Here is a 70,383-nt window from a genome sequence, read left to right as displayed (position 1 = left end):
GCCAGAGTTCATGGCAGGGGCAGCATTGTAGAATTCATTTAAATCCCAGTCACTCCTCACAAGTGTACAGGGGGCAGAGGGTAATCCAGAAATCAATCTGCAATGCTGTTTTAGGTTTAGGTGCCAACATGGTATGGGGAACATAGGAAATCATAAGGCTCCAACACAAGATGCCTCTTGCACTCCAGACCTCCTCAGCCCTGGCCCCTCCCGTCTGTGGCTGGCTCCACAATGTATTTTGCAAGGCCTCTGTGAGCTCGCCCCAGCCTAGGATCTAAACCCACCTCTTCCATTTCTCCCACACCCTTCCCTATGCACCAAACTCTCATACCCAACCCATCCCCCTTTAACACACAAATGCTGCTTCTTGGCTAATTCCCACTTAGCCTTCAAGCTTCTGCCCTGGTGTTGCCCAGCAGAGAAAGTCACTCCCATCACTCCCACTGCTCCATAACTAACCTCTGAGTTCCAGAAGCACCCAGAGCATATTGCTATCTTAATATTGTTTTGGAATCATCTCTTTTTCTTTTTCATTAGAAACTGAACTCCTTGAAGGAATGACTACTGCTCTGATACCTACTACGAAGCCTTGTTTTACTACAGTAGTTAATGAATGTCTGTTGAGCAAATAACTGGATAGATGAGGGCAATGAAAGGAGGAAGGGAGGGAAAGGAAGAAAGGAAAGAAGGAACAGGGGAAGGGACAGGAAGACAGTTAACATTTACGGTGTGCCTACCACATGCCAAGCACACACTGGAACTTTATATTATCATAGAACTGTTAATAATGCTACCCTTGCTCAAGTACTTACTTGACTACAGTGTCTACCAAGTTATGATTAGGCATTAGGATATTTTGAGTCTTGGAGGCAAGGTATACTAGGAATTAACAAGTGACTCTCCTAGGAGAAAAAAACATCCAAGAAATTTCTCCTGAAGGTCCTGAGCACAGTACACTAGAAAACCTCCAAACGGGAAGAAACCTCAGAGGTCCAACTTCACACTTGATACAGGAAGCCCTTCTACAGCATACCAAATAAACAGCCATTCATCTGATGCCTGACACTTCTCATGGCAGGAACTACCATCTCATGAAGCAGCCCTTCCAGCTGTGAAACAGCTCTGACAGAAAACTGCTTCTCTGGAGCGGAATCTCGGTGTCTGTGGCTTCTGCCCCCTGGTCCCTGGCAGACAAGGCTGGATCCAAGGACACCCTCCTGCTTCTCCCCTACTCACACCCATTTACTAGGGTTAAACAGAGACCATGGCCTGTGGGTCCATCCCGGCTCGGCTGGATCAGCCTGCCTTTCTCCTTCTTCCCAAACAGGCGGCCGATGGATGATTTGATGCCCTTGCGCTTGGCACCCTTGTGCAAGGAGTCCTGGCTGCTGTTGCTGCTGCTGGGGTTGCTGCCTGGATCCTCCAAAGCACTACAGGATGACAGCCAGGACGGGGTGGGATGAAAAGAAATATACTTAAATTACAGCATGAGAGATGGGAGCTAGACTTCAGGAAGAACTTACAGTAAGTGTCAGGATTGAAAGGGTAAAGGGGTATGATCAGAGCACGGGACCAAAAGAGACATGGAAATGTCCTTCTCTCATGGTGTTTCAAAGAGAAGTGAGATGTTCAGACACCTGGGACAGGTAAGATTCAGCCTGTTCAGAGGCAGAGAGAGGGACGAGGTAAACTTGGGGATGGAGAGGCTTGAGATGGGGTCTGCTCCATTTACCTCTTGCCTTCTTCCTGGCTCAGGGCAGGGAGGCCAAGCTTCTCTAGCTGCAGTGTCCTGGGTGAGGAAGGAGGGGAAGTCTCACATTTTATGGTGGCTTTATCCTCTCGGTTCTCTTCCCAAGACACTGGTGACTGAACAGACAGTGGAGCCGTCAGGGGTAGAGGGAGAGAGCGGGGGCTTGCTGACCCAGCCCAGATAGGCGGAGGGGCGTAGACAGCGGCAGAGCAGAGGCCCTGCCGGGGCCTCTCAGAGTTCAGACTCAGACTCAAGGGCCCACGGGGGAGAAGTTGAAAGGGAAAGGCGGGCGAAAATTAACCTGTTAGTACCTGGGTCATCAGGCAGCACTCACCAGCAGCTTCCTCCTATGCTTTCTTAAGTCACTGGGCTGGAAGAGAGAGTGACGGGTGAGCTTGGACTCACCTTTGGGATGCTTAAACGTCTACCCTAAGGGGAACCCAGTGGTCTTAGGATGAGAACATGGGACTCAGCACCTTATACAGGCCTGAAGAGACTATCACAGCAAAACAAACCAACAAAAAACTGGCTTGAAAAAAAATAAATCAGGGCTTTCTCTGAAAGAGAGAAAGACGTGTGGGGGCTGGGTGAGTTTCTTAAGCATTATCCAAGGGGAGAGGGCAAGAAAGTAACCATGTAGCTCTTTCCAAACCCAGAATGATGTGCTGGTAACCTGGCATGCCAAGGTCTATACACATCATAAGAAGAAAATGCTGTGACCCAACTGAGAGTGAGCCCTGCAGTCAACTCCCCTCGGTCAACCCTGAAGCAGAGCCTAGTGATGACAAGGTTGTTCATCAACTGCCCCAAGTCTCTCACCAAGGTCATGACCCCCATCCGATCCAGGTCCTGGGCAGCACTGCGGGAGGTGAGCTTAGGTGTGGCACGGCCGCTAAGTGGAGGGGACGCGCTGGCCAGGGACAGGGCGGTCAGAGAGGTGGGGATGGAACCGCGTTTGTGCAGCTGGGTCAGGTCTAGGGCCTCCATGCTGCCACTAGTCACTCGAGTTTCCAGCTCCTCAGCACGGAGCTCTGTGGACTCCTTCTCTTCCTGGATCATCCTGGGAGGTAGGCAAAATCGGGCTTCACTGTTAGCCCAGAGAGGACTAGCAGGAGGCACGTGTGCACACTGTCTGAGTCACCACCCAGTGACCCGGGGTGCAAGGCGATGCTCAGGTGTATCCAGTGTTCGGGGGCATTGCAGGGACATACAAGGCCTTATGGGCATAGCTGGTTCTATCCCACTACAGCTTAGCAATTTTCTGTCTGGTTAACTGGCCTAATGTAACAAAACTCCCTAGTTTAACAAAAGCAGTTACTAGGAAAGGAGGCAAGTCAGTCAGTGGAATATAAACCTTCCCAGAAGTTAGAATGCTTGACCTACCACTATCTATAGGGCCTCAGTTTCCAATATACCCAATGTCAGGAATGGTCTAAGTTAGTAGTTCTCAAACACAGAACCTTTAATTGATGCTGATCCCTGATGGAATGTTCCCTGTTCCACAGAAAAATTAGAATAATAGTGATAATGTTATGTGTATGGGGGAGGTACTCAGAGAGAAATGTGTGTACGCACACTCATACACACACACACACAAATATAACGATGTCAACTATCCTTTAGAAGCAGGACCTATCTTTATTCTCAGAGCATATCTTTCCAACTTTAGGGATATTAAAATATCCTTTCTTTGATAGAATGGTAATTATGTTTACTGTTTCATTTTGCAGAATGAAAGTTGGCAGTACTATGTTAATACCCTTCTGTGTGTGTGTGTGTGTGTGTGTAGTATTTTCTTTTTAGCTTGTCTGTGAAATCCAAAAGTATTGGAACCACTGAACCAGATGACCCCTACAGCCCTGTAAAGCACTGATGTTCTCTGCTTTGGACTTTCCTTTGCCATTTGTCACAAACATTAATAAACTCTCTATAAAAATGGAGTAAAGTGCAGATCTTGATAACATTCCCTGCCAGTGGTTTCTGTCTGACGCTTCATTAGGGATGGAAGGCATGACACAGTGCACGGAGTTTAGAAAATTTTGAATCCTGGCTCTGCCACTTCCTGCACTGCTTTGGGCAAATCATTTAATCTACCTGATTTGTTTCCTTGTCTGTAAAATGGAAATAATGCTGTCTCCTCTAGTGACTGTGATAAGACTGACAAAAGCTCTCACCCTGAGTTGGCCTCAGTATGTGGGAACTACACAAAAGTGATTGTGTTTAGCTGTAGGAGGTCAGGAACACAGCCTCCGAAGACCTGGGAGGAAAAATGAAGCCTGAGAAGTCAATCTGAGGTCCTGCCCCTCTCCATCAGCGTTGTGCCAGAACCTTGCCTGATCCCCACACAGGGTCCCTAGATGATGGCACTCAAGGTGCAGCTGTAAGAGACAAGCAAACACATACAGAATCTCTCCTGCAGTGCTCAAACACAAAGAGCCTCTGTCCTTCAAGGAACCTCCCAGGCCCTCCACCCCTGCCCTAACCTGATCTCCTCGTTGATAGCATCCAGCTGCTCCTGCAGCATCATGGCCAGGGTCTGGGCGTCTGAGTGGCTGCTGGGGGAGACAACGTCCATGGAGCCCACCAGACCCCCTGGTTCATCCTCATCCACATCAGAGATCTCATGGTCACTGTCAAAGGCAGGGGTGGTTGTCGGGACCAGCACCGCAGGCCGTGGAGATGGCTCCCAGTCCTTAGCAGAGAAGGATAGAGAGGTGGGTAAGACTCACGCGATGGCTGAGGAGCAGGACCCTCCCCACCTACAGCAGCAGCACTGACATTTCCCGGGAGGCTGTTAGAAATGCTAAATCTCAGGTACCATCCCAGACCTACTAATTCAGAATCTGCCTTTTAACAAAATTCCTGGATAACTTACTTGTATGTTAAAGTCTAAGAAACAATACCCAAACTCAAGGAGGCAGACAGCAGAATAGTTAGGAACAGATTCCAGAAACTGCCTTGCTTTGAATGCTGGCTCCACCAAGTCCCAGCTATGAAAGAGCTGTTTAACCTCTCTGTGCCTCAGTTTCTTCATCTGTAAAGTGGGAACAGTAACAGTATCTACTTCATAGTTAGCTCTGAGGATTAAATTAGGAAATGCATATAAGGCACTTAGCACAGTGTCTGGCACCAAGTAAGTATTATGTAAAGTCTATCCATTTCTGTGCACACAAAAGATAAAGGGAACAAGACAAAACCAAGCAGGCCTAACTGTCTTGTGTCTCACAGACTTTCAGCACATTACAGAACCCTCTGGTCAACCCTCAGAGGAGGCAGCTTCTCAGAAATCGTCCTACAAACCTCTTTGGTAGACAAAGGCCTAGAAGTGCAAAGAGCACAGAACTGGGCTGGGAGAGTGAGATCAGGGGAAGAAAAGGGAAGAGCCCATCTCTAACCCTATCTTCTGTGTCCCAAACCCCCCAGGGCTGTTTTCTCACTCCTGCAGCCTTTAGACTGAGCTCCTGGGCAGCTGCTGAGTTGTTATAAACAGAAGGAGGACAAGGAGAGAGGGGAGAGAGAGAAAGAGATGATTTTAGATGTCAACTCCCCGCCTTAGGGGTTCCCCTAAGGGGGGAGATGAATTCTTCCCCATCAGATAGGAGTTCCCTCCTTCTCTACCTCTATCTTCTAGTGCCCTAGAGCATGTAGGGAACCTGCATTCAAGACAGAGCATGGTTAACAATTATGAGGCTAGGAAGGAATCAGACTTCCCCAAAAGACTGAAGTCAGTCCTTTTCTGCCCCTAATCTTTCCTGTTTCCTCTCAGCTTCCTAGGCAGACCCCACAGAAACTACAGGCTTCTCAGGAAACTGCAGGAGCCATCCCAAGGGTCAGTTAACCTGTTATTCCGCCCTCACCTCCCCCATAAACCACAGCTTTTGTTTCAGAGAGCTTGCCAATTTCATCTTGGCCCTACTTCCCCCACCCCCACCACTAAAACACCCAGGCACACGTGCACAGGCTTCAGCGGGGCCTCGGGGACTGGCTGGCCACCCACCAGCCCCTACCTCTCGCCCATCAGGAGGTCAAGGCGAAACACAGCTGTTGTAGCTGATGACGGCCTTAACCCCGAGGCTGCAGCTGTCACTGACATGGGGGAGGGTGGGGGAGGATGTGCCCTGCACACCAGCTGTCTGTGAAACCAGAGCCAGACACGTGGCTGAACTGACCCCAAATTCCCCTGGGGAGACCCATCCACACTCACCCCTCCACCCCCTTACCTTGGCAGGCGGTTCCCGCCGTGCTGAGTAACAACGACGCAGACCTTGAGATGTGTGGGCAGTTGTGCTCAGGGAGAACCGCACATCCGTTGCACTGCCCGTGTACGCCCTGGAGTGGTGGATGGAGGAGAAAAGGTGAGCCCTGAGGCCTGACAGCCCCAGCTCACACCCACTGGCCCCAAAGAGTTAAGGGCTCTTCAGCTTGGAGAAGAGAAGGACATGACTTTTGTAAATGATTTAAAGGTTTCCATGTAAGCAAGAGATTAGGTTTATTCTCTGGTGCTTCAGGAATGAGAATGATCCAGGTGAGTAAGTTCTAGGCAGGTAGCTTTTCATTTAATACAAGAAGAACCTTCAAACAGTACACAAGGTATCTGGAGGGAGAGGGGAGTCCTGCTTATCCCCACTGCCACTTTTCTCTGCAGCTCAGTTCCAGCTCTATGATGGGGTCAGTACTTCTATAGTCAAAGCCAAGAATCCTCCGTCACTAAGGAAAGCAATGCCACACAGCTTGGTGTGCTCCGGGCTATGTCTTTTTGATTGGAGTAGGGGGTTGGTCTCTTCTTAGCATCCTACAGGAACGGAGGAGTAGGAGGAATTCCAACTACAATTTCCTGTCTCTATTCTCTGCTTCTCTCCATATGTGCTCTGTAGCTCAGTTGTGTCCAACTCTTTGTGACTTCATGGACTGTAGCCTACCAGGCTCCACTGTCCAGAGAATTTTCCAGGCAAGAACACTGGATTGGGTTGCCATTTCTTTCTCCAGGGGATCTTCTAGACCCAGGAATTGAACTTGCATCTCCTACATTGGCAGGCTGATTCTTTACCCACTGTGCCACCTGGGAAGATGCTTCCCTCCATACTCCTATACAATAATTCCTAATAAACTTGAAATTGATACCCAAGTGTCTACCACCCTAGAAACCTATAGACTTCTCTTCAACATCTCTTTTCCTAATTTATGTCCTATGCTACCTCTCTGCACATATACATACACACATTTACTTTTACCTCTCTTCAAAAAAAATGATCCCTATTTCCCTGATACAACAAGAGCATGACCATAGGGAACCTATTGAGTTCTGATCTAAGACATTTTGGTTTGTACAGAATATATCCAGAAGCCATGAACCTTGAGTAGCATCATCCGCTTTAGTCTTCTCAATCATCACCCTGCCTCTCTGGGCAGAGAATTGAGTGCAGGCTTGATGTCTGAGTTTAATACCAAATGCTTCAGAAAATATGAAGAAAACTCCAGAAGTTCCCTAAAACATGGGCCTAATTCCAGCATTATGTTCAGAGCCCTAAGTAAGTTATCTCAAAAGAACTAGAGTGAACCAGATACTCCCCATGAGCAGGCCCTGTGGGACATAGGTGGGCATGTAATTCAGTAGACCCCTCTCAACAGCATGCCCTCTGTCAAGGAAGCAGGAATCATGCCCTGTATTCCACGACAGTGGGGAAGGATCATGCTGTGGTTTATTGGCTCTCAGCATCCCTCAGAGGACAGGTGCTCCCTTTTAAACTGCACGAGTAAGCTGGATGACTTTACCAAGTTTTCTAAACCTCAGTGTTCCACCCTGAATAGGAGGAGGACCCTGAGGTCCTGAGCAGTCTTTTGTTTGGATGAAGTCTCTTCCCCCAGGGTCTATCCAGGGCCATCCAGGACCCTGTCCCAGCGTGCCTGGCCTCCTGAGCATACCTGGAGTGGATGCCATCCACAAATGGTCCTCCTCGACCCTTCAGTTGGTCCACCTCTTGGCGCAGTTTCTCAATCTCTTCAGACAGGCGGCCCTGTGCCAGGCAGACACACAGTAGGGATAGGGGCAAGGGAAGGAAAGAAAGGGGATAAAAGGACACAGAGAACAGCAGAGTTGGGGAGAAGCAGAAGAATGCACCGCAAAGTCCAAACCCAGGGGCTCAAAGCCAAGACCACAGATGACACCAGAAGAGAAGAGGTCCAGCTGGAAAGTGAGTAGAAGGGTTGGCAGGGCAGGGCCAGAAGAGGACTCTGTCTGGAAGGACTCAAGCAGAACAGGTCTGCTGAGCCCTCCCTGCTGACAAAGACATGGCACATAAGGCCAGGTAACAGAGGGCCCCACAGTGAACTCCCAGGCCTCACAGACATTGCTGGGGCACACACAGTGGCAATCCTCCCCAGATTGCCAGAAAGCAAGAGCTTCACCAGGTTTGTGTGCTCGCATGCCCAGTTGCTTCAGTCATGTCCAACTCTTTGCAACCATATGGACTGTAGCCTAGCAGGCTCCTCTGTCCATAGGGTTCTCCAGATAAGAATCCTGGAGTGGGATGCCCTCCTCCAGGGGATCTTCACCCAGTGACTGAACCCGTCTCTTATGTCCCCTGCATTGGCAGGTGGGTTCTTTACCACTAGCGCCACCTGGGAAGCCCCACCAAGTCATTTTGTCAAGTCCTTCACTGGGCCCTGTCTCTCTGCTACCCACTCTCTGCCCTAAGCTTATGGTTCAGTTTCTTCTTTACAGGTGGGTGGTGATACATCCACTGTGACAGGCTTTAGTGACGATTAGTGGGCTAACATGTGAACATGGACTAATGAACTGGCTAGCACAGTGCTGGGTTTGAGAGCAGTTACATGAAACACAGGTATGTTCTTTCCACACAGCAAGATCAGCCCTCCCAGGCTGGCAGGGCTGGCCAGCAACCGGGTACCTTGTGATGGTGCTGCTCTTCAATCTGCCGCTGGGAGGTCTCCAGCTCTTGGATCAACGTGTTCTGGGGGAGATCAGCTGTGAGCCAAGAAGCCTGCCTCTCTCTGCCCTGACTCCAACTCCAGCTCTGGCCATGCCGTCCCCTCCCAGGACCATCTGCGCTCGGCCTGCTCTCCAGTTCAGCCGCTCCTTGCCCACCTGACCCCCAAACCACCACCCCCCATCCCCTAGCTGCTCTTTCCCTTCTCTCTGGTCCACAGCCCACTGCTGCAGCCCCATCCCACCTGCTCGCGGGGCTCCTCCCACGCCTTTGCCCCCCTACCCATTTCCACCAGCTCTGTTCCTCCCAGTAACCTGACCACCAACAGCCATCTGCAGCACCTTCTCCTCCAGGGCCACCATGCGCTCCCTGAGGTGGAGCTGCAGGCGCTCCTTCGCCTCGATAAGCAGCCGGTCCACAGTGTCTGACAGGCGCTTGTTGTGGGCTTCATTCATCCTCTCCCGCTGGCGCACCTGCAAATGCAGCCTGCCTCACAGGAGCCCCCCACGGCCCTTCCTCCACAACCCCAGTCTCACAGGCCCCCACGGCCCTCCCTCCACAGCCCCAGCCTCACAGGACCCCGCAGCCCTCCCTCCACAGCCCCAGCCTCACAGGACCCGGCGGCTCTCCCTCCACAACCCCAGCCTCACAGAAGGCCCCCACGGCCCTTCCTCCACAACCTCAACCTCACAGGCCCTCGCGGCCCTCCCTCCACAGCCCCGGCCTCACAGGAGGCCCCCGCGGCCCTCCCACCACAGCCCCGGCCTCACAGGAGGCCCCCGCGGCCCTCCCGCCACAGCCCCGGCCTCACAGGAGGCCCCCGCGGCCCTCCCTCCACAACCTCAACCTCACAGGCCCCCGCGGCCCTCCCTCCACAGCTCCAGCCTCACAGGCCCCCGCGGCCCTTCCTCCACAGCCCCAGCCTCAGAGGAGGCCCCGCAGCCCTCCTGCCACAACCCCAACCTCACAGGCCCCCGCGGCCCTCCTTCCACAGCCCCAGCCTCACAGGAGGCCCCCACGGGCCTCCCTCCACAACCTCAACCTCACAGGCCCCCACGGCCCTCCTTCCACAGCCCCGGCCTCACAGGAGGCCCCCGCGGCCCTCCCGCCACAGCCCCGGCCTCACAGGAGGCCCCCGCGGCCCTCCCTCCACAGTCCCACGGCCCTCCCTTCACAACCCCAGACTCACTGGTCTCCTGGGCCCTCCCTCCACAACCGCAGGGAAGCACCTGTTCCTACTGTGGTTCTGTGCCCACCTGGCCACTTCCATCCTCTGGGGCCCCTCTCTCCAGTGCTCCTGCCCATGCCCCCAGCTTCTTCATGTGTCTGTCTCTGTCCTAGTTAGGTCCTTGTCCAGCTCCTAGTCTCCTCCTTTCCCTGTTCACAGACCATCCTGTGGTACCACCCTGGGGCAGACAGGGGCACCAAAGAGTCCTGTCTGGTGTTCTCACCCGCGCCAGCTCTTGGTTCTTCTCCTCCAGCTGTCCCTCCAGCTGTCGGAGGTGCTCCTCAGTGTTGCCATGTCGCTCTTCAGCCTGGAGGTAGGAATGGGTTGGTGTAGCTTGTAGATCATCCTTCCTCCTGCTCAGACCTTGCATCCCATGCTCCCAGGTGCCACAGGAGTCTTTGGGAATTAGGGCCTCAGGGAAAAATGAAGCCAAGCTCTCCACTTACCATAGCGGAGCACTTTGTCCCCACCACTGCCATTCTTCCCATGTACCCCAACCCCTGCCAGATTCCCCCACCCACACCTCCTCCTTCCTGCTCAGGGCTAACCTTACACTATCTCAGAGCTGGCAGCTCAAGAGACTGTAAATTCTCATGCTTCCAGAAAGAATGCCACTTGAAAGTATGAGCTACCATAAATCTCTGTGCCTCTAGATAGGAGCACAGACTCCAGCCAGAGTTCAAATCCTGGCTCCCTCCCATCCCAGCTGTGTGACGTTGGGCAAGCTACTGAGCCTCTATGAGCTTTTGTCTCCTCCACTGTGATAATAGTATCTATGCCTTTTGCAAGGACCAAAGGTCATAATCCATGGTAAACACTTAGGACTCAATGAGCACTCAACAAAAGCTAGCCACGGTGATTACTTTTGCTGTTAAACCAGCCCTTGTAGAGTGGTCTCCCCTTCTGTTCATGCATTGTCAAAGATGGGGACCTCACTGTCTCTTTTGACAAGGTATTCAATATTATTACACATCTTATAGTCAGGAAATCCCTTCTAAAAGTCTTTCTACAATGACTTCCCGAACACATTAATCACTTCAGTCCAGCCCTTCTGGTCAGTTTTGGGAGTGATGAAACCTGACTGCTCAGCATCGCACACACAGTATCTTCTGCTGGACTTTAAACTCTGTTCTTCATTCCTAGGGGATATTTCCTGAAAGGCTTAGAGATCACCAAGTTCAACCCCATCATTATAGAGATGATGACTTCATCACAGAGATAATGACAGAGACACCCAATTATGGAGGGAGTGACTTTTCCCAGGTCACAGAGCCAGTCAGTGGCAGAAGTAAATCTGGTCCTGCATGTACGAGGCACAGCCAGGCTGGAGGCTCCATCTGCAGAGCTCCCAAGCTGCCACACTGGCACAATGGCCAGCCTCTCACCTCCAGAGGTCTAGGGTCTGATGCTTACTAAATATTAGTTTCCTTCTCTTCACTGCTTGAGGGGGTAGCTATGGTGATCCCACATGGGGCACCCCTGAAAAGTCTTTCCCACTGTAAACACTCCTAAATTCTCCTGATTAAGCCACCACATGTCCATGCATTTACACAGCTCTTCCAGACCTAGGATGTTTTTAGCCATACACCTCCATAAAGTTAACTATCCTTTGGGTAAAATTATATTCCCTTTCATTTGTCCAAAAGTTGCAGCCTTCAAACAGCCAGAGGTGGTCCCAAGATCTAGAATGCTTCAATCTGACAAAAAATGAAATGCTTAGCCTAAACTCCCAGCCCCTTCAGAGATGTATAAACTCTGATTATATCTCCTCTCAAATTTCACTTTTTCAGAAATCAAAGTCCTATTTTTTTCCACTTCAGATTACCCCAAAAGGAAGTATTACTATTAATCACAATGGTATAAATAATAATAAAAATACTTTGCACTGACACAGTTTCTTCTACTTCTTAAAGTACTCTTACATTCACCCTCATGGGGCTCACATCCCTGTGGAGTGATAAGGGCAGGGGTTACTCTCCCATCTGACAGAGACAAGAAAGTGTGCTTCCTGGAGCCATGCAATGAGCAGCAGCTTCCTGGCCCCAGCCCATCACACGTCCCACTCTCTCCACCCACTTCCTGGCTCCAGGAGAGCTCAAGCAGAAGCGGTCAGAGGCAGATTCCCAGGCCCGCGGTCCACTTGCCTTGGTGAGGGCCGCAACTCTTTGGGCCAGCTCAGCCTCCACCTCTGGCAGCGTCTCGGCCTTGCGCATTGTCTGCTGAAGTTTCTGCTCGGCTACCTCCAGTAGCTCCTGCAGATATCGGGCTTTCTCCTCACACTAGCAGAGTGAGGGGTGGGAAGGAGAGTCAAGAAGGAGCACTGAAGCATCCCCTACCCCTAGCTTCAGGAGAGAGCAGGTGACAGGCCAGGGATCATCTTCATTCCAGGATACCCAAAGACACCTGACTTCCCTCTCCCAAGGTGGCCTGCTGTACTTCAGAGGCTCTTGGGCCACCAAGGGGAGGGTCAAGCATGATCATCAGGACCTCCAGGGTCGAGTACAATGCCCCCAAACCCCAAATGCAGGAGTTACCTGGCGATGCAAGGATTCCCTATTGGCTAGCTCGTTCTCCAGTTTGTCATTGAGGTCATGTATTGATGTAGCCTCACGCTGAGCAGCCAGGTAGCGCTTCTCCAGGGTGGTGATCCGCTCCTCCATGTCCTCTTTCTGGGCTAGAGCCTGAGCAGGAGAGGAGAGGGTGCCGGAGAAGGGCATCAGCTTCTTCCCGCCCCGACTCTGTCTGTGCCTCCACACCAGAATGGCTGTGTCTCCTCCAGACTCCCCTACCAGTTTCTGACCCTGACCCATCCCTCCCACCACTCCTCCCCACACTGGACCCCCTGAGCGTTCAGTCTCACACTCCTCAGCCCTTGCTTGGCCCTCCCTCAATACCCACAACATCCAACAGCTGCCTTCCTAAGTGCCAAAGGCCTGCACCCAGAAAGACAGCGTCAGGCCCAGGCCCCTGCTCACTTCCCGGAGGTCCCGCTGGTGTTTGCTGCTCAGTTCCTCCGACTTGATGAGGTCCCGGCGGGCTGTGCCCAGGTCCTCCTCTAGTTCAGCCACAGTTGCTGTCAGGGTGACCAGTCGCTCCCGGGCCTGGCTCAACTCAAAGTTCTGCTTCTCCAGAAGCTCCTGCAGCTCCTCAACCTGGCCTGTGTCCTCCTCCAGAGACAGGGAGCTCTCAGTCAGTCATCAGGCACCCCCTCCCTGCCCTGCCCTGGGGAGGGGGGCAGAAGGACAGCACATCCAAAGCAGGCCACAGCTCTGCCCCAGCTCCAGAGCACATGTCCCAGGAACACCCTTCGTCCTCTGAGCTCCAGGACCTCACGCCAAACAACAATCAAACACCCTCACTCTCCTGTGTCTCTCTTGAAAAGCAATCATTTCTAGTTTTACCTGCTATTTCAGTCTCTTGTAACCTAGAGAGGGCCATGACTAGGGGAACAGAGGCTCAGAAAGAGAAGCGATCTCTTAGATAGATGGCTCCTAACAATTCAGTTACATGCTTACCAGCATACATACTGGGCACTAAAAGAAAAACCTGCAGATTTCTTTGCAGATGGGGTAAGGGCAAGAAGGAAAGAGAGATGATAACCTTGGAGAAAACTCCAAATTTAATTCAAGCAGTCACTTTACTGCACAAAAGCCGGGCTGGGCCCACACCCCGTCTGGGGTAAGACGTGCCCCCTCTGTGCAGCTCCCCATGACCCACCTTCCACAGGCCTTTTGATCCCAGCTCCACAGTCCCCTCCTCTTCGGCCACTCCATCCCGAACCCCTGACCCCTGCTGTAGGGAAGACACCTGCGGGGAGTCAAAGAGAAGAGAACCTTCTAGACCTTCCAAATCCCCCACCTCCCAGAGACAGATGCCTCATGTTAGCTAACAATCTCCAGCTAAGACAGGAGGGAAAAGTCTGATGAGGACCGGAGTTGGGAACAGGTGTAACCCAGCCATGGCTTCCAGATGAAAAGAGGGAAAGTAGCTTACCTGCTGGTGGGCACACGCCAGCTGTTCCTCCAAAGTGGTCACTCTCTCGAGGGCCACCCGGAGCCGCTCTCGCACCTGCCCAAGGAAAGGGGAGATGGAGAAAGAAACAGGGACCCTCTGGACTTGAGCTGGAGAAGCCTGGGCTTGGTCTACCATCACTGAGCGTGAGGCAAAGAGAAAGACCTACCAAAAGGCAAATTTCTGAGAGGGCACCTAATGGAAGGACCTGGAAATTGGACTAACGGTAGGAGTAAGCCAGTTAGGAAGCTAGAAGGCAGTTTTCCCTAAACAGAGGATACACAAATCTCAGAGAAGGGATGCATGGAGGCTCCAGGGAAGAGACTGGGGGTGGACTGGACTGTATTGTATTGTACCCATGGTTGCATCGGGGGTGGATGCAGGCTGTCGGCTAGCCTAGGTACCTTCTCATCCAGGGCCTTGTGGTGCTCAAACAGTGACTTGAGAGCCTTCAGCACCTCCACCTCACTGGAGACCCCTGAGGGTGACTGGGCCTGACGCTTCACCACAGTCATCCTCAGTGACCGCTCATGGCGGGACACCAGGCACTCCAGATGTTCCAGAAGCAACTGGCAGAGACAAGGCGAGGGTGCAAGGAAGGACTGTGAGCCTACGCCCAGGGGCTATAAGCATGGCCCACACAAACACCCAGCAAACCCAAGCCCTGCCGTGTGTACCACTGTTGGAATGCTGAAATACTCCCAAGTGGGTAAATGGGCACTGCCCCAACTTCAGACCTGCCCGAGCCTCTCTCTCAAGATCCTGACTTTCCCACGATCCCCCAACTAGAGGTGAAAAGCCTAGGACTGATGGTTGAACACACTGACTATCATCCCAGAAGACAAGGCAAGAGGAGGTGAGGATGGGGCTGGATGTGCTGGCCATGCCTGCTCCCTCGGTCATACACCCCGACCCCCCAAAGCACAAACACACACCAGGTCACCCCACTTACCCTCGTGTTATTCCGCTCTGCTTTGAGCTCTGATATCTCTTCCTCCCTCTCTAGAAGCTGCTCCCGACACATACTCAGCTCCCGGGTTAAGGTGGTAAACTCCTGTAAATCCCCAAGGCCCCTCAGTGCTTGAGGATCCACCACTTACACAGTATCCTGCACACCCAAGTCAGTGAGTGGTGGGATCCTGTCACTTGTCCCTTTCTTCCACCAACTGTCCCCAGAAAAATCCCTACCCATACACATGTGCTTAGTCACTCAGTTGTGTTTGATTCTTTGCAACCCCATGGACTGTAGCCCGCCAGGCTCCTCTGTCCATGGGGATTCTCCAGGCAAGAAAACTGGAGAGGGTTGCCATGCCTTCCTCCAGGGGGTCTTCCCAACCCAGGGATCAAAATCAGGTCTCCCACATTGCAGGTGGATTCTTTCCTGCCTGAGCCACCAGGGAAGCCCAAGAATACTAGAGTGGGTAGCCTATCCCTTCTCCAGGGGATCTTCCTGACCCAGGAATCGAACTGGGGTCTCCTGCACTGCCGGTGAATTCTTCACCAGCTGAGCCACAGGGAAGCCCTATCCATCCATACTATTAGCATATGTTTCTCCAGAGGGGAGAAGCATTCCAAGTACATGCAAGGGAATACAGTTGGATATGACAGTGAGAAAGTCACCAAGTGTGCTCTGTGATTCTTTCCTCCTCCAGCCACCAGTATAACCTGATTATGCCCCCCTCCCATTTTGCATTTCTGTTTCTCCAACAATCCAGTCACATTTCCCTGTAGAAGCGGGTGGAGGGGAGTTTCACTTCTGGTTTGCTGTTAGTAAGGTCCAAGCAGAGATCGATGGATATTAAAGAAGGAAGAGAAGGGGGCTTTGAAGTGAGTGTTCTGGAGAGCTCTTTTCTACTCCCTTCCCAGAGTTTTGCAAGTTTCAGGTAGCGAAAGAAATGAGATGACTGAAGGGCCCACCCTACCTAGAAACAAGAGTGTACAGATCTGCTGAATCAGCCATGTGGCTTCAGCTCTGGCTTCTAGGATCCCAGCTCGCTCCATCCTGGGGCCTGATGCCAGGGCATTGGTCCTGGATTTGCCAAATGCCCATGTATAAAGTATCCCTTTGAGGGGTCTTTTCCCACAATGATAGGCCCAGACACTCTGAAAGACATTTCCATCCCACTCTCCTCCAGGAGGTCAAGAACAGAGGGTGAGAGGCTGGCCCCACAGACCCAGGCCTATCATATCTATTTATAATTAGACATCAACTAATTCCAGAAAGGTGTTTAGTTAAGGAGTCCAAACTCTGTGGATGCTCAGGGTCTGGGAGTGACTGAACAGTGGCTACAGTCCCATCCCAACCTGCAGTCTCTCTCACACAGCACAGAATCACTACTGAAGGAAGAATTTCAAAGCAATCACCTTTCATCATTCCATATCAGGCCAAGGGGACAAGAGACACAGGGAAGAGACAAGGGACACAGAGAGATGCCAGAGCCTAAGAAGCCTCGGACGCGGACCCTGCTCATGATTCCTGCCTTTCTCTCAAAGTCACGGGCAACAGCAGTCAAGCAGCTCCCATCCCGGAGGCCAGGCCTGGCCTCATGCGGCTTCACTATCCAGCTCACACACGTGGGCATGCAGACATTCTCCCACACACACACCTGACCACTTGACGGCATGCTCCGAGCTCCTAACTTGGCACTACCAGCTCTCCCACCCTGTCCGGGCTCAGTCACTGCCTAGTCTTCCCACCGCAGTGTGCCTCCTACTTCCCTCCCCAGCTCTTACCATCTGACACACTGTTGCCAGGGTAATCTCCCAAAGCAATGTTGTCTTCACCATTAAATACAAACTTCTTATCCTGGTTCCAGCTTCTCTTTCACAGTTCCTTTCCAAACACCCTAAGACCTAGTTAACCTGAGTAACCTGCTGTTCTCAATCACTAGTAAAGTCCACACCTTTGCTCAGTGGGCTCCCTCTCCCTCCCTCCCAATCCTCTGTTAACACCTGGTTTTTCAAAGTCCATTGCAAAGGACACACTTCCTTGGGGTCTTCCTAGTGGAAGGCTTTTTCCTTCCACTGAAAATTGGAACAAAATTCTGGGAGTGCTGACCATGTACCAGCTCCTGTGTTGGTCACTGGAGACACAGTAACAAGAAAGACATAATCCCTGCCTTTGTGAAGCTCCCAGAGCAGAATTAAGATCAATTCTCAGCTCTGCCCATTTGTGATCTTGGGCAAAATGCCAAACCCCTTTGAATGTCTAATCCAAAAGATACAGTCGTCCCTCAAGGGCTGCCATGAGGATCAATGATCTGGCCCCTATTTTAATCATTGATATGATTTTAACAGTCCTCTGGAGCCCCTCTTCTGTTCCTCCACACTCTTCCTGTCGTTTGGGTTCTTGTCTATTTCCTTTTTAGTGTATGAGCTCCCTAGAGGCAGGTGGTTCCTTCATCCCAGGGCTTGCTCAGGGCTCCAAACACAGTGGGCATAGGATGGGCCCATCTCTCACCCCAGTTCCTCACCAGGGCTCCATATTCTCATCTAGAAAGCATCATAATACTCTGCCCTGCAGACACTTCTGAAGCCTGGGCAGGAACCTTGCCCGCTCTGGCCCTTCTCCCCACGTGCAAGGGGCAGAGGAGCACTCCAGCTCCTCAGGGCTGCCTCCTCCACCCTGGCAGCTCCCCTACTGGCAGGGCTTTCAGAAGCAATTCACCAATCTCCTCAAGGTTGAGTTTCATCCTTTGTATAATAGAGGTGATGGTGATAATAGCACCAAATTCACAGCTGTGAGAATTCTGTGAGGGAAACCCCACGCAAAGTGCTCAGCATACAGAAGATGCCATAAAGGGTGACTATAATCGCTGCTAGTTCTGTTGACGGAGGAGAATAAGAGAGGTGTCACAATTCTGTCTATAATTGTCCACGGGATGCCTCCTGTTTCTCTCATCCATGCAATGAGAGGTGAACTAGATTGTCTCTAAAGCTTCTCCCATCTTCGCTGTCTGTGGTTCCCACCCACCACTTCCAAGAACAGACCCTGGTGAAGAGCAGCCAAGGGGAAGCGTCCTGCCCAGTACCGGCTGCCACCTGCTGGCTGCCTGGGCTCACTGCAGCTGGCCACTAAGGCGGGGCTTTCCTGCATCAAAGGCCATCCTTTTCTCCAGGTGAAGCCAGTTTCAGCCTGAGGCGCTTGGGAGAAACAGGGAAAGGTTTTATGAAACAAGGTGAAGGAGAGGAAATGCTCTGTGAGTTCCATCTGTTGAGATGCTCACAGATGCAGAGCTGAGGGCTCAGAAGGTGTGGCTCTGCTGGGCTGGGTGAGGGGAAGGGGAGGAGAGAGATGCTGACCGGCAGGCCTTACCTGGGGGAGGGCAGAGTTAAGGTGGCGCTGGAGCTGGTCTCGCTCATGCAGGGCATCCTGGAGCCGGCTCTGTGTCGCCAGCAAAGTCTCCTGACTCTCCCGAAGGGACTCTAGCAACTTCTCCCGCTCATCCAGCATGTTCACCATCAGCTGCTCAAAGTTGGCGTCAGCATCGGCTCCATGGGGAGGCCCCAGGGGGTCTCCCTCGTTGATTGTGGGCATCACTTCACACATGGTGGGGTTGGGCAGGGGACAGGGGAGTGGCTCACAGGGTTGGCACCTCCGGGGGTCTCAGTGAAAAGGTCTCACAGTGGGCAGTACCAAGTGAGTGAAGAGGTGGGCAGGGGCTTCTCCATGGCATCAGTTGGTCTCAGTCTGAAAGGGGCCTGGTGCCCAGAGTGCCCCTGTGAAACGGAGTGAGAGGGTCTGGTTTAAGCTTCTCTGGGCTGGGGCTGGGTACCCTGTGTCCCCAGACAAGGAGGAAGCAGCCGAGTGTGGCCATGACAGGTGGAGCAAGTAGGGCTCAGAGAGGACCCTTCTCTTAGACTGAGCACTGCAGCCTGGCAGAGTCCCAGCTGGGTCCACTGACAACCATCGTTTCTGGAGGGCCGTGGTCTGTTGGAGAAGAGACTACTGTGAGAAGCAGCTGAGCAGAGAAGGGCAGAGGAGGAGGCATGGGTGAGGGCAGAGAACACAGGAACCTGGAGCAGAATGTGGGAGCGTGGGGGAGGAGCTGGGCAGGCCCCTCCTCCGGGTTTTCTCACTCAGATGGTGCCTTCCTTAGTTCTCCCTAGAAATGCACATGCCCGATGCTGCAGCTTCTGCTGCCAGCTTTCTCCACCCCCAGCTGTCAGAAGGGCAGCCGCAGTGGAGTGGCTCCCCCACCCACATGGCTTGCTGGCCAAATATAGAAATGATTCAGTAAGTGGAAAGGGAGCAGCCAGAAAGCGGCCAGAGTCCTCCCAAGTGGGGCTGTGCAAGTGGGAGGAGGAGAAACAGGGTCCCTACCCCACCATAGGTTTCTCCTCCACATTCAGGCCAGGGTGAGTACAGAAGGGGTTAAAGAGTTCTTAGTGGATATGAGTCCCATATAGAATAGACTTCTGGGGTCACAGGAAACAGGGACAGAGTAGCTCTTACCCTGACCCCTGGTACAACATGGCTACCTGGCAAGGCCCAGGCTGGACACTGGGGCAGGCAGAGAACCCTGATCTGCTCCATGCCCGTCATTCAGGGAAGTCTCTGGATCAAGTCATCCCCTACTCCTGAACCCTGGCAGACAGCAGGCTTCCACTCTGAACTCATGAACTGCCTCCTATGGGCTGGAGCAGGGACTGAATGAAGTGAAGGATCGGTGACGGGGAGTGGGGAGGGTTACCCTCCTAGGGCAGGGCTTCCAAGGGGGGCCTCTGCTCATGTCTGGGAATCTTCTCCCTCCAAGTCGTTGCCTAATGCTAGCACTGTCAGAAGCCACCGGCTAGGGTGGTTAACACGTGCACGGCCTGGCAGTAACACCTTGAGTTTGGCACAGGGATGCCCAGCGGTCAGAGCAAAGGAAAGGGAACTGAGGAAGGCAGCCAACAGCTAGGGATTTCTGCCTGCCATCAGCTTCTGGTCTCCCTGCTCACTGCTGGAAGGCTACCACCTAATCAGTTTTCAGAGGAAGCTGTCTTCAAAGCTCCTGTTCTAGGAGAGATGGGATGTGAGACAGCCAGCGTGGTGATAAGGACTCAGAGAAACCTCATAAATGGTGCTTTCCTTCCTTCCTTACCCCTTCTACATCTGGGAAACTCAGAGACAGCTTCTTGTCTACCCTTCTGCTGGCAGACTGGGAGAGTCAGGGAGAGGACAGACAGCATCTGGACCCAGTGTGAAGTGAAAAGTCAAACACAGGAAGTCAGATACCCTGTGGCAGGGCTGAACCTAGCAGGAGAACCAAAAAAGGGCCAAGCCTCTACCCGAATTCACCCTTACCCTCCCCAGCCCCCAGGAATGGGGGACAGAAAAAGTGATGCAGGGGAGAAACATGGGCCCAGATGAGATAAAAGTCAGAGCACTAACTGGAGAACTCCCAAGTCCACAGCCACGGCCATTCCCAGAGGACCCAATAGTTCAGGCAGCATGTGGGTGTGCCCGTATATGCACACACATGCCCACATATGTATGTACACTGGCAGACACAGGATTTGGAGCCTTAGGACATACACATGTTCCCAGACACAGAAAATGGATACAAAATCTGACCCAGAGAGCCCTTCTCCAAACTGGATAGCCACTGTAAAAGGTGGGATCCCACGAGGTGAAAAGTAGCACCCTGGTCTGCACCCTACGTCACCCCAATATCCCTGCTCCACAGAGTAGCTGGGAGCAGACAGGAGGAGCTACTGCCCCAGTCCTGCCAGAGCAGTGGTCTCACTAATGCTAATGACAGCAATTGCTCGGACTCGCTCACCCTCCTCACCTGAAACACTCCACTCTGTGATTTAAAGGCCACTGGCTTCCCTGGTGGCTCAGAGGGTAAAGCGTCTGCGTATAACGCGGGAGACCTGGGTTCGATCCCTGGGTTGGGAAGATCCCCTGGAGAAGGAAATGGCAACGCACTCCAGTACTCTTGCCTGGAAAATCCCATGGACTGAGAAGCCTGGTAGGCTATAGTCCATGGGGTCACAAAGAGTCAGACATGGCTGAGCATCTAGTGGTTAGTGGCCCCACCATACCTCTCTAAGTTCATCAACAGCCAAGCCCAATCCCTTCCCACTCTCCTGCCCCCACCCGAAGAAGAAGTGTGAAGCCAAAGAGAAGGTCAGTCTGGGGAAGGGGCCCCTGTGGCAAAGGCTGTGCTTTGGAAAAGAGCACTGTGCTCAGGAGCACAGGGACTGAGTCCGGCAGAGCTCAGGCAGCCCGCAGCATAACGCACAGGAAGGAGCCGAGAGCTAGGACTCTGGAGCCCTGAGCTGCAGTTCTGCCACAGACTAGCTGGGTGATCCTGGGCTTGTCTTGACTTACTGAGACCTCTGCTGTAAGACAGAACCCACGACCCTTATTCAGCCCACCTCAGGGGGATGACACCATAGATAAAGAGCCTGGGAAAGCAGAAAGCATACCATGATTGTAGGGGAATTTGAATTATGTTAGTAGTGGGCAAAGGTGGGCCTGTGGCTGGAGTTTTTAATGGTTCCTTCTAGGAAAGGGGTTGAGAAGTTCTCAGGAAGGGAACATAGGATCTCAGGCTGCCCACAGTGACGTGCTGGACATTTGGTCTGATTTGGCCTACCGAAATCCTCCCAGTCATCCTGGCAATGGAGAAGCTGACTTTGGTACCATCATCGCTTCCCCAGGCTCCTTCCAATCCAAGAGCCAGGTAGCCACTCCACTCCCCCTAGTGAAATGGCATCCCACAGAGCAGGCTGAAGATGCGCCCAGAGGTGCATGGCAGGCGGATGCCTCTGAGATGACTGTCCAGGACTTCCTACAGCTGCCCCCACAAACTTCACTAGTGTGGTGAGCAGACGGGGGCTCAAGAACAGCCCTATCAGGACACCTGGCTCTTTCTGGTTCCATGGCCATCTTTAAATAGTGCAGTTATCATCTCAACCTAGCAGAAGCCTCAACTCCTGCACAATTTCTAAGTAACACTCACAGGTCAAAAGCCACCAGCCCCTAAAGCAGACATATATGAGGAGCTGTGGCGGTGAGGAGTGTGGGCAGGCTGTGACACAAGAGAGGAGTGTCCCCAGCTGAGCTGATGTGTGTGTGTGAACACGGAGGGTCAGATGAAAAGCAGGCCTCTGCACTTATGAATACAGGAGAGGCAGATTCTGAAACCTCTTTGGCTCCCTAAAAATCACCCCCATCTTTTCCTAACAAACAGGAGGGATGGGTGCTTGGATGTGATGCTCTGGTTGACCACACACACATACACAGACTGGCTTCCCACCGCCCTACCAGATGGCAGGCCCCACCATGGTAAGACAGCTCAGCAAGGACAAAGCTATTGGCTTCCATAGAGGCCCAAGGGCCAGGGCAAAGCTTCCAGGAGCTGTGCCCAAGTGTAAGTGGGCCAAGAGCCAGGCAAAGGGGGAGCTTCAAGGTGAGAGCCCCTTTACCTCAGAGTAAAGAGGTAATAAAGGAAGGTCAGATACCACCCAATTGGAGGAAGAGTGAAGACCTGAGGAAATGGGGGAGAGTCATCTAGGAAAACAGTAACAATTATGAAAGCAGCTATAATTTATTCAGAATTTACCATGTGCCAGACATTGTGGTGTCAGTTGACACATGGTAACTTTAATTCTCCAGTTCCTTGCAAAGAAGACACAATTCTTCTCATTTCACAGATTTGAGAATTGAGACAAGTCATGCAATCAAGTCTATGTGGCTAGTAATAAAAAGAGCTAGGATTCAATTCCAGTCTGTCTGACTCCAAAGAGTAGAGGATGGAGGAGAGGGGAGTGGACACGACTCCTTCAGGCATCCTGTTTCTTCCAAGAAGCCAAGGCACTTGGGCCCCAGCCCCTTTCACCCTTTTCCAGGAGACGGCAGCCTAAGGGTTTGCTTGCCTCAGCCCTCCTCCACCAACCCTCCTCTAGCCCGAGCGCAGGCCTCTGCACAGCGGGCACCATGGTCACGAGGCAGCCACGTCCCCACTGGAAGTGACCTGCCTACAGAGCCTCATCCACCACCTAAGCAAACCTCTCCCCCTACCCCTGGCTGGCTCTATACTGAGCTGTAAGGAGACTGCCTGAGTTTCCTGCACCACTCCATATTCCCTATTCCCACAGGAACTACAAAAGCAGACATTCTTCTGAGCCCTCAGCCTCCTCCCTCTGGGGCTTTCAGACACCATCCCCTCAGTGGAACGTAGTCCAGCTCCCCACCTCTCTTTCCCTCTCATGCAGAAGTCCATCCTCTCCCCTTGTTCCTCTTCCGATCCAGCTCAAACCCCCAAGAAGACTTGCCCCCACTCAGCCCCCTCTCCAAAGCCCCACCAAGCCCCCTTTCCCTGCTACTCCTTGTCTCTGCTCACTGTCAAGCTCCCAGAATCTACCTATTGTTCACGAGCTTCTAGCACCTCATCCAGCTTGCCTTAGTCTCCTTTCCATATTAGTCTACAGAACTTCTGATCACCCTTAAGCTCTTCTTAAGCACCACTTCCCCCATGGAACCTTTCTGATTCCCTCCACACACAAGATTGGCCCTTCTACTGACCCAGAACAGCTTTTTCCTCTGTTTGTGGCACATCAACTCAACTGAAGACTCTAGAGTGAGAACCATAACCTAATTATCTTTGGAGTCTCCAACACTTACCATGGGCCTGACATACACAGAGTTGAGTAGATACATGTGAGAGAGTCATTCTAGGAAGTCCATCCCTGACCCACTTTAAAGAAGGGGAGTTCAAAATAGAAAAAACTTATCTTGCCCTCTAAAAAATTAAAACTTCTTTACAGCAAGATGGGGGCCATTCCTGCCTTAAAAGGCAGACTCTGGAGCAAGTTGATGGACTGGCTCCTCCACTAAGCACTGATGTGACTCTGGAAAGAAACCTAATCTCTCTGAGCCTTGGTTCTCCATCTGTGAAATGGGGATGATAATAATATTCACTTCAGATAGCAGATGTGAGAATTACTAGAGTTCAATAACATACACAAAGTGCTGACATCAGTGTCCATCAAACACTCAGTAAGTGTTAATTCTTAGCATTTCAGGCTCCTGAAGCATCTCGAGGCCGAGCCCACTCCAAATACAGTAAGAAAACTAAAAATCTGTATTAGCTAGAGGAAGCATTCCCAGAGGAAAAAAACATTTGGAAAAGCTTTATTGATACTTTCTCACTGCTGGCCACAAATCCCTTCAAAAGCATCCAGTTCTCTGGGTCTCTAAAGGGCCAGCAATGAGACTTCCTCTCTCTGAACTTCAGGTTCCCAAATCTGGGAAATAAAAGCCGTAACATGTAACACGATCTAGTGATCTCACAGGTTGTCATGCGGGTCTAAGGAGTTAAGAGACAGGAAACTGTTCTGAAAAGTATAAAATGCTACTCAAGCACAGGTTAGCGCTGACTGCCCGCTTAAGACACTCAACTTCTGAATGCTGGCATAGTCAGCTGACACAGGAAGAGGCTGCTCTATCTCACAGGTTCCCCTGGGCCCATACCTGTGAAGCCTGCCGGGAGCCGGCATATTGCATATTGAGTGTATATTACATATTGAGTGCAGCACTTTCCACAGCATCATCTTTCAGGATCTGGAATAGCTCAACTGGAATTCTATCACTGCTGGGAGCCAGAGTGAGGAATTCCGCCCATGACAAAGGTCATGAGGAAGGAGGCTCGGCATACGCAAAGGCGGGATCGAGCCTCAGGAGTCCCCCTGGAAATTCTCGAGCATCTACCCCCCAAACCAGAGTCTGCCTACTTTCTGCTTTGTGCTTTCACCTACACCTCTGACTTTACGGGGGCCTGTCCCCCACTACCTCTCTCTGAAAAAAGAGTTAGCTTATAGCTCCAGTTAATAATTCCTGGGTGTGACAGTGTTTAACCTACAAACTCCTTTGGAAATCCTCTAGCCTGCCTGAATAGGTTTTTCCGGCCACATGTGATTGTTCAGAGCCTCCCAACTGTGAGAGGCAGGAGATGTTCTAAACTGCCTAAACACAGATTCCTTTGAGTAGTTAAAAGATTGATTAGAAATTGTATTGGTGAAGGGTTTTTCACTTGTTGGGCCAATGTTTGCTGCTAAGTCTCCATACTCCTTACCTACTGTGTCCTTGGCAGTGTATTGATTGATATAATGGGTGTATAGAAATGTAAAATGCAGCTTTGTCCATTGCTTTTTTGGAGGCTGGTGCCTGACTTTGGAATAATCACCTTTAGAGAAAAATAAGTTTCTTAAAATGTTAACAGGCCTCCGGGCCAGAAGATGATGTCAATCACCTGAACTTTTGCATATAATAAGTTTGAAAGCCTGGCTTCGATTAGGACCAGGAACTGCTGTCCTTGCATGACTCCACCCCTTCCCCCATTATCCTCTATGCATAACTTAAGGTATAAAAACTACTTTGGAAAATAAAGTGCGGGCCTTGTTCACCAAAACTTGGTCTCCCCATGTCGCTCTCTCTTTCAAATTCTGGCTGAGTCTCCATCTGGAGCGCAGAACCCACCATGCTTGCTAATTATGCCTGGGCTTCTAAGATCCGACCAGGGAGGCCTCAGTGTCTCCTCTCCTTCGGGAGAACGGAAGGACGCCTGCGGCCTACGTAAGTGGTGCAAACTTCTTGTCTTGAAGTTTTATTGGTCTCCCGCGTAAACCAAGCTACTCAGCTTCTTTTCTCCACTGAATTTTCCTACTGAGCTATCCTCATTCTATTACTCTTTGTATCCTTAATTAAAGTGTAATTAAGCAGTTGTTTCCTGACCCTCGCCTATGCCGTCTCTCCTTCGAATACCCTGGATCAGCTGGGGCTGGACCCCGGCAGAAGCCCATCTCTCCAGCTGCTCCACAGGAGTGAATTATAAGCCATCTCTTACTAAGACATGGCCTATCATTTGGGTAAGCAAAGAACTTGCTGTCCAAATCAGGACAGTGAATTCAGGCACCAGGACTCAGATATAAAATGCCACTGCCCCGGCATGTCGAGCCACTTGGTCACTCTCACTGTCACCACCCAGGGGGGACTAACGGCAGAGGCTGGGGCGGAAAGGAGGCCTGCAGGTCTCTGTACATCTCCAAAACAGCCCACTTCTAAGGTAACTACAGTTACAGCCATCACAGCTATCCATTTAAATTAAGCCAGGTGTTTGCAAACTGGGTTTTTTCATAGAGTACCTTCAGGGCAGCCTGGCATGAAAAAAAAAAAAAAAGAGGAAAGAGGTAAGACAAATGCAAAGGGCTCTGAACTCTCTTTTCTTTTTTTAATCTCATCAACTCCAAATCTGTGAATTTTACTGGATTTCGGATTAAGGTTTCATTTGTATCAAAGGGTTCCAAGTCTAACAAGAGGTTAGAGGATTTCTGGTAAGTATTGTCTACAGAGACTTCTGCTAAAATAAACACACATTCTCTCAAAGAGGCGGCACACCAGTGCAATAGAACATGACCTGGGAAGGCTACACAGGACACACTGGGGGCCACACTCTAAAGGTCTAATGGTGGTGCTTTAGTTGCTCAATCATGTCTGACTCTTTGCGACGCCAAGGACAATAGCCCACCACAGTTCTCTGTCCATGGGATTTCCCATGCAAGAATACTAGAGTGGGTTGCCATTTTCTTCTCCAGCGGATCTTACTGACCCAGGGATTGAACTGGCATTCGATTCTTTGCATTGCAGTTGGATTCTTTACCGACTGGGTCACCAGGGAAACCCCAAATGTCTAATAGAGATAATTTATTTACAAAAGTTAAGATAGGCTGCACCACTGAACATAGCACCGGCTTCGGCTGAATTTACATCATAAGCACAGTAACCCCAACCATTTTCTGCTAATCAGAGCCAGTGATTAACACATATATGTCCTCAGTCCACCCTGGTGGCTCAGTCAGTAAAGAAGTAGGGAGCTACATAGCAGAAAACAACTGTCCAGGGGTAATAAGGAACATCAGAAGGGTGTACTGTCAGATGCTGGGGTGTGAAAGATCCAGAGCACACAGAACTGCCCAGAGAAATATAAGCACAATAAAAAGTGTGCATTGCAGGTGGTCACAAAAGTGTGTGTGGGGTTGGGGGTATGTGCAGATACAAAATAGAATATGGTGGGGGGAGGCATGTGTATTCACACAACAGAGTGTGTAAGTGTAGTCATGAGAATTTGTGGTGTCCATGTATAATATTGAAAGAGATATGTGCTTGTGTGTATGTGTACGTATATGAGGATGGTCATGAGAATGGGGTCCTGAGTTCATGTGCATGAGAGAAGATGAGTGGGCATGTAAAATGGTGAGACTGTGTGGATGTGTGTGATCACGAGTATATGTCAGGGCTCATGACTGGTCATGAAAATACATGTGTGTGCAATCATGAGAATGCATCTGGGAGTCATGAAAGTATGTATGTTCATAAGAGCATACAGCTGCCGTGAGAGTTTTGCATGCGTGCATGATCGTGAAAGCATATCGCTGATCATGAGAGAGTATAAGTATATATGTGGTCTTGAACTTCGGTGAGAATGTATGAGAGGGAAAGGACGGAAGGATGAGAATAATAATGAAGGAAAAAAAATTGTACTTGTTCGTGTGCTCTGCCCCAAACAAGGACCAAAATTTTAGGGTACTCCACAACTGGCCTAGTGTGAGTTCAAGGCAAGGAACTAGGCTCAGCCCATCTTTCTACTTACCACGAACCATCAGAGCTTCACTGCCTAGCCTCCCAAGCCCAGGGCATCAGATATGGCAGCAGTCACCCACTAAGTCTTCCAGAATGCTCACTCCTGAAGGAAGAGCCCAGGCCAGACTCCTTGCCTGACCTTCCTCTTAGCAGCTATCCTCGAAGCCAAACATAGGAAAATCCTCTTCCACAGAGCAGTGAGTGAGGCTGCGTGGCGGTGGAGTGGGAAACGGCTGAGAGGTGATATCCCACGTCTGAGGTATGAGAAACCCCAGTAAGATGGCAGGCACTGAGAGAGGGCATCAGAGGGCAGACAGACTGAAACCACAACCACAGACAACTAGCCAATCTAATCACATGGACCACATCCTTGTCTAACTCACTGAAACTAAGCCATGCCATGTAGGGCCACCCAAGACGGGAGGGTCATGGTGGAGAATTCTGACAAAATGCGGTCTGCTGGAGAAGGGAATGGCAAACCACTTCAGGATTCTTGCCTTAAGAACCCCATGAACAGTATGAAAAGGCAAAATGATAGGATACTGAAAGAAGAACTCCTCAGGTCGGTAGGTGCCCAATATGCTACTGGAGATCAGTGGTGAAATAACTCCAGAAAGAATGAAGGGATAGAGCCAAAGCGAAAACAATACCCAGTTGTGGATGTGACTGGTGATAGAAGCAAGGTCCGATGCTGTAAAGAGCAACATTGCATAGGAACCTGGAATGCTAGGTCCATGAATCAAGGCAAATTGGAAGTGGTCAAACAGGAGATGGCAAGAGTGGATGTCGACATTTTAGGAATCAGAGAACTAAAATGGACTGGAATGGCTGAATTTAACTCAGATGATCATTATATCTACTACTGTGGGCAAGACTCCCTTAGAAGAAATGGAGTAGCCATCATAGTCAACAGAAGAGTTCGAAATGCAGTACTTGGATGCAATCTCAAAAATGACAGAATGATCTCTGTTCATTTCCAAGGCAAACCATTCAATATCATGGTAATCCAAGTCTATGCCCTGACCAGTAAGGCTGAAAGAGCTGAAGTTGAACGGTTCTATGAAGACCTACAAGGCCTTTTAAAACTAACACCCCGAAAAGATGTCCTTTCCATTACAGGGGACTGGAATGCAAAAGTAGGAAGTCAAGAAACACCTGGAGTAACAGGCATATTTGGCCTTGGAGTATGGAATGAAGCAGGGCAAAGGCTAATAGAGTTTTGCCAAGAGAACGTGCTGGTCATAGCAAACACCCTCTTCTAACAACACAAGAGAAGACTCTACACATGGACATCACCAGATGGCCAACACTGAAATCAGACTGATTATATTCTTTGAAGCCAAAGATGAAGTCAGCAAAAACAAGACCGGGAGCTGACTGTGGCTCAGATCATGAACTCCTTATTGCCAAATTCAGACTTAAATTGAAGAAAATAGAGAAACCACTAGACCATTCAGGATGATCCAAACCAAATATGACCTAAATCAAATCCCTTACAATTATACAGTGGAAGTGAGAAATAGATTTAAGGGACTAGATCTGATAGAGTGCCTGATGAACTGTGAAATGAGGTTCGTGACATTGCAGAGGAGACAGGGATCAAGACCATCCCCAAGGAAAAGAAATGCAAAAAAGCAAAATGGCTGTCTGAGGAGGCCTTACAAATAGCTGTGAAAAGAAGAGAAGTGAAAAGCAAAGGAAAAAAGGAAAGATACCCATTTGAATGCAGAGTTCCAAAGAATTGCAAGGAGAGACAAGAAAGCCTTCCTCAGTGATCAGTGCAAAGAAATAGATAAAAACAATAGAATGGGAAAGACTAGAGATCTTTTCATGAAAATTAGAGATACCAAGGGAATATTTCATGCAAAGATGGGCCCATTAAAGGATAGAAATGGTATTGACCTAAAGGAAGCAGAAGATATTAAGAAGAGGTGGCAAGAATACACAGAAGAACTGTACAAAAAAGATCTTCATGACCCAGATAATCATGATGGTGTGATCACTCACCTAGAGACAGACATCCTGGAATATGATATCAAGTGGGCCTTAGGAAGCATCACTATGAACAAAGCTAGTGGAGGTGATGGAATTCCAGTTGAGCTATTTCAAATCTTTAAAGATGATGCTGTGAAAGTGCTGCTCTCAATATGTCAGCAAATTTGGAAAACTCAGCAGTGGCCACAGGACTGGAAAAGGTCAGTTTTCATTCCAATCCCATACAAAGGCAATGCCAAAGAATGTTCAAACTACAGCACAATTGCACTCATCTCACATGCTAGTAAAGTAATGCTCAAAATTCTCCAAGCCAGGCTTCAGCAATACGTGAACCATGAACTTCCAGATGTTCAAGCTGGTTTTAGAATAGGCAGAGGAACCAGAGATCAAATTGCCAACATTCACTGGATCATCAAAAAAGCAAGAGAGTTCCGGAAAAACATCTATTTCTGCTTTACTGACTATGTCAAAACCTTTGACTGTGTGGATCACAACAAACTGTGGAAAATTCTTAAAAAGATGGGAATACCAGGCACCTGACCTGCCTCTTGAGAAATCTGTATGCAGGTCAGGAAGCAACAGTCAGAACTGGACATGGAACAACAGATTGGTTTCAAATAGGAAATGGAGTACGTCAAGGCTGTATATTGTCACCTTGCTTATTTAACTTATATGCAGAGTACATCATGAGAAACGTTGCGCTGGATGAAGCACAAGCTGGAATCAAGATTGCCGGGAGAAATATCAATAACCTCAGATATGCAGATGACACCACCCTATGGCAGAAAGTGAAGAAGAACTAAAGAGCCTCTTGATGAAGGTGAAAGAAGAGTGAAAAATTTGGCTTAAAGCTCAACATTCAGAACTAAGATTATGGCATCTGGTCCCATCACTTCATATCAAATAGATGTGGAAATAGTGAGAGACTTTATTTTCTTGGGTTCCAAAATCACTGCAGATAGTGACTTCAGCCATGAAACTAAAAGGCACTTACTCCTTGGAAGGAAAGTTATGACCAACTTAGACAGCATATTAAAAAGCAGACACTACTTTGTCAACAAAGGTCCGTCTACTCAAGGCTATGATTTTTCCAGTAGTCATATACGGATGTGAGAAGAATTGATGCTTTTGAACTGTGGTGTTGGACAAGACTCTTGAGAGTCCCTTGGACTGCAAGGAGATCCAACCAGTCCATCCTAAAGGAGATCAGTCCTGAGTGTTCATTGGAAGGACTGATGTTGAAGCTGAAACTCCGATACTTTGGCCACCTAATGCAAAGAGCTGACACATTGGAAAAGACCCTGAAGCTGATTGAAGGCAGGAGGAGGAGGGGATGACAGAAGATGAGATGGTTGGATGGCATCACCGACTCAGTGGATATGAGTTTGGGTAACTCTGGGATTCGGTGACGGACAGGGAGGCCTGGTGTGCTTTGGTCCATGGGGTCGCAAAGAGTCGGACACAACTGAGCGACTGAACTGAACCGAACTGAAGACTCTCTATCATCCAGTGCCTGTGCCTACCTCCACTCCTGCCCCTACCTGGAATTGTAGGTTCTTATTTGAAAGGTTCTCTGAGGCCATGCAGGCCATGCTGGAAGTGAGTTCCTCCAAAAATATCCCTGACAGGTCAGTCTTTCTTTGATTATCCTTCAGGAATACAGAGCTCACTACTAAATGAGGAAGCCCTCATTGTCTTAAGGAAGTTTTTTCTTAAACTGAATGGAAACCTATCTCTCCTTTAAAATGACAGTTATCTATCAAAGGACAGTGGCTATGAAGTCACATCAGACATGCATTTATGAGAATAAATTTATCAGAATAAATAAAACTACACTGGCTGGGAAAAGTGAGCAATTGTTGTTTAGCTGCTAAGTCATGTCATACGTTTTGCAACCCCATGGACTGTAGCCTTCTAGGCTCCTCTGTCCATGGGATTTCGCAGAAAAGAATACTGAGCCACCAGGGAAGCCCAAGTGAGTGACAGAGGTCTCTTTGCAAACCAGCTATTTTCATCAGAGACTTAGCAACAAAATTATACTTGTAACTAAGTATTCTTTTAAATCACTGTATACATTATACATTTTTAGAATTACTATATAATGTATACTGTATCTGTACATTGGTATTATTATTCAGAGATATAAACCTAAACCACCTACCATGCTTTATGGGAGATTTAGGAATTTTCCCTTTACTGACTATAGAATCTAATTCCTCCACTAATGTAACACCACTGTATTGGGTGCCCAGAGGATCTTCTGCTCCTGGTTAAAAATATCTAGTTGCAAGGCTTCACTGAACCCAGGGGATCTGCAGATAGACCTCTTTAATTCAATCCAATGATTACTATGAGTAGATTTCTTATTCTGCAGTAGATTACTTTTTGTTATGGATACAAAAGGCAAATAAGATACAATCTAAACCCTTAGGAAATTCACAGCCTACTTGGAAGAAAGGAAAACATATGGAGTAGCAGGTAATCAAGTATTCAGTCTCCAGCACATCCTGGGCTTCAGCGCTGAGCACCACCTGCAGGGACCAACCGAGTTCACCAGTGATGGTTTCTCCCTCAGCTCTTTGGGAAGGAGGCAACCCCAGCCAAGGCCTCTCGACCCCTGACTGACATGCAAGATGCTTCTCTGGACTAGAACTGACTTCACCTGGGGGAACAGAAGGTGCTTGAGGGAGGTGGGGCTGCAGCTCCCAACGCTCTCTGAAAGCAGAGCCACAAGCTGGGCAGCCATCATGCTTCTTGTGTGAGTGGTGAGCCAGCAGCCCAGATCCTCAGGCTCTGCCAGCCCTGGAGTTTCATATGAAGCTGGCTTAGAGCTCCTTTCCTCAATACTATTTCCCCATGACATTCTCAGTTTCCACAGGGCCCTCCCAGTTCAGCAAATTCCTCTAGAAGGACCCCCTCTCAGAGTCTGCCCAGCATCAGCACCCCTCTGAGTACTCTTTACTCTGGTGGCCATCTCAAGTGCCACGCTCCTGGGAGCCAGCACCGCATGTCCCCCAGAGCTAATTATACTTAGTGAGCTAGCAGCCAGAGGGGGACACATGGTGACTTCATGCGGCTGCAATATATATTTGTCCCTCCCTCTGAACCCACTCCCTTTCCTCTATTTCTCCCAATTCCCTACCCAGAACCTAAACTCTGAGGCAGCTCCCTGCTCCCTACCAACTCCTCCTCTCCAGCACACACACACACACACACACACACCACACATAACTCCATACTACTTAGAAACCACACCTTGTTTCTATATCAACTCATCCAAGGGCATATAGCCACAGAGTACAGTATCCCTGGCACAGAAAGACTTCAGTTGTCTCCCCCATATCCTAAAGCCCCATTGGCCTCCACCTCCCTGGCCCTGCTGAGTTTTCACCATGCTTCACTGCCCCCAAAGCTGACTACTCTCCCTCTCCCCTAGCTCTCACCCTGCTGTCCTCAGTGGCTCGGAAAGGACCCATAAGCAATCCCTGACAACTATTTCCAGCTCTAAGATTTCAGCAATCAACCTAGAGAGGAGACCCAGCGTCCTGGCTGCCTGCCCTTCCCTGCCTATCCAATCCCTCCTTATTATCCAGCTGCAAGACCTTCCTTATACATGCCACAGTTCTGGCATCATGACAAGCTCAGCAGCACATGCCCTGATACCACTGGATGAGATTTCCTTTTCACATCCCCACCCTCATCCCACGCCCATTCTTCTATCTTTCAGAGATGGTGTCTCTCATTGTGGAGGGTGTCTAGTGCATTCTTGGCCTTCAATAACCATTGTGCCATTCATTGTCTCATTATCTCCCGGTACCTCTTAATCCAGGCAGCCTCCTCACATCTCAGGGCAAAGTCCTAGAAAACAGCCAAAGGAAATCATTCAAACACTTTTTTAAGGTAGCTTTCCTTGGGACTGCCTGGCTAATTATTAGTGGCAGAGAGTGGATAGGTTGGAATCCAGGTAAGACAGTTATTTAAAAGGATGTGGACCCAGATATTTTCATAATCCAATAGCAGTGTAACAAAATTGGTGCTGGTGGTGGGGGAGGAGGAATGGATCTGTTAACAGGGTGTCTGCTGTGTGTACCTTTCAGGTGCTCCATGGCCCTAAATTGCCTTCAGAAGACTTAGCACCTAGCATGGTGTCTGGCATTACAGTAGATGCCCAATTAATATTTGTTGGATGTTGAACAAAGTACTAGGTGCCAGTTCCAACTGGGAAGATTGAGGGAAGAACCCCAAAGGGGCTACTGGAGGCGCCCCTTAAGATCCCACCAGGAGAGGATCTCCATGCTAAGGACAGCCTCATCAACCACTTGCTCACCAGAGGACAGCAGTCTCAATACCCCTACCCCTCTACCAGCATACCTCTCCTTAAAGGTGACATTGGCACCCCCTTCTCAAAACAAAACAAAAACCCAGCCACATCACGTTTCCAAGTCCTTCAATCAGACCTCTTTTCCCACTCACAACCAAACTGTACTGGAAAACATTTCAACTGCGTAGTGGAAAGTCAATTCCCCACTCCTACTCTCCCCGCTCAGGAATCTCTACCCAGCCCTATTTTATGGTTGCTCCCATCCTGAACCCCACCTTCAATAGACCTCCAATTGGCTGCTCCTTCCACTCCACCGCCCCTGGCACTGCAGAAATGTGGGCATCTCTGGCTCAATCTGAGACCGGCAGTTCGAGGAATGGAGAGTGAGCAATATTAAGAACGGCTGTTATGAGCAATGTGTGAGGGGATAAGAACCCCTGGAAGAACGAAGACCGTGCCAAAGCAGCGGAGCTGGCCCCGGCGCTTCTTCTCTGACTCTTCTGCATGGGAAACGGGGGCGCGGTCCACCCAGCTCCCCCTGGGAGACTTGCCAACTCAGACTCCCCGCCCCGAGCTGATGGAGCTGAGGGCGAACTCCAAGCACTCCCCACAAATCGGGCATCGTCCTCTCATTCTCATCCTCAAGGGCACAGGGCGCTGCAAAGGCTGGTGAGGGGTGGCAGGAAAAGTATCTACCGGAGAGACACGTTTGAGTAAAAGGTGCTGTTTCCCAAGAACCGCTAGACTGAGACCTCCTTCCCAAACTGTGAGGAGAGCTGGAGGTGGGAAAAACAGAAATCCCTCCCGCACCCCGGGCTCTGGAGGCTCACCTGCCTGCACTCACCGAAGGCCGGGCAGCTTGGCTCTGCGCAGGAAGCCGGCCTGGCCTGGAGGCGCCGGACTTGTCCTCGCGAGCGGAGCCGGCGCCGAGGCAGCCGCAGCCTTCCCGAGCCGAAGCGCCCCGCCCTCGCCTTCTGCGGACGGCCCCCGGCCCCACCTCAAGGGCGGGGCTAGCCGGCCCCCTCGAGGCCACGCCCCCGCCCCGGCGCTCCCTCCCTCGTGACGTGGAGCCACTTAGGGCTGCGCGCCATCTTGGCTCGGCCGGGAGAGTATCTCGTGAGGTGGCGGGGAGCCAGATTTTTACCCAACGCCAGTCAAGTTTTAGGGCCCAAGGGAGCCCTGCCTCCATCCCAGGGAGGTGCAGCACGTAGCCTTTGAACCTACGTTTGTCTCCAACCACCTCCTCCCTAAATTGGTCTCAGTACTGGCCTTGTAATTGTTTGCCAATGATTTGTTGCCTTTCACACTGTTGCCCATTTATTATTCGTCCTTTGGTTGCGCCCATTTTTTAAGTGGAGAAACTTGAAAGCCAGATAAATTTCCATAGTGCAAGCTTAAGTGAATTGTGTCGCTTGGCTGTGCTAACACTGTTACTATAAAATGCAATGTGTGTCTATAGTATGTACAGAATAGGAAGACAGTTTTAAATGCCAAAATTCATGCAAAATTTTGGTTAAATCTGACCATTTTCTTTTAATTGCACCGTATCCTGTACCCTGTGACAATTAATGCATCTTTCCCATCTGGTTTGTGAAGTTTCATCACAGTGTCTATTCAGTCCTTTACATTGCCCAGTAAGCACTGCTAAAAATGTAAGGATTTTACATATTCAAAAGCAGAGACATTACTTTGCCAACAAAGGTCCGTCTAGTCAAGGCTATGGTTTTTCCTGTGGTCATGTATGGATGTGAGAGTTGGACTGTGAAGAAGGATGAGTGCCGAAGAATTGATGCTTTTGAACTGTGGTGTTGGAGAAGACTCTTGAGAGTCCCTTGGACTGCAAGGAGATCCAACCAGTCCATTCTGAAGGAGATCAGCCCTGGGATTTCTTTGGAGAGAATGATGCTGAAGCTGAAACTCCAGTACTTTGGCCACCTCATGTGAAAAGCTGACTCATTGGAAAAGACTCTGATGCTGGGATGATTGGGAGCAGGAGGAGAAGGGGATGACGACAGAGGATGAGATGGCTGGATGGCATCACTGACTCGATGGACCTGAGTCTGAACTCCGGGAGTTGGTGATGGACAGGGAGGCCTGGCATGCTGCGATTCATGGGGTCGCAAAGAGTTGGACACGACTGAGAGACTGAACTGAACTGAACGTGTACAGACTTATAAACACTCAAGTTCTATATCAGCAACAAATGCTGTAGTTGAGATCAATGGCATGTATAACCATTTTTTTTCTTTCCTCCAGTATATTCACCATTTGGCTTAATTAATTCTATGTCATTGGTAGAAGGAAGGAAAATCTGAGTAATTCTGACTTACTTGAGGGGTAAGAAATGAACTTGAATATTTTGTTTGTCTGATCCTCCAAGCAAATTGAAGGTACATATTTAAAGAAGTGGAAAGTACATAGCAGTTTTTATAAAAGCAGTCCAGAAAGTTCCAACTCTTCTCCAGATGGTTTCGGTTCCCATCAAAAGGAAATCCCGAGACACTTTATATCCTTTCACTAAAAGGCAACTCAGTCAATGCAGAGGTAAAGTATAACATACTTGACCAAGTGTTAATGTTTTACTAAGAGAAAAGCTGAGGCAATGTTTAATGTTGTATCTATCATACCATGGAGTTTGATACAAAAACCAGGAAGTTCAGTCAGGACACAATTATTAAGCCAATTTTACTTCACTCCCCTTTTAAAAGTAACTCCTAAATAGGGGACACAAAATTCACTAGACATCTCCCTTCTGCTCCATGGCATTTTATAAGGACACTAGGAACTGTGTGTTTCTCTCCTTCTGCCTCAGAGGCAATTTTTGATTGTAGAAATCTCTAAGGTGCTTATTGTCCTTGGGTTTTTTATTTTTTAATCATTTAAATGCCCAAATTCTGTTTTTCACTGACCTAGCTCACTTTCTGCATGAACAGCTTTAGTATCCACCTCACTGTGGGGTAAGGTTAGCTATTAGCACCAGTATTAAGCAGATCCTTCCTAAGAACACTCTGTAAATAGCAGGGGGTAGGGAGAATGGTAAGGAAAAAACAACACTCATTTAGCAGTCAAGCGCGTGACTGTACTGCCCCCGTGGGATTTTCATGTTTAAGGAATATGGTCTTAATGCCCACCTTGTGGCAATATCTAGCTAACATCCACCCCCTCTCCCAGCTAATTTGGGTAGGGGGCAGGGCAGGAGACAAACAGCAAAGTTATCTTGTTAGCAAAAAAACAAAACAAAAACATGATCTTCTTCTCAGAGTACACAGGCTATAGCAAGTCCTCTCACCAAGAGGACATTAGTTTTTCTGCAGGGATGAAAAAAACAGGCTCTGATAGGTAGCACAGGGCAGAGCACAACAAAGGAGGCACTAAATTCTTACAGTGCCGAAGTCTGGTTCCAATATGGGAATGCATTTTTTAAAGGATCTTCAGCATAATAAATGCCTTTTTAACAATTTAATCACTATTCTTCCTGCAGTAACTTAAATGGTTTTACATTTTACTTAGAAACATATATTTATAAGATTCTTTCATGGATCTTATATACTGTTTAGGCTGATTAGGGATAAGGTTTACCACAATCACCTTTTTATTCATCCTTTTATTTTTTCCATCTGTGTTCACTTGCCTGCTTCCCTTTGCTGACATCTACCATAAAAATAATGAGACTGACCATTTTAATTGTGGCATAGCAAAGGGTCAGAATCCTGGCTCTGCCATTTATTGGGTATTATGGCTTTGGTGGGCTTCCCTGGTAGCTCAGGTGGTAAAGAATCTTCTTGCAATGCAGGAGACCTGGGTTTGATCCCTGGGTTGGGAAGATCCCCTGGAGGAGGGTACGGCAACCCTCTCCAGTATTCTTGCCTGGAGAATCCCCATAGACAGAGGAGCCTGGCGGGCTACAGTCCATGGGGGTCGCAAAGAGTCAGACACAACTGAGCAACTAAGCACAGCACCGGATAGCTTTGGGTAAGTCACCGATTCCGTTTTTCAGCCACAGAATAGGAACAGTATCACCCATCTTGCGGGATCGTGAGAACTAGAGACATTATGAAAAGTTCCTAATATAGCACAAAATCATTATCATCACCACTATCAGCTTCATGCAAAAAAAAAAAAAAAAAAAACCTAAAATTCAAAACTGGCCAAAAAAATTTATGCAACAAATATTTTTAAAGAAAGATACACAAGTCAATCTCATTAAGATTCTGAAAACCCTGTCACCTGCTTTATTTCTAAATAAGGGTAAAGGGAAACAAGGAAATATTCACTTGAATTTGAGGGGCAGCTAAACTGAAAGCAAGAGTAGCAACAATGTTATGCCTCTAAGGTTACTCTGATCCATAAAGGAATGCTAAAATTTCCTTGTTTGGAGACTTAAGAGTTTAATTTTCCCCTAAAGCAAGATCATCCACTTTGGCTGGGGTAAAAGAATAAAGAACAAACTCAGTAGCACCAAATGGGGTTTAACACAGAAAATAGGGCCAGGTTTCTCCTTTCAAATGCAAAATTTTACATTAAAATATGTTTAAAAATCATAGTTGTTTTTCCTCCTGATTCAATCCTTCTCTTTCTTCTACCAGAAACCCCAGAAACCTAAAGAGCATGTGATTATTCACTAGATATACAATCCAGCTGCCCCTTCCAAACTGGAATCTGATTACAAATGGACTGGCTAAGCTCAAGGCTGCCCTCAGTGACAGGAAGCAATATCTATGCTCTCAGGGAAAACGGATACTGAGGATGCCACCAGTCAAAAAGTCGAACGCTGTGTACTGGGTCCAGGATGACTTGCACACCCTGTTCACTGCGCAGTTTCTGACCACCATGGACAGGATAATCTTGGAACACCAGTCTCACTCGATGATGCCGCATGTCCGTGCTCACACTGATAGTAAACTGGGAGGGAAAAGTAAATTCAATACCCAAATTTAACAACCTTGTTTTCCTATGACACACTCTGAAATGAAACAGTCTAGACAATTGACATGGACTAGGCCACAAAATCATCTCTAAGTTACACTACCAGCACCTTTGCAAAAATATTAAAAATTAACAGTGGTTTTTGTAAGTTTTTCTTAGCTTCATATATTTAAACTGTGCTAAAGAAAGCCTCTCAAATGGCTGCACATATTAGGATACGTGCACATAGAGTACCATCAGTGACAATTTTTAAAAACTGGATTGGAGCTATAAGAGATGATTTGAAGGGATTTTGATGAGATACATCTGATGACTTTTTTTTGGAAAATAAACCACAAAATCCCTAAATGTGTTTATATATCAACATATATAGATGGATAGAGAATTGTATGAATAGGAAGAATATGGAATATGAGTATATAAATAAGTCATTAATGTGGCTTAATGAGATGCCTACCATAAAAACAGATATATGACATACTTTGAATTACACAAAATTATTTAAGACAGTGGGTATATACATGTATATATTAACAGAAACATTAAAGAATAATTCCCCAGAAGTTAAGTGCAGTTATAGGATACAAGTCTAAGTTACCTTTACTGTCTCAACATGTTTATGTATTATTTAATTCTTCACATTAAGTATGCATTACTTATTTTACCATTAAAAAAAGAATAAAGCTATTTTCAGTGTGGAGGGGAACGTATCTCTGAAAATAAGCCAAAAATACAGAAAAGATAAATTACATGAACTCTCCAGTTGCCAATCCAGTTAAAAATGTTAAAAATATGGAAAATATACCAGAGGCATATTTGTTGTTTACTAATCTAATTCTTAGCTAAACCTTGAATAGTCAAGGGAATCACACAAAGGACAGAGCTGGTAACCCTACATTTTAATATTCCATTTATGATACCACATGCATACTTCAGATCCTGACATATAGTGCCCATGCTTTACCATTAACCTTAATGGGATAATGTTTCTCAAACATTAACGAGCACAACACAGGAGATATAATACCATTCTATTCACTATGGAGAAGGAAACAGAGGTAAAATATTCTCAGACATAACTAACTTCTCCACAAATAAGTCTATTCCTAATATAAAAGTCAGTTTTCAGATTTTATTTAAAATTATTTTAAACAATAATTTTTTAAAAATATTTCTTCCTCAGTGGTTAAATATACAAATCTTTCAAACTCTAGGTACAGTGACAGTCTACGAAAGAACTGAGGATGACATCCTGTCTCCACTTACCAGGGTAAATATCATTCCCATGACAATTGGAATAAAGATGAAATTGAGGGTGGTGACCTGCAGTAGGCAGCAGTCCTGGTCTGGGTTGGTATGAACGTCTTCGTACTGAATGGGAGGCTGCAATCCTCCCATACACTTGCTCTTTAATCTTGGGGACTGAGGAGAATTAAGAATTACTCTCATGGATTAGAGGAAATGTTATGGCTCTAAGACTCCACCAATGAAAATGCTTAACTAAAGCTGCGGAGATTCATTTTTCTGTTATCTCTTCTCTCTTTACTATATATATCAGCTTCTACACAGATCAAGGAAAGCCCTTTGAAAGATGAGGAAACACATGCAAGCACATGCAGAACAGGTCCTCTCAGTAGCCAAGATCTCAGGTACAGTCCAAGCAAAAAGCAGAAAGAAAGGTACAATAGTATCTGCTCTTCCTGCAAACACTCTTGGCAGTCCCTCTCCCCATGGCTTCCTCAAATTGCCTCAGATATATAAAACCATGTGAATTATTATTGTTTACAAATACATTTGCTTTGAAAAAAAAATTCTAGGCAAATAAGCTCAATACATTGTTGTAACAAGTTCTCTCCTTTCCCCTACTTTTAAGTCTTCAAGTATACAGAAAAATTAATAAAACCATGCAATAAACTCCTGTATACCCTTTACCATTGGATATTCTGCCATATTTGTTTTCTTTCCTCTCACATCTCTCATTTTATAAATATATATATATTCACATGTTTAAAAAAAAAAAATCACAGCTCTGGGGTGGGGGAGGCAAAGTTATTTGAAAGTAACATTGGCACCTAAAAAAATTAACAATAATTTCATATCATCTAATATCCACAGATCTTCAGATTTCTTTAATTGTACCAAAAATGTCTTTTATACATAAAGAGGTATCTCATTGTTCATTAATCCAGGATCTGCTCAAGGTTTACTCTATGCATTGAGCTATTAAATCTTTGTGCCTCTTTCATATAAAATAATTCCCTCTTTCTTTTCATGACATTATTATAAGTTTTAGTGTGTAGTATCTGATTTTAAAAAGGCAATTTTATGTTTAGTAAAATCAGAGCAAGGTATTATATGAAAAGCAAAGAGATGATAAAAATGCATACCTGTTTTTTGAACTTAAAGTTGAATTCCCACATTGGTTCCTGTCTGTTCCCAACAATCTTTCTGCACCAGAAAAGTAAGCACTGTAAGAAAATAAAAATAACCTTTCTGTTGCTAGCTCTAAAGACAGCCATGGCTCCAATGCTGAGATTTTACTTTGGCACAGATAGAAACCCCCATATCCTGCCCCCTCACCCCCCAATTTGACATTGGTGCAACATGAGAAGAGATAACCCCAAGGCTGTTCAGTAAAGAGAAGAGGTACCGATAAAAGTCAACCTCAGATGCTATTAAGGTCAACCCCTATTGTTCTCATCTTTAAAGACAGAAACACGGTCTCTAGAGACTGGGGCATTCAGCAGGCCACTTCTATATATTAAAATATAAGGGCAGTCAGTAGCCATCAGATAAGATGATAACAAAGCCATAAAACAGGCAGAGATAGCCAACCCTGAATGTAATAGGAGCAAACCACTCAGGACCTTCTGGGAGCAGACAGCGGGTATGGAAACTACAGAGCTGAGCTGAATTCAATCTAGAGTAAGCCCCTCAAGGAAAGTCAGGCTACAGCTAGGGTTAACACAAGAAGTTAAGTACCTCCCAGGGGATAAGGGGTGGGTCGTCCGCCGTGCCAGCTGTCCTGCCCTTCAGACATGCCCTGTACGTCCTGCTGTTCCATCAAAAATAATGGGCTTGGCTTTAAGGGGCAAACACTTCTGCTGCCAACACAACGGCTCCAGTGTCCCACACAAGCTATGCTACTGAAAAGAGAGAGAGGGAGAATCAAATACGAAAAGGTGGAGTCCAGCAACATGTGACAACTTCCTTCAGGCATGCTGGCAACTTCCTGAATGCCATGCGATTATGGTTATACTAGCAAGGCAATGCATGGGACATAGGCCATTGCAGGTCCCACATCCTCCAGATCTCTAAACAATGGACACAAAAACAGCAGACAGGTGGCCTAGGCTTCCTGTCTCGGTTAAGATTTTTGTTATCACCACTGTTAGTAGTCCACTTAAAAAATTAATATACAATTATAAAAATATGAAGACATGGGCATTTTAGATTTAGGAGTAGCACTTGCATTGTGCACTGGAGCCGCAAGGATGTCCAGCATGAAGTCTGCCCAGTGCTGCTCTGCTCCCAGCAACTGATTAGCACCCGGCCATGGTCAGCTTTGGGGTGATCCCACCTCACCACAGTTAACCTGCGATGATCAAAGGTCTTTGGGGGTAGGAAAACTATAAATGTGAAAAGATACTCTGTCTACTCATATTATGAGAAGGAATAAAATTCTACCCACTCAGCATTCTAATCCTGCCCTAAATCCATCAACTAGTGTGACATTAAATTGAGCTCAGCCAATGACCCTGATCACCTCAGTTTACAATCCTGGAAAGAACCATGATGATCTTGAAATCAACAGTACTCTTTTAATCAATATGCATCAGGTAGAATGTTCTTACACTAGAGCTGAACTAGGGAAAAAGAATCATTAACATCCAAAGCATAAAAATCAAAATAGAATTACAAAGTACTAAAGAACATCAGACTTTGGGTAGGAACAGAATAAAAAAAAAATAATTCACAAACTCAAAAGATACAAAGTTTGGACAACAGTATTAGCTGAATGAGAAAAAAGTTGGAGACATCGACTTGCCTAAATAATCATATATGCTATAATAGTCTAGCTTGGCAAAGGTGTGTTCACCAGATACCTCATGGTGGAACAAAGGACAAAATGGACCACAGGCTTACAGACCTACTTACAGATCAGAAAAATACAATGAAACTTGAATACAATGTATAAATGAATATAAACTACTGGGGAAATCCAGAGATATAAATAATGGCCTAGAACACAGGAAGAATTTTAGAGCGCTAAAGTCTATGAGTGGGAATACTTTATAGTCTCTGAAACAATCCATCCCAGAGCCCGGTAACAATAGGCACTTTGCAAATGCTGAAGAAGTCTACACCAGAATCTTTTAAGAAGGTCAATGAGAAAGTGACATTCCAGATGTCAAGGTCACATTAGAAAAATAAAATTAGTAAGTTGTTTTATATTTTTGTATGATTTAATGGAGAAGGAAATGGCTACCCACTCCGGTATTCTAGGCTGGAGAAACCCCGTGGACAGAGGAGCCTCGGAGGCTACAGTCTATGGGGTTGCACTGAGTCGGACATGACTGAAGTGACTTAGCATATCATGATTTAAAGCATCTTTTGAGAATTATGGTTTACATCTACCATTTGAACTGTGTTCTTCCTTGCTCAAACCATCAAACCATTTAAAGTGGTTCAATGTATAAGGCATGAAAATAAATTAAAGAGAATAAGGAATATGCTAAAAGCACAAGAAAGCTTTAAGGTAAAGATAATATAAGCCAGCCCAGCACAGCAGGAATGCCCTGGAGAAACGATACCCCCAAGCCCAGAAAGTTTATATTAGTCCCCGAGCAGCCTGGTATCTACAACCCCAGACCACCCCATTAAGAAAGCTAGAAACAAGCCATGATAACAGGCCCGTTATACAAGAGTCCATTTCTTAAACCCTACCACTAATACCCACTTACTTTGGAATTCTTTAATGTGCTAGGAGTGCTTTCTGGAATGGCTGGATTCTTGGAGATTCGAGCAGCAAATGGCTCATACATATGGTACAGAGATCGGATCACACATGCCCGAAGACAGTGCAGCTTCTCCATTGACTCTGGTCGCAGGCGCAAAGGCAGAGAGGCATCCAGTGTGTAGTGTCTGAAACATGACACATTACTCCTACCAGTAAGCGACCTGTCTCTTCTGTTCTAGGCCAGGCTCCTAGGACTCCTGGGCTCTGTACAAATTTTACGTTACTATTCCACTGGCAGTAGTCAGTTTGTCCCTACTGCTCTCATGTGGTCTCTCTCTCTTACACACACACACACACACACACACACACACACACACACACGTACAAATCACCATCTCCTTCACTTCTCAGCTACTTTTCTTTGTTATGCAAAACCCAATTCATATATACCTTATAATCCTGCACTTCTCTATTCATTTAACATTTTTAAATCCTAGTTCACTTTAAAAAGGGAAAGTCTCTGACTTGATACTAGTACAATATACTTCAGTTACTCAAAAAGAACTTGCACTGGAGAAGATCCACCAGGTTCTCTTGTCACATGTCTCAGAAAGTTCTCTACTCCCTGATAACCTCAACATCCCCTTCCACCATACTCTTACAAACAGTTTATAATCTTCATTTCACTTCTAACCCAGCATCAAAAGTTAGCCCTCTTATTAATCACATCATTCACTCTCCTCACCACTGCAACTATACAGAGCCACATAAATGCAAAGACTATGCAATCAAGATGACTAGCAAATCTAAGAAAACAACCAACCCAGTTGGAAAGATAAACAGATGGGCATCTATAGTTTCTGAGAATTCTAGCTAAGATAAACCTCTGAAGCAAAGTCAAAAACAGTTATTTTTGAGACCTTACTTTTGCTGAAAGTATTAGGTTGGTGCAAAAGTAACTGTGGTTTTACAATGTTGAGCTTTGCCACTTCATATTGGAATACATTCTTAAATAAATATGGATATATTATACATCATTTTAATGTACATTTCTCACTTTGGTTTTTTTTTTTTTTTCGCTAATGACATTACTTGCTGTTTATTTTGTATTTACTTTAGACTATGGAAATGATGTTAGACAAGAAGCAAATTGGAGCGGTTTTTTATTTGAGTTAAAAATGGGTCATAAAGCAGCAGAGACAACTCAGAACATCAACAATGCATTTGGCCCAGAACTGCTACCAATCACAGTGCAGTGGTGGTTCAAGATGTTTTGAAAAGGAGACGAGAGCCTTGAAGATGAGGAGTGTAGGGGCCAACCAGTGGAAGTTGACAACAACCAATTGAGAACCATCATCAAAGGTGAGCCTCTTAGAGCTATAGGAGAAGTTGCTGAAGAACTCAACATTGACCATTCTATGGTCATTTGGCATCTGAAGCAAATTGGAAAGGTGAAAAAGCTCAATAAGTAGGTGCCTCATGAGCTGACCAAAAATAAAAAAAATTGTCATTCTGAATTGTCGTCTTCTAGGGCTTCCCTGGTGGCTCAGAGGGTAAAGCGTGTGCCTACAATGCGGGAAACCCAGGTTTGATCCCTGGGTCGGGAAGATCCCCTGGAGAAGGAAATGGCAACCCACTCCAGTACTCTTGCCTGGAAAATCCCACGGACGGAGAAGCCTGGTAGGCTAAGGTCCATGGGGTCGCAAAGAGTTGGACATGACTGAGTGGAGTGACTTCACTTTACATTAGTATTCTACTCAACAACAATGAACCATTTCTCAATCGGATTGTGATATGCAATAAAAAGTGGATTTTATACAACAACCAGCAATGACCAGCTCAGTGGCTGGACTGAGAAGCTCCAGAGCACTTCCCAAAGCCAAACTTGTATCAAAAAAGGTCATGGTCACTGTTTGGTAGTCTGCTGCCCATCTGATCCACCACAGCTTTCTGAATCCCAGCAAAACAATTACACCTGAGAAGTATGCTCAGTAAATTGATGAAATTCACCAAAAACTGCAATGCCTGCAGCCAGCACTGGTGAACAGATTGGGCCCAAGAATTACTCTCTACAACCATGCCTGAATGCACAGTGCACAACTGACACTTCAGAAGTTGAACAAGAAAAAAAAAAAAAGTTGAATGAATCGGGCAATGAAGTTTTGCCTTATCTGCCATATTAACCTGACCTCTTGCCAACTGACTACCACTTCTTCAAGCATCTCAACAACTTTTTGCAGGCAAAACGCTTCCACAAGCAGCAGGAGGCAGAAATGCGTTCCAAGAGTTCACTGAATCCGGAGGCGTAGATTTTCATGCTACAGGAATAAACAAACTTATTTCTTGTTGGCAAAAATGTTTTGAATGTAATGGTTTCTATTTTGATTAACAAAGATATGTTTGAGCCTAGTTACAATGATTTAAAATTCACTGTCTGAAACGGCAACTACTTTTGTACCAACCTAATAAATATTCTGCTTGGGGGTAAGGAGGTAATCATAGGGAAGACAATTACCTGAATGAATTAATATCAATTTTAAAGAGGAGCTCAAGGAAGTCAAAGCTAGGTTCATGCCCAGGCATGAATTAGAGAAAGTGAAGAGGTCACCATCCAGGGAGTAGCATCAAATCAAAAACAATGAAATCAGCCACATAGATAACATAGTGAGCTTTCTGTGGTCGCACCTTCGGTACAACCTTGTCCAAAAGGCAGCAGTGCAAGTGACAGTCCAGGCATTCTTACAAATCAGGGAAAAATTCACAATGTCCTCAGGACGGATATAGGAGGCCAGCAATAGCCAAATATCCATGGGATACTCTTCTCCTCCAGTCCCGTTCAGGTCTTCTGAAATAGAAAAAAGAACTATAACCTCTGACCTTATATTATAAGCACATATAAAGATCCCTAATCATTTCAATTCTCCCAGGGCTTGCATAGTTAAGAAAATAGTTTAAATAGGTCCAAGGAAGCCTCTCAAACTCACATTTCCTGCTTATTGCAGCTGCTAAAATTTTTGGTTTCCTGTTGCCCAAGTGGATAGGTTGTGTAGGCCTTTATTTAACCAGTATTTACACGCTATTTTGAAGTTTTCAAAGTACCTTAGCATACATTATACCATTCAACTCCAATAATATGAAAATAAGGAAAATATTACTGTGCCCATTTTACTATATTATTGTGGCCCATATTACTTTGTGCATGTAGTCAAGGTAAACAAAACCCAGTTTTCTCCAAATTCCAACTTTATACTATAAATTCTACTCTTGATTTCCCTTGCAATCCCCATCCATCATTTTCTTCAGTTCAGTCATTTAAAAAACACAACTGATTTTTATATAGTATAAGGAATCCTCAAAGTACAAAATAAAAACTAAGTAAATTACAATGTATTTTCATTACTCAATAATTGCTTGCGCATATGTTTTTTTTCTTCTAATTTCTGGTTTCACTATCAGCTTGGTCTACAGTTCTGGCCACGGGCATCCAGTAATCAAAGACACCCTGTGAGGACATATCCTCACTTCTTCCTCCTTCAGACCTTATTAGTGTTAATTCTCTTGACCCTGAGGTCCATTATACATGTCAGATTCAAGTAAAAATCCACACTCCATAGAGACACCAGAATCTGGTCTAACTCTAAACTTTAATTGAGACTTAGTCATATAGTTATCCAAAACCAAGGTTTCTTTGTTTCCAGGGCAAAGCCCTGAAGCTGCATCTGCTTTTCTAGTCACTTCCTGCAGCTCTATAAGTCAATTAGGTTCTTGCATTAGGTTCTTCATAATGGAGACCAATGCTTCTAAAACATTGTTTCTTGTGGTTCCTACGCTTCTTGAAATCTCCAGCGACCATTTAAGGCTCAGCCTACAGCCCTTGGGGCCCTCTTCTCCCACATTAAATCTCTCTCTCAGAAGGCAAACAACTTTCAGCAATTCCTCCACTGAGAATCATGATGACTTTTACAAAGCAGAGTACTGTTAAAATTTTTCTATCTTTAGGGACAAAATTCAGTGATTATAAAAGTTGCCAATATTCTTTTTTTGCAAATATTTTATACATAATTATTAAGAAATTTCAAAACATAAATGGAATCAGTAAAGGAAAGCTTCATGTAGATAAGTTATGTAGGACATAAAAAATTTGATAGGCATAGGTTAAGAGGAATTATTCCAAGTGAAATAAACAGCTAACATGAAGCCTGAATATTCAGAAAAACAAAACATATGTGAAGGCAATAAACAGATAAGTTGAGCAAGATTTTGATGATATTAATAAACTGCTGTTAACTTTTTTACATGTGATAATTTTTTAAAGAGCATTTATCTTTTGGAGATAATTACCAAAATATTTACAGATATAATAGTGGGATGTCTGGAAACTTTCAAACTAATTGTGCATGTGTGTTGAGATTAGGGGTGAGGGGTTAGTGGCTAAAACAAAAACAGCCATGAGTTGGTAACTGTTGAAGGTATGTGATAGCCACATGGGATTCATTATACTATTCATTCTTCTTTTGTATATGTTCCTTTTTTAAAAGAAAAAACAGGCGGGGCGGGGGGGGGAGACTGGTTTGATGAGAATAAAGGACCTTAATGAGGGTAAAGTGGAGCAAGGAAGTAAAAGATGAATTATAGCTAAGAGTTTGTAAACCACAAGTCATATGTCTGATAAGTAACTGGGCTCCTGAATACATAAGAATTATTACAACTCAGTAATAAAAATATAACCTAATTTAAAAATGAGTGAAAGATTTGGATATTTCTCTACAGATGATATACAAAAGGCCAATAAGCACATAAAATATTCAACATTAGTATGCAAATGAAAACCATGAGATACCACTTCACATTCACTAGAATGGCTATAGTTTAAAAAGTTAAACAAATAACAAGTGTTGGCTAGGATGTGGAATTGCTAGCCGGACATAAAATGGAAACTTCATAAAGAAAGCTTGGCAGTTCCTCAAAAAGTTAAACACAGTTACCATGTCATCTAGCAATTTCACTCCTACCCAACAGAAATGAAAATACTTCAGACAAAAACTTGTCCATGAGTGTTACTAGTAACATTATTCATAATAGTCAAATAAAAAGGAATGAAACACTGATGTACGCTACAATACGGATGAACCTTGAAAACACTATGCTAAGTCAAAGCAGTCAGATGCAAAAGACCACATATTATATGATATATGATTTCATTTATATGAAATGTCCAGAGTAGGCGAATCTATAAAGACCGAAAGTAGTTTGGTGGTTGCCTGGGAGGAAGGGATGGGTGGGAAAGAGTGTTAGGAGGGAATTAGGTTTGGGTTGACAGAAATGTTCTAACTTAGATCATGTTGATGGCTACAGAACTCTGTGTGAACATATTAAAACCATACATTGCACACTTTAAAGGGATGTATTTTGTCTCAACAAAGATGTTTTAAAAATCTGTAAGCTCTTCTGTGGAATGTGCTCAAAACCAAAGAAGAAAATCAAGAGCAATATCTAACATTGATACAATGGTGACAATAGGCAGGGATTTCAAGCAAGAAAGAGAGAAGAATGTCTATTAGCATCCTTGGTTCTGGAAAAGAGTGGTATAACTGACAATAACTGGCATAATTGCAAAGCAATGTCAGTTCATTTATTACTGATTATTTCAATTGTCATTGTTCAGTTGCTCAGTCGTGTCCAACTCTTTGTAACCCCATGGACTGCAGCATGCCAGGCTTCCCTGTCCTTCACCATTTCCTGGAGCTTGCTCAAACTCACATCGAGTTGGTGATGCCATCCAACCATCTCATCCTCTGTCGTCCCCTTCTCTTCCCGCCTTCAATCTTTCTCAGCATCAGGGTCTTTTCCAAGGAGTCAGCTCTTCGCATCAGGTGGCCAAAATACTGGAGTTTCCGCTTCAACATCAGTCCTTCTAATGAATATTCAGGACTGATTTCCTTTAGGATGGACTGGTTGGATCTCCTTGCAGTCCAGGGGACTCTCAAGAGTCATCTCCAACACCACAGTTCAAAAGCATCAGTTCTCCGGTACTCAGCTTTCCTGATGGTCCAACTCTCACATCCATCCACGATAACTGGAAAAACCATAGCTTTGACTGGATGGACTTTTGTCGACAAAATAATGTCTCTGCTTTTTAATAGGCTATCTAGGTTGGTCATAGCTTTTCTTCCAAGGAGCAAGTGTCTTTTAATTTCATGGCTGCAGTCATGATCTACAGTGATTCTGGAACCCAAGAAAATAGTCTGTCACTGTTTCTGTTGTTTCCCCATCTATTTGCAATGAAGTGATGGGACTGGATGCTATGATCTTCATTTCTGGGAATTTGAGTTGTAAGCCAGCTTTTTCACTCTCCTCTTTCACCTTCATCAAGAGTCTCTTTAGTTCCCCTTCACTTACTGCCATAAGGGTGATGTCATCTGCATATCTGAGGTTATTGCTATTTCTCCCAGTAATCTTGATTCCAGCTTATCATTCTTCCAGCCCAGTATTTCACATAATGTACTCTGCATATAAGTTAAATAAGCAGGGTGACAATATACAGCCTTGACATCCTCCTTCTCCAAGTCTGAACCAGTCCATTGTTCCATGTCTGGTTCTAACTGGTGCTTCTTGACCTGCATACAGGTTTCACAGGAGGCAGATCAGGTGGTCTGGTATTCCCATCTCTTTAAGAATTTTCCACAGTTTGCTGTGATCCACACAGTCAAAGGCTTTAGCATAGTCAACAGAGCAGAAGTAGATGTTTTTCTGGAATTCTCTTGCTTTTTCTATGAAGCAACAGATGTTGGCAATTTGATCTCTGGTTCCTCTGCCTTTTCTAAATCCAGCTTGAACACCTGGAAGTTCTTGGTTCATGTACTCTGAAGCCAAACTTGGAGAATTTTGAGCATTATTTTGCTAGCGTGTGAAATGAGTGCAATTGTGCTGTAGTTTGAACATTCTTTGGCACTACCTTTCTTTGGGATTGGAATGAAAACTGACCTTTTTCCAGCCCTGTGGCCACTGCTGAGTTTTCCAAATTTGCTGATTATTTCAAAATATTTTAACAAATGCAAAAGTCTGTTATCTGATTCTCAAGTATAGGTGAAAGTTCTCATAGATCTGAGACAAAAACTATACATTATTATTTTAACTTCCCCCTGACTCTAGCTGATCATCTAGCTTTATCAAAAGGTACCCTGAGACCTCACTGGTAGTGCAGTGGATAAGAATCTGCCTGCCAATGCAGGGGACACAAGTTCAATCCCGGATTCAGGAAGATTCCACACGCCATAGAGCAACTAAGCCTGTGCACAACTATTGAGCCTGTGTGCTACCACTACTGAAGTTCACGTGTCTAGAGTATGTGTTCCACAACAAGAGAAGCCACCACAATGAGAACCCCACACACCAAAACAAAGAGTAGCCCTCACCCACTGCAACTAGAGAAAGCCCCCACAAAAGGCAACAGAGACCCAGTGCAGCCAATACGTAAATAATTTTCAAAAATTACAAATAAAAAAGAATAGGTATTCTAGGCTCCATTCCAAGAGTATGAGTTTTTAAGTCTGGAGCAAACCAGTGAATGATGGATTGGCACATTATATACCATTAATCTAACTTTCTTTGTTTCACTTGTGTAAGTTTTATCACCACTAATACATAAATATCACATATGTTTCTATTTACTACAGTACCTAGTAGACATAAAGCAGACATTAACAACTGCAGAGTACATACATATCTAACTGAAATGAAAATGGTTATATAAAAATCCAAATACTTAGAAGAACATTTTTGTCAAAAGTTTTCTTCCTTACACATTCAGAAATCCAGAAATGCAAAGGCTTTTTGTTCTCCTGTTGTTAAATGGATTTTACCTGATAATGTTCTCAATCATAATATGTTCTCAACGAATGGCTACTACAGTTTACAGCTCCAGAAATATACTGTTACGACTCTCCTTTCCTCTCAAATTTAGATATAAGTGGAAAGCCCTGGTATATTAAAGTCCTGTCCTACTCCTAACATTCAAACTCGGGTTCCCTACTGGTATCACCTCTTGTGTTACTGAGAAGTGACAGCTTCAAGTTATCACCACAGATAGGACTAATAATCCAAAAGAAAGCAAGCCTTGTACCTCTGTGCCTCTTGCTTTTCTTTTTTCTGGAGATAGTTCTCTCATGGATGCTTTCCTCCTGGGCATCAGTCTCACCACTGCTGTCGATGATGTCACAGGGCTCACCAGCCCCAGAAAGAGCTTCCACTGCAGGAACCTGGGAGGCTTCCAAGCCACAGAGAGATTTTACTAGAAAAAAATAAGAGAATGAGACAGCAGAGCCTAAGCCTATGGCTTAGGCATGGTGTCAGCATACATGAGGAAAAGAAAACAGAAAAACAAAAAAGCAAAAGCAGTGTGGGAGTCTGCTAAAGAAAGCTGAGAATGTTTAAAAAAAAAAAGAAAAGCATTTTAAATACAAAAAATTGGAAAGCAATGGGCAAACTGATTCCAAAATTGCAGAAACACATCACACCTGTAATAAGGGAGTGAAACACATCAGACCTGAAATAAGGGAGTGAATTATTCTCCACTACAAACCCCGCAGGATAAAAGCAAAAAGTGAATGCTATTTTCATTTGCATAATTTCTGAGGAGAATGTTGAGAGGAATTAAATCCAATTTAACCTTAATCCTGGGCGAGAGACAGTACTTATTATAAAAACACAAGTTTCAAGGTTGAAAGTAAGAGAAGCATGAAAAAAGGAAAAAAAAGTGCTTCAAGGTTGTTACACAAATAGCAGTTAAGTGAAGAATAATATATGTGAACAATAGGAAGAAGATTAATAACCAGGAAGAAAGCAGTGGAAACCATAGAAGAGTAATCAAGGACTTATTTTTTAATAGAAAGACAAATAAAATATTACCGCTACAGAAACTTCTACTGCTCTTGGCTAATCTTTCCCCTCCTCTGAATATTAAGTAACAACGGAGGACAGCAAACACGTTTACAGGAAGATTCCCAAAGGACTGTAAGAAAAACACTGGGGCAGAACCCCAGGAAAATAAAAAACCTAGTTTACTGCCTGAGTCTGAAAAGACTCGTTGGAAGCCTACCTTCCTGCTGAACAGCATTGGCGACAGCTTTCTTGACCCTTCCAGACCTCACGACTGCCGGATCCGAGTTGGCATAATCCGCCACGGTCACTGAAACACAGTACCAACCCTCAAAGGAAAAGGCGTCCCTCCTCAGCTTCCTCCCCACCAAAATTCCCTGCGCACTCCAAGTTCCCAGAGGGCCCCAGCCGCCCTCCCATCGCAGACAGGCGAGCACTCGCCACGGTGCCTTCCAGCCCAGCTTCCAGCCCCGTCTTTCAACGCCCCTGCCCCTCGCCCACCTCTTCCTGAGCAGGCGTCTTGGGCCCGGAACTTGAGTCGCTTCCCTCTCTTGGGCATGGCGACCGTGTCGGGGCGAGGCCGGGTTAGAGGGCCAGGTCCCCGGGCCATGTTTCAGGCCAGAGAGCGGGATCTGTGAGCCTAGGGCCAACTCCGGCCGGCTCCGCTGCCATCCCGCTCCACAGACCGCAGCTCCCGCGAGGACTTAGGCCCCGACTCCGCGTCGCATCGGCCGCCAACTCTCCTCTTCAGAAACCAATCACCCTCTGGTTTAGGGAGTACGTCATCATCCGGCGCCTGCAGATAACCCTGCGTCTGGGTTCCTAAGTGGTTGGGAGCGTGTCTTTATGGGCCGTGTTGGTTTTGTCCGACGTCTTATAAGGTAATTTTGTGTCTCAGACCGAAACCTACAACCCTGTTGATTAGAACTGAGTTTACCTTCTTGTCTCCCCAATTTTTCTGCTATTGTCTCGGTCCACCCGCCAGGTTCCCTTCAGTACACCCAAAGCGCGTTTATTGTCATTCTCGTACTCATCTCTCAGGCCACAAAGGCTTAGTGTAACATGGGTAAGTCTTCACTCTTAATTTCTTATACTAAAGCTATACATTTCTGAATTCTGAAATTTGGAGGAAGGTTTCTTAAAAGTTTATTGATTTACACCATCCTCCAAGATAAATTGGAGAAGGAAATGGCAACCCACTCCAGTACCCTTGCCTGGAAAATGCCATGGACAGAGAAGCCTGGTATAGCCATGGGGTCGCAAGAGTCGGACACGACTTAGCGACTAAATCACCACCACCACCAAGATAAATACTAGTAGGGTTGATGAGGAAAGAATGGTGTCTCCTTTGTTTTGAGTGAGAAAAACTTCACGAAACTAAGGTTATAGAACTGTGACGGAGCAGGATCCTGGTCTAGTATCCAGTAGGAATAAGTTATTGTGGGTCCTAAATGAGGTTCTTTGTCCTTCTAACTTCTTTGCAGCTACCAAAAGGTGCTAATCCCTGCCTTGAGAAGCATGGTACTTAGGGACCAGGAACCCAAGCAGGACCCACCAGACAGTGCCATCCTAACATGTTTAGGATCAGACTTATGTTTTTAATCTAATTAAACATAAACATAGACATTTGTTAGGCACAAACCACGGGCCTTTTACTAACATTGTGTAACACTAGAGATTGTGCTAATAAGGTTGAATCCGGAACTGTATTAGAAATTAAATATAATTGACTGTAGTCATGAAATAGTCAAACTTAATTTATCTAAAGTAATAACATGAACAAGGGTCTAACAGACTGAACTAAAAGAAATTTGTTTTATTTTTAAAATAATTTTCCATGTAATTGATATTTGTAGTCAAAATGCAGCTGGTAAATCTCCAAACCTTCTCATTTCACAACAGTAATAAATTTGCAGGGGATGTTGATTTGGATCCCTGGTCAGGGACCTAGGATGCCACATACCAAAATAAAAAAATAAATAAATAAATGGAAGCAATATTATAACAAATTCAATAAAGACTAAAAAAAGAATATGAAGATCTTAAGCAAAGCTCTTCTTGAGTTCCTTTGGCCACATTAGTGGAACAGAACACGTGTAGATCTTTTATTTCACCTTTTACTCAGTTCACTTCAGTTGCTCAGTTGTGTTCGACTCTTTGCTACCCCATGAATCACAGCATGCCAGGCCTCCCTGTCCATCACCAACTCCTGGAGTTTACCCAAACTCGTGTCCATCGAGTCGGTGATGCCATCCAGCCATCTCATCCTCTGTCATCCCCTTCTCCTCCTGCCCCCAATCCCTCCCAACATCAGGGTTTTTTTCCAATGAGTCAACTCTTCACATGAGGTGGCCAAAGTATTGGAGTTTCATGAGAAATATCATGAGACACGCTGGGCTGGAAGAAGCACAAGCTGGAATCCAGATTGCCGGGAGAAATATCACTAACTTCACATATGCAGATGACACCACCCTTATGGCAGAAACTGAAGAGGAACTAAAAAGCCTCTTGATGAAAGTGAAAGAGGAGAGTGAAAAAGTTGGCTTAAAGCTCAACATTCAGAAAACGAAGATCATGGCATCTGGTCCCATCACTTCATGGGAAATAGATGGGGAAACAGTGGAAACAGTGTCAGACTTTATTTTTTTGGGCTCCAAAATCACTGCAGATGGTGACTGCAACCATGAAATTAAAAGACACTTACTCCTTGGAAGGAAAGTCATGACCAACCTAGATAGCATATTGAAAAGCAGAGACATTACTTTGCCAACAAAGGTCCGTCTAGTCAAGGCTGTGGTTTTTCCAGTGGATGTATGGATGTGAGAGTTGGACTGTGAAGAAAGCTGAGCACCGAAGAATTGATGCTTTTGAACTGTGGTGCTGGAGAAGACTCTTGAAAGTCCCTTGGACTGCAAGGAGACCCAACCAGTCCATTCTAAAGGAGATCAGTCCTGGGTGTTCATTGGAAGGACTGATGCTGAAGCTGAAACTCCAATACTTTGGCCACCTCATGCGAAGAGTTGACTCATTGGAAAAGACCCTGATGCTGGGAGGAATTGGGGGCAGGAGGAGAACGGAATGACAGAGGATGAGATGGCTTTTACTAAAATGCAGCAATTTTAAATTAATGACACTGTCAGAGTCCATATTTGAAGATACACATTTTTTTCTAGTAAGGTAAGTTGTAAAAGTTACTAAAAGAGCTGTTACTTTTTCAAGTTCCAAAAATTTTTATTGAATTTTTCAAATTAAAATTTCCTTCAACTTATAGACTTAATTTGGGGATAAATTGATATCTATATACTATTGAGTCTTTCCACTCAGCCGTTGGAAATGCATCTCCATTTAATAAAATCTTCCAAGTCCCTTAATTATTTTAACTCAGACTTATTGTTCTTGTCAGTTTTTCTTTATGTTTTGTTGAAGTTTAGTTAATTCACAATATTATATTAGTTACAGGTGTACAACATAGTAATTCAATACTTTTATATGTTATAATCCATTTAAAAAGTAATGGCTATGTTTCCCTGTGCCATACAATATATCCTTGTTGCTTCTTTATTTTATGTGTAAGTACCTTGTATCTCTTAATCTCTTACCCCTATCTCGCTGCTCCTCCTTCCCTCTCCCCACTGGTTTTTTCTCTGTATCTGTGAGTCTGTTTTGTTACTACATTTATTTGTTTTAGTTTTTAGATTCCATATGTGAGTGATAATATACAATATTAGTCTTTCTCAGTGTAACTTATTTCACTGGGCGTAAAACTCCCTAGGTCCATCCACATTACTGAAAATTGCAGAATTTCTTTTCTTTATGGTCAAATACTATTCTATTGTGTGTGTGTATGCACATATATACATATTAATTTATATTTGGACTTTTTGATGGTGTGAGGTGATATCTCATGGTTTTCATTTGTATTTCTCTGATAATTGCTAGTGCTGAGCATTTTTTCATGTCCTTGTTGGTCATCTGTATTTTTTCTTTGGGAAAATGTCTAGTCAGGTCTTCTGCTCACTTTTAAATTTGGCTGTTTGTTTTTTTGATATTAAGTTGTATGAGATGTTTATATTTTTGGATGTTAATCCTTTATTAGTCATAAATAAAGGCTGTCTTTTTGTTTGGTCAATGATTTCCTGTGCTGTGCAAAAGCTTTTAAGTTTAATTAGGTCCCATTTGTTTATTTTTGCTTTTATTTCTTTTGACTTAGAAGACAGATCCAAAAAATATTGCTGCAATTTATGTCAGAGTGTTCTACCTATGTTCTCTTGTAGGAGCTTTATGGTTTCGAGTCTTACATTTAAGTCTTTAATCCATTTTGAGTTTATTTTTGTATATGATGTGATGAAATATTCTAATTCCATTGTTTTACATGTAGCTGTCCAGTTCTCTGGCACTATTTACTGAACAGTGTACATATTCTAGCTTTTTTTCATTGTATATTCCTGCCTCCTTTGTTGTAGATTAATTGACCATAAGTGTGCAAGTTTATTTCTGGAATTACATTTATTTATTCTGTTGCCTTGACATATGGGTTTGTTTTTATGCCAGTACTGTGCTGTTTTTATTACTGTAGCTTTATAGTATGATCTGAATTGGGGCGTGTGATACCTCCACATTTGTTCTTGTTTTCTCAATATTGCTTTTGCTCTTTGGGATCTTTTGCCGTTTCAATAAATTTTAGGATTATTTGTTCTAGTTCTGTGAAACATGTTATGGATATTTTGATAGGGGCTGCATTAAATCTCTAGATTGCTTTGGGTTGAATGGACATTTTAACAATATTATTTCTTCCAATCTAAGAACACAGGATATCTTTCCATTTCTTTCTATAATTTTCAAATTTTCCTTCATTAGTAATTTATAGTTTTAGGTATTTCATTCCTTGGTTAAATTTATTTCAAGGTATCTTATTCTTTTAGGAAGCAGTGACAGATTTTATTTTCTTGGGCTCCAAAATCACTGTGGATGGTGACTGTAGCCATGAAATTAAAAGACGCTTGCTCCTTGGAAGGAAAGCTATGACAACCCTGAGCAGTGTATTAAAAAGCAGAAACATCACTTTGTCCACACAGGTCTGTATAGTCAAAGCTATGGTTTTTCCAGAAGTCATGTACAGATGTGAGAGTTGGACCATAAAGAAGGCTGAGCACCAAAGAATTGATGCTTTTGAATTGTGTTACTGGACAAGACTCTTGAGGGTCCCTTGGACTGCAAGGATATCAAACTAGTCAATCCTAAAGGAAATCAACCCTGAGCGTTCATTGGAAAGACTGTTGCTGAAGCTGACGCTCCAATACTTTGGCGACCTAATTGAAGAGCATACTCATTGGAAAAGACTCTGATACTGGGAAAGATTGAGTGCAGGAGGAGAAGGGTGGTAGCAGAGGAGGAGATGGATGGATAGCATCACCAACTCAATGTACATGAGTTTGAGGAAACTCTGGGAGATAGTGAAGGACAGGGAAGCCTGGTGTGCTGCAGTCCAAAGGGTCACAAAGAGTCAGACACAACATTAATACTGAAGGACAAAAATATCTTATACTTTAAAAAATTTTTTTTATTTTGTAATTGAAGGATAATTGCTTTACAGAATTTTGTTGTTTTCTGTCAAACCTCAACATAAATCAGCCATAGGTATACATATGTCCTCTCCGTCTTGAGCCTGCCTCCTATCTCCCTCCCCATCCCACTCCACCAGGTTGATAGAGAGCCCCTGTTTGAGCCCCTGTCGGAGTCATCAGTTCACTGAGTCATCAAATCCCCATTGGCTATCTATTTTACATATGGTAATGTAAGTTCCCATGTTGCTCTCGTCATACGTCTCAGCCTCTCCTCCCCCTCCCCATGTCCATAAGTCTGTTCTCTAGTCTGTTTCTCCATTGCTGCCCTGCAAATAAAGTCATAGGTAGCATCTTTCTAGATTCCATATATTTACATTAGAAGGAAATGGCAACCCACTCCAGTGTTCTTACCTGGAGAATCCCAGGGATGGCACAGCCTGGTGGGCTGCCGTCTCTGGGGTCGCACAGAGTCGGACACGACTGAAGTGATTTAGCAGCAGCAGCAGCCGCAGCATATTATATTTATCTTTCTCTTTCTGACTTACTTCACTCTGTGTAATAGGCTCTAGGTTCATCCATCTCATTAGAACTGACTCAGATGCATTTCTTTTTATACCTGAATAATATTGCATTGTCTATACATATCACAGCTTCTTTATCCATTCACCTGCCAATGGACATCTAGATTGCTTCCATGTTCTAGCTATTGTAAATAGTGCCTCAATAAACATTGGAGTACATATGTCTTTTTCAATTTTGGTTTCCTCAGGGTATATGCCTAGGAGTGGGATTGCTGGGCCATAGGTGGTTTTATTCAAGGTTTTTTAAGGACTCTCCCTGCCATCTTCCATAGTGGCTGTATCAATTTACATTCCCACCAGCAATGCAAGAGGGTTCCTTTTTCTCCACAGCCTTTCCTGCACTTATTGTTTGTAGATTTTTTTATGATGGCCATTCTGATTGCTGTGAGATGGTATCTCATTGTAGTTTTGATTTTTGCATTTCTCTAATAATGAGTGATGTTGAGCATCTTTTCGTGTGTTTGTTAGCCATCTGTATGTCTTCTTTGGAGAAATGTCTGTTTAGGTCTTCACCCCCTTTTTTTATTGAGTTGTTTGTTTTTCTGGTATTGACTTGTATGAGCTGCTTGTTTATTTTGGAAATTAATCTTTTGTTAGTTGTTTCATTTGATACTAATTTCTCCCATTCTGAGGGTTGTCTTTTCACGTTGTTCGTAGTTTCCTTTGCTGTGCAAAAGCTTTCACGTTTAATTAGGTCCCACATGTTTATTTTTGTTTTTATTTTCATTACTCTAGGAGGTGGGTCATAGAGGATATTGCTTTTATTTATGTAATTGAGTGTTCTGCCTATGTTTTCCTTGAAGAGTTTTATAGTTTCTGATCTTACATTTAGATCTTTAATCCATTTTGAGCTTATCTTTGTGTATGGTGTTAGGGAGTGTTCTAATTTCATTCTTTTACATGTAGCTGTCCAGTTTTCCCAGCACCACTTATTGAAGAGGCTATATTTGCCCCATTGTATATTCTTCCTCCTTTGTCAAAAATATGGTACCCATAGGTGCATGGGTTTACTTCTGGGCATTCTATCTTGTTCCATTGGCCTATATTTCTCTTTTTGTGCCAGTACCATACTTTCTTGATGACTATAGCTTTGTAGTATAATCTGGTCAGGAAGGTTGATTCCTTCAGCTCTGTTCTTTTTTCTCAAGACTGCTTTAGCTATTCGGGGTCTTTCATGTTTCCATATGAATTGTGAAACTCCTTGTTAGGAGGTTTCTCAGAGTACATTTCCACATAACCATGTTGGCTATAGGTATAGTACTAACTAGTCACAGAATTCTCTGCTCAAACCAGTGTTCTCACAGAAGTGTCCAGCATGTACTGTGTATGTCTCTAAGCTAATGAGGAACATGTGGTGTGTGAACTTGAAACTCTGAGCCTCTTGACAAAAGCTGTATTTTCTGCTTCTGAAAACTTGGTAGTTTTAGACTGAAAGTTACATGAAAAACACTTCAGTTGCTTTTATTTTATTAGGTTCAACAACTGCCATAGTCTAACCCTTGAGTTTTTTTTTAAAGAAACAGGCTGCATGCAAACTCCTTGTTAGGAGATCATCTCAGAGTACATTTTTACCTAACCAGGTTAGTTACAGTTGGAGTACAAACTAGTCCAGAACTCTGGTCAAACCTGTGTTCTCAGAGAAGGATCCAATATGCCCTGTTGGTGCATTTTCACTGGTCAGAAACATGCTGTGTGTTAACCTTGAAAACTGACATTTTCCTTAAAGCTGAACTATCTGCATCTGAAACCTAGTATATTTTAGACTGAAAGTTACTTAGAAAACACTTTGCTTGCTTGTGTGTTATTCAGTTCCACAACTTCCTTAGTCAAATCCTGTTGGTTTTGGAAACCAAAGAAAGCTGCTTGCAATTCCTTGTTAGAGGGTTATCTCAGAGTACATTTTCACCTAAGCAGGCTAGGTAGACTTAGAGTAGTCTCTGGTCCAGAACTCTCTGTTCAAAACGAGTGTTCTTACAGGAGGATCCAAGTGCTCATGTTGTGTCTTTACATTCTTCCAAATCACGCTGTGAACCGGGAAATCAGAGCTTGCTGGCTAAAGCCTCTTCTCTGCCTCAGAAAACTACTTAGATTTTACAGTGTGTTACCAACAAACCCTTTGGTGGCTTTGCTTTGTTTCTGATCGATCACTTCCAGATCTGATTCTTGAGTTTTCTGAAAGAGAGAAGCTGCTTGCACCTCCTGTGAGGAATTCATCTCAGAGCACATTTGCACCTCACCAGCTTAGCAGTAGTGACAGAAGTAACTACGCACAGAACTCTCTGCTCAAAGCAGCACTCTCCCAGGAAGATCCAGTGTGCCCTGTTTGTGTCTTTACATTCTGATTTGGAAACATTATGTGCCTGAACCTTGAAAACCAAGTTTTTGGTTCAAGCTGTATTTCCTGCCTCAGGCAACTAGCCTCTTCCAACACGATTTGCTGCTCGCTTTGGCTTTGTGGAAACAGACAACTTCCTACTCTAATCCTCAAGTTTTGGAACTGAAAAAGATGCTTGCAACTCCTCATTAGGTCATGTCAGAGTACATTTTCACCTATCCAGGTTTCCTATAGTTAGAGTGCTAACTAGTCACAGAACTCCCAACCCAAAGCATGTTTCCAGAGAAGGATCCAATGGGCCTGTTTGTGTCTTTACCTTAGGAAGGCACGTGCTGTGTGTGAATGTTGAAACTGAGCGTCTTTTAATTTCATGGCTGCAGTCACCATCTGTACTAACGCATATATATGGAATTTAGAAAGATGGTAACAATAACCCTGTATACAAGACAGCAAAAGAGACACTGATGTATAGAACAGTCTTTTGGACTCTGTGGGAGAGGAAGAGGGTGGGATGATTTGGGAGAATGGCATTGAAATACGTATAATATCATATATGGAATGAGTCGCCAGTCCAGGTTCAATACACGATACTGGATGCTTGGGGATGGTGCACTGGGAAGACCCAGAGGGATGGTATGGGGAGGGAGGAGGGAGGAGGGTTCAGGATGGGGAACACATGTATACCTGTGGCGGATTCATTTCGATATTTGGCAAAACCAATACAATATTGTAAAGTTTAAAAATAAAATAAAATTAATTAAAAAAAATAAAAAGAAACTGAGCATTTGGTGAAAGCTCTATTTCCTGACTCGCAAAACTAGTCCATTTTATACTGAAATTGACCTCCAAAACACAATGGTGCTTTTCTTTTATTGCAGTCAACAAATTCCTTAAGTATTGCTTTATTCAGTTCAACGGCATCCATAAGTTGTGACATTTTACAAGGTTCAGACACAGCAAGCACATCATGCTGTGTGTGAATCTTGAAACCCGAACTTTGGGTTCAAGCTGTATTATCTGCCTTGGAAAAGGAGGTCGTTTTCCACTGAAAGTAACCCGAATAACACTTTGGTTGCTTTGGGTGAATCCATTCAACAGCTTCCTTAGTCTGATCCCTGAGTTGTCTGAAACAGGCAAGCTGCTTGCAACTCTTTGCTCCAGGGTCATCTCTGAGTCTATTTTCACCCAACCTGGTGAGTTATCGTTCAAAGCATTAAAGAGACCCAGAACTCCCTGCTTGAACCACGGTTTCCACAGAATTGTGTGCCCTGTCTGTGTCTTTGCAGTCTCCAGAATCATGCTGTGTGTCAACCTGGAAAACCAAGCTCTTTTAGGGCTTTTCTTCTGCCTTGGGTCAGTTACTTGAAAAATGCTTCGGTCAACTTTTGTTTTAATCATATCAAAAACTTCCTAGTCTAAACCTTGACTTTTCTTAAACAAACAAGCTGCATGAACATCCTAGTTTGGAGGTCATCTCAGAACATTTGCACCTAACCACGTTATTATAGCTAGGGAACTAATTAGTCACAGACCTCCCTGCTCACATCAGTTTTCTCACAGAAGGCTCCTGTGGGCCCTGGGTGTGTTTGCAATCTTTGGAATCATGTTCCATGTGAACCTTGAAACTGAGCTCTGGTCAAAGACATACATTCTGGCTCAGAGAACGAGTTAATTTGAGATGGAAAGCAACCCTGAGATGCCTTGCTTGCTTTTGTTTTATTCTCTTCAACAACTGCCTTAGTCTAATCCTTGAGTTTTTCCAAACAACCAAGCTGCTCGCAAATCCTTGTTAGGAGGTCCATCTCAGATGACATTTTCACATATGCAGGTTAGTTATAGTTAGAGAACTAGCAAGTCACAGAACTCTCTGCTCAAACCAGTACACCTAGAGAAGAATCTGAGTGCCCTGTGTGTGTTTTTCCATTCTTCAGACTCACGCTGTGTGGGAACATAGCAAACTGAGCTTTTGGCTCAAGCAGTCACATTGCAAATCAGCAAACAAGTTGGGTTTTGACCCATTTCCTGGAAAAACACTGCCATCTCCTTCATTTTATTCAGATTGACAGGTTCCTAGTCTAATCCTTGAGCTTTCTGAAAGAAAGAAGCTGCTGGTCATGCCTAGTAGGGGTTCTTCTAAGAGGTCAAGTACACCTACAAATGTTAGTTATAGTTTACTGTCTGCTCAAACAATGGTTCTCCCAGAAGGATCCACTCAGCCCTTTTGTGTCTTTATGTTCTTCAGAAATACGCTGTGTGTGATTCTTGAACCCCAGCTTTGGATTAAAGCTCTATTTTCTGCATCTGAAGCCTAGTTGATTTTAGACTGAAAGTTACTTGGAAAAACTTTCCTTCTTTATGTGTTGTTCAGTTCCACATCTTTGTTAGTCAAATCCTGTTCATTTTGGAAATGAAAGCAAGCTGCCTGTAACTCCTTATTAGAGGGTCATCTCAGGGTACACGTTCACCTAAGCAGACTAGGTAGACTTAGAGTGTTCTCTGTTCACAGAACTCTCTGTTTAAAACCAGTGATCTCACAGGAGGATCCGAGTGCCCAGAAGAATGTGTTTTCACATTCTTCTGAATCATGCTGTGAACCAGGAAGTCAGAACTTGCTTTCTAAAGCCTCTTTTCTGCCTCAGAATACTACTTAGATTTTACATTGTAAGCTACTGACAAACCTTGTGGTGGCTTCACTTTGCTTCTGATGGATCACTTCCAGGTCTCATTCTTGAGTTTTCTGAAAGAGAGAAGCTGCTCGCACCTCCTGTGAGAAATTCATCTCAGGTGCGATGTCTGGGTTCTCCTCTCCAGCTGTGATGGTGGGACACTCTCCAGGTTGGACGGGTGGGGCTCCTCTCTCGTTGTGGCCATGGGCTTCTCTTGAGTTGTGGCATAGGCCTCCTCTCAAGTTCAGGAGGGGACTCGCAGCTCCTAGCTAGTAGCGGTGGTGCCTCCTCTGGGGGTTCTCTGTGGGGAGGCTGTTCTCTCTACTAGTGGCCTTGGGGGCTCCTCGCTAGTTTTCGCAGGGTTGCTCCACTCTAGTTGTGACAGGCTCATCTCGAGTTACTTCAGGGGCCTCCTCTCTATTTGCGGTACAGTGGCTCCTCTCTGGGCGCAATGTGCTGCTGGCTCCTCCATACTTTTGGCAGGGAAATCCTCTCCAGTTTTGGCAAGGAGCTCCTCTGTTTGTTGCTGGGGTCTCTTTCCCTGTGAAGGCATAGGGCTCCTGTTGAGTTGTGGTGGGGGACTCAGGGTTCCTCTCGAGGTGTGACAGGTGACTTGGAGCTCCTTTAGAGTTGTGGTGGGGCCTCCTCTCGAGCTGCGTGGGGCAGCTCCTTTCTAGTAGCGATTAGCACGCTGGCTCCTGTTGAGTTGTGTTGTGCGGTAGTGAGAGGGTAACAGGCAGGAAGGCCAGGGGTCTCCAAATGGAGGAAATAGGCCGCAAGTGTCAGACATTAAAAAAAAACTAATTAATTTATTTTAATTGGGGGCTAATTACTTCACAATATTGTAGTGCTTTTTGCCATACATTGACATGAGTCAGCCATGGGTGTACATGTGTCCCCCACTCTCAACCCCCCTCCCACCTCACTACCCATCCCATCCCTCAGGGTCATCCCATTGCACCATCCCTGAGCCCCCTGTTTCATGCATCGAACTTGGACTGGCAATCTGTTTCACATATGGTAATATACATGTTTCAATGCTGTTTTCTCAAATCATCCCACCCTTGCCTTCTCCGACAGAGTCCAAAAGTCTGTTGTTTACATCTGTGTCTCTTTTGCTGTCTCGCATATAGGGTCATCGTTACCATCTTTCTAAATTCCGTATATATGTGCTAGTATACTGTGTTGGTGTTTTTCTTTCTGACTTATTTCACTCTGTATAATAGGCTCCAGTTTCATCCACCTCCTTAGAAATGATTCAAATGCATTCTTTTTAATAGCTGAGTAATATTGATGCTTTTGAACTGTGGTGTTGGAGAAGACTCTTGAGAGTCCCTTGGACTGCAAGGAGATCCAACCAGTCCACTCTAAAGGAGATCAGTCCTGGGTGTTCTTTGGAAGGAATGATGCGAAAGCTGAAACTCCAGTACTTTGGCCACCTTATGTGAAGAGTTGACTCATTGGAAAAGACTCTGATGCTGGGAGGGATTGGGGGCAGGAGGAGAAGGGGACAACAGAGGATGAGATGGCTGGATGACATCACTGACTCGATGGACGTGAGTTTGAGTGAACTCCGGGAGATGGTGATGGACAGGGAGGCCTGGTGTGCTGCGATTCATGGGGTCACAAAGAGTCGGACACGACTGAGTGACTGAACTGAACTGAAGCCAAAAGTCTTAAGAGCTTGAGCAGCTCTTAAGTCTTAAGACTGAGCAGCCAAACTGAACTGAACTGAATATTCCATTGTGTATATGTACCACAGCTTTCTTATCCATTCATCTGCTGATGGACATCTAGGTTGCTTCCATGTCCTAGCTATTGTAAACAGTGCTGCGATGAACATTGGTGTACACGTGTCTCTTTCAGTTTTGGTTTCTTCAGTGTGTATGCCCAACAGTGGGATTGATGGGTTGTATGGCAGTTCTAGTACCTGTTTTTTAGGAATCTCCACACTGTTCTCCATATGCTGTACTAGTTTGCATTCCTGCCAACAGTGTAAGAGGGTTCCCTTTTCTCTGCACCCTCTCCAGCATGTATTGTTTGTAGACTTTTTGATAGCAGCCATTCTGACCATTGTGAGATTTTACCTCATTGTGGTTTTGATTTGCATTTCTCTGATAATGAGTGATGTTGAGCATCTTTTCATGTGTTTATTAGCCATCTGTATGTTTTCTTTGGAGAAATGTTTTTTTATCTCTCTCTTAAGCGGCAAGAGGAAACAAACTAGTGTTACATTTTTTTTTTTTTTTCCTTCTCTATACAAATTTAAAAAGAGGTTTCTCTTAAAATTCTGCCATAATGACACCTGGCTCCACCTGAACTTAACTTTTCTCAAACCTTGAGGTAATCACTGTATTTTTCTTATGGAAATGTTTGTCTTAAGCTATGTTAATGTACTATATATTTACCCCAGACTTTGTCTTCAAGTCGGTTCAGCCTAAAGGCTCAACTGACTTGACAAACCAGTGAGGTATACTCATACATTGTTCTCCTAATCTATATTAATGAAATTGTATACTTGTATGGAAATCTGCCTTTCTTCAGGATTCACGTCAATCATTTTATGGCCTGGGATGACTCACCTGCTGCCAAGGTTATCTCAAAATGCATCTTGTGGGTGAGGGGCCTGGTGCCATTTTCTGAGTTTTGAGACATTTCCTTTCTTTAGTTAGCAGACTGCTAGTAACTATATAACTTCCAGCTAAAGACTAGCAGGGGGGTACTCTTTCTGCGCCTTCTGATGTCTATGTCAGAAGCTTTCTCTATCTCTTTTATACTTTAATAAAACTGTATTACACAAAAGCTCTGAGTGATCAAGCCTCATCTCTGGATTGAATTATTCTTCTCCAGAGGCCAAGAATCCTGGTGTCTTTTGTGGTTTAGCAACCACCTTTCAGAAGGCTACTGTATAGTTATGGCATGGGGCTGCACCCTAGTTGCAGTGGTGTCAATTAACGTTTTTGTTTCCGCTTCTCTCTAGTTGTGGTTTGCAGACTCCTCTCTAGTTGTGGCAGGGAGTGGGCGGGGGCGGGGGGGGGGGGGCGGTGGGGGGGCTCTGCTTTAGCTGTGGTATTGGACTTCCTCACTTGTTTGGGTTGAGTGCTCCTCTGGAAATGCGGTGGGGGTGGTGCCTCTTGGGAATCCTCTCGAGTTGTATCAGGGGGCTTGGGGCTCATCTTGAGTTGCGATGGGGAACTTGGTTTTCCTCTCAAGTTGCATCAGGGAACTCAGAACTCCTCTTGATTTGTGGCGGGAACTCAGTGTTCCTTTCGATTTGCAGCATGGGACTCAGGGTTCCACTCGAGCTGTGGCAGGGAACTCAGGGTTCCTCTCGAGTTAGAGGGGTACTGAGGGTTCCTCTCAACTTTTGGTGGGGTCTCCTCTCAAGTTGCCTTGAGGCGATTCATCTCTAACAGGGATGTGCAGGGTGGCTCCTGTCTTGTTGCAGTTTTGGCACGGGGCTTCTCTCTAGTTGAGGTTGGGGTCAACTCTGTAGTTTTGGTGGGTTCGATTCTCTCTAGTTGTGATGTGCAAGCTCCTCTCTACTTGTGGTGTGAAGTTCATCTCTATTAGCAGCAGAGGGCCTCCTCTGTATGTGTGATGCCCAGCGGGCTCCTCTCGAGTTGTGCTGGAGGGCTCGTCTTGAGTTTCGGGGCTGTGTCCTCTCTGGTTGGGGTGTAGTTGGCTCCACGGGGGAGGTCCTCTCTACTTTTGGCGCTAGGGTTTCCTCACTATTATTAGTGAGATTGCTTCTCTCTAGTGAGGGCCTCCACTCAAATTACTTCAGGGAGCTTGTTTCTCTTTGCGGCAGAGGAGCTTCTCTCTAGGTGTGATGTCCTGTGGGACTCCATTCTACTTGTGCCGGGGGAATTTGCTTCAGTTTTGGTCTCAGAGCCTCTCTGTCATTTTGGCCCGTGGCCCTTTTTCTTGTTTCAGCCTAGGGCTCCTGACAAATCCAGCAGGGAACTCGGGGTGCCTCTTGAGCTACAGCAGGGGTCTCCTTTCTAGTTACAGTGCTGACCTCCTCTTCCGTTATGATCCATGTGTGAGTTCCATTCTAGCTGTGATGTGCATGGGCACTTTTCTCTAACTGTGGTGTGTGGGCTCGGCTCCTATGTCCCTGTGACAGGCTTGTCCATTCTAGTGGTGGCAGTGGTTCTCTACTCTAGATGCGGTACAGCGGGCGCGGGGGCGGGGCGCCTCCCTAGTTTCCGCGGGGCGCTTCTCACTAGTTGTGCCTGAGGGTCAACTATCTAGTTGTGGTGTGTATTCAACTCTCTAGTTTTAGCAGTTGGGCTTCTCTCTGGTTGTGATGTGGTGCTCCTCCCTAGTTCTGCTGTGCCTGGAGACGTCCTCTCTGGTTGTGGAGTGGGAATTCCTGTTTTGGTGCGTTATGCTGTGCGACTCTTCTCTAGGTGCAGTTTGCTGGATCATCTCTATTTGTGGTTTGAGGGGCTACTGCCTAATAGTGCTTCCCTGGTGGCTCAGAGGGTAAAGCGTCTGCCTGCCGTGCGGGAGACCCAGGTTCATCCCTGGGTCGGGAAGATCCCCTGGAGAAGGAAATGGCAACCCACTCCAGTACTCTTACCTGGAAAATTTCATGGACGGAGGAGCCTGGTAGGATACAGTCCATGGGGTTGCAAAGAGTCAGACACGACTGAGCGACTTCACTTTCCTTTCACCTAATAGTGGTGTGGAACCTCCTCTCGAGATGTGGTGTTCGAGATTGCTCCTTTCTAGGGGCAGGATGTGGGGCCTCCTTTCTTCATGCTGAGTCTGGGTGGGCTCCTCTCTTGTTGCAGTGTGTGTTCACCTCTCTAGTTGTGGTTGGGGACTTCTCTCAAGTTGCACTGGGGGACTTTGTGTTCCTCTCGAGTTGAGGTGGGGCCTCCAATCGAGTTGTGGTGGGGTTGCTCCTCTCTAGTAGCAATGTGCAGGGTGGCTTCTGTTTAGTTGTGATGTGTGGATGGCTAAATTACCTGTGGCATGGGACACCTCTGAGTTGTTGTGGAGGGTCAGCTCGTAGTTGTGTTGGGTGGGCTCCTCTCTAGTTTTGATGTGCAGTCTCCTCTCGAGGTGTGTTAGGGGAGCTCTTATCTTATTATGGTGTACAGGAGGCACCCCTAGAGTTGCAGTGAAGTGTTCCTCTTGAATTGTGGAGGGGGTTTCTCTCTCTGGTAGCGATGTCCACAGGCACTCTTTCCAGATGTGGTAGGGTGAACGTGCTCTCTAGTTTTGGCATGGCCCCTCCTCTTTAGTTGTGGCATGCGAGCCTTCTCTCTAGTTGTGGAAGGAGGCTTCTATCTAATTGCGATGTGCGGGAATGCTCATCCCCAGTTGCTATGTTCAGGGGGCTGCTCTCTAGTTGTGGCGAGGTTACTCCTCTCTGACATTGGTAGGGGGCATCTACTCGACTTGCAGCAGGGAGGTCGTCTCTGTTTGCAGTGGAGGGGACCCTCTCTAGGTGCTATGTCCGTTGTCTCCACCTCAGTTGTGGTAATGAGACACTCTTCAGTTTCAGCGGGTGGGCTTCTCTCTCATTGTGGCCATGGACTTTTCTTGAGTTGTGGCACAGGACTACTCTCCAGTTCAGGAGGAGACTCGGGGCTGTACTCTAGTAGTGGTAGTGCTTCCTCTGGGGGTTCTCTGTGGGGAGGGTGTTCTCCCTGATTGTGGAATTGGGGGCTCCTTACTAGTTTTCATGGGGTTGCTCCACCCTAGTTGTGAGAAGCTCATCTTGAGTTACTTCAGGGGCTTCTTATCTATTTGCAGCAGAGGGGCTCTTCTCTAGGCCCAATATGCCGGAGGGATCCTCTCTAGTTTTGGCAGGGGAATCCTCTCCAGTTTTGGCGGGGGGTTCCTCTGTTTGTCCCTGGGAGCTCCTTCCTTGTGACACTATAGAGCTCCTGTTGAGTTGCGGTGGGGGACTCTGGTTTCCTCTCGAGTTGGGACAGATGATTGGGGTTCATTTAGAGTTGTTCTGGGGCCTCCCCTCGAGCTGCATGAGCAGCTTCTCTCTAGTAGCGAGTAGCAGTTTGTCTCCTATCTAGGTGTGATGTGCAGTAGGCTACTGTAGAGTTACAGTATGGGGCTCCACTATAGTTGCAGTGTGGTCAACTGAGGTTTTTGTTTCTGCTCCTCTCTAGTTGTGGTTTGCAGACTCTTCTCTAGTTGTAACAGGGGGGCCTCCTCTTTAGTTGTTGTATGGGGCTTCCTCTCTGGTTGTGATAGAGTGCTTCTCTCGATTTGTGGTGGGGGTGACTCCTCTTGGGAATGCTCTGGAGATGCATCAGGGTCCTTGGGGCTCGTCTTGAGTTGCGACAGGGAACTTGGGGTTCCTCTTGAGTCCCAACAGGGAACTTGGGGTTCCTCTTGAGTTGCAGAAGGGGAATAGGGCCTCCTCTTTAATTGAGGTGGTTGAAATTGGGGTTCCTCCTGTGTTCCAACAGGGGAGTCAGGCCTCCTCTCAAGTTGAGGTGGGGAACTCGAATTTCTTCTCGAGTTGCAGCAGGGGATATCAGGCCTCCTCTCGAGTTGCGAGGGGGATCTCAGGGTTCCTCTTGATTTGCATCAGGAATCTCAGTGTTGC

The 70,383-nt window shown here is 45.8% G+C and overlaps 2 protein-coding genes and 1 long non-coding RNA gene across 10 annotated transcripts in view; 1 reads left to right on the top strand and 2 right to left on the bottom strand.

Annotated features, from left to right (window-relative positions):
• Positions 1 to 20,490, bottom strand: part of PPFIA4 (PTPRF interacting protein alpha 4) — a 37,447-nt gene extending 16,957 nt beyond the window's left edge. Inside the window, exons 1-18 of the mRNA XM_055581675.1 lie at positions 18,252 to 20,490; positions 14,889 to 14,990; positions 14,341 to 14,505; positions 13,919 to 13,993; positions 13,643 to 13,732; positions 12,901 to 13,092; positions 12,460 to 12,606; positions 12,070 to 12,204; positions 10,149 to 10,232; positions 9,039 to 9,170; positions 8,659 to 8,721; positions 7,673 to 7,764; positions 5,971 to 6,079; positions 4,234 to 4,442; positions 2,570 to 2,810; positions 2,085 to 2,120; positions 1,733 to 1,866; positions 1,264 to 1,430 (exon numbers count right to left, since the gene is read on the bottom strand). Coding sequence (XP_055437650.1) covers positions 1,264 to 1,430; positions 1,733 to 1,866; positions 2,085 to 2,120; positions 2,570 to 2,810; positions 4,234 to 4,442; positions 5,971 to 6,079; positions 7,673 to 7,764; positions 8,659 to 8,721; positions 9,039 to 9,170; positions 10,149 to 10,232; positions 12,070 to 12,204; positions 12,460 to 12,606; positions 12,901 to 13,092; positions 13,643 to 13,732; positions 13,919 to 13,993; positions 14,341 to 14,505; positions 14,889 to 14,990; positions 18,252 to 18,485 — 2,407 coding nt within the window. The 5' untranslated portion in view covers positions 18,486 to 20,490. The remainder of the gene's footprint in view (positions 1 to 1,263; positions 1,431 to 1,732; positions 1,867 to 2,084; positions 2,121 to 2,569; positions 2,811 to 4,233; positions 4,443 to 5,970; positions 6,080 to 7,672; positions 7,765 to 8,658; positions 8,722 to 9,038; positions 9,171 to 10,148; positions 10,233 to 12,069; positions 12,205 to 12,459; positions 12,607 to 12,900; positions 13,093 to 13,642; positions 13,733 to 13,918; positions 13,994 to 14,340; positions 14,506 to 14,888; positions 14,991 to 18,251) is intronic.
• A 4,877-nt stretch (positions 20,491 to 25,367) lies between these two features.
• LOC129653872 (uncharacterized) lies at positions 25,368 to 33,221 on the top strand. Its single transcript, XR_008715249.1, has 3 exons — positions 25,368 to 25,505; positions 31,996 to 32,042; positions 33,001 to 33,221. It is a non-coding gene; the product is annotated as an uncharacterized LOC129653872 (long non-coding RNA).
• A 4,108-nt stretch (positions 33,222 to 37,329) lies between these two features.
• On the bottom strand, positions 37,330 to 53,405 carry TMEM183A (transmembrane protein 183A). 8 transcript variants are annotated; one of them, XM_055581666.1, is made up of 8 exons: positions 53,150 to 53,405; positions 52,869 to 52,958; positions 51,894 to 52,061; positions 46,457 to 46,616; positions 43,776 to 43,956; positions 41,199 to 41,279; positions 40,078 to 40,233; positions 37,330 to 38,787 (listed from the first exon to the last, which is right to left on the bottom strand). In XM_055581666.1, exons 1-8 carry the CDS (start codon positions 53,256 to 53,258, stop codon positions 38,602 to 38,604), a joined length of 1,131 nt encoding a protein of 376 aa, XP_055437641.1. In that variant the 5' UTR covers positions 53,259 to 53,405; the 3' UTR covers positions 37,330 to 38,601. The 8 variants fall into 8 exon arrangements, with proteins under 8 accessions (XP_055437641.1, XP_055437647.1, XP_055437642.1 ...); XM_055581672.1 differs by having other exon boundaries at positions 40,078 to 40,225; XM_055581667.1 differs by having other exon boundaries at positions 46,457 to 46,613.
• Positions 53,406 to 70,383: the final 16,978 nt, after the last annotated feature.

This window comes from Bubalus kerabau, chromosome 5 (genome assembly GCF_029407905.1).
Source record: "Bubalus kerabau isolate K-KA32 ecotype Philippines breed swamp buffalo chromosome 5, PCC_UOA_SB_1v2, whole genome shotgun sequence".
Lineage (NCBI taxonomy): Eukaryota > Metazoa > Chordata > Mammalia > Artiodactyla > Bovidae > Bubalus > Bubalus kerabau.
This window is presented reverse-complemented; position numbering and strand designations above follow the sequence as displayed.

Bases quoted from the DNA above. Each gene is read 5' to 3' on its own strand.
- TMEM183A (XM_055581666.1), bottom strand. From the start codon at position 53,258: ATGGCCCGGGGACCTGGCCCTCTAACCCGGCCTCGCCCCGACACGGTC. The intron at 52,959-53,149 runs GTGGGCGAGGGG...ACTGTGTTTCAG, and splicing joins AGACGCCTGCTCAGGAAGAG to TGACCGTGGCGGATTATGCC. The intron at 52,062-52,868 runs GTAGGCTTCCAA...ATTTTTTTCTAG, and splicing joins CAATGCTGTTCAGCAGGAAG to TAAAATCTCTCTGTGGCTTG.